This window comes from Phaenicophaeus curvirostris, chromosome 4 (assembly GCF_032191515.1).
Source record: "Phaenicophaeus curvirostris isolate KB17595 chromosome 4, BPBGC_Pcur_1.0, whole genome shotgun sequence".
NCBI classification, from domain to species: domain Eukaryota; kingdom Metazoa; phylum Chordata; class Aves; order Cuculiformes; family Cuculidae; genus Phaenicophaeus; species Phaenicophaeus curvirostris.
The window spans coordinates 20,776,352-20,834,866 of record NC_091395.1 but is presented as its reverse complement, the minus strand read 5'-3'; the positions used below and the strand labels follow the sequence as shown (position 1 = coordinate 20,834,866).

Here is a 58,515-nt window from a genome sequence, read left to right as displayed (position 1 = left end):
CTTGGGTTCATCACAAAGTGGAGCTTTCCTGAGGTGCTCATCATGCTTTCTCTTTCTGATGCACACCAATACTGCACAACTGAGTAGAGAGTAGACAGGCAAACCTGCAGTTTTGAAGTTCTCTTTGAATTTTCAGTGCTTCAGGATTTGTATCTGTGGCTGATCTGCAAGGCTGCCTCCTGTGGAAAGATGCCACTGACTGAAAGGAATAGGAGCACAAACTGACCCCAGTGAATCTCTTTGCCAGTGAAATGCACCAGAGAAATGAGTTGACTTTCAATGGACCAAGCCAAATGCACTAGTTCTGCAGCATGAGGCACCAATTTATCTGTAGAAGAGGCATCATCAAAGCCAAACAGCAGTTGATTTCTAGAGAGATGCTAGTTATAACTCAGGAGCTTCCTTACCTGCAAATCACTCAAGGCAGCTGCAGAACTATCCTGGGGATGCAAAAGCACTTAGCCACCAAGAGACACATTACTTCTCTTCCCTTCTACACCTTTTTAAATATCTGCCAAGACCTGTGTGAATATATGAGGTGTTATCTTGAATTACTCCATCGATATATGTCCAAACTGATGTGCACTTTTGAAAGTCCTTTTAATGTGCATCTTCCTTATGAAGAATCAGTTGTAAATCAAGAAAGAACTACAATACTTCAGTTTCTAAGGCAGTGTACCCAATGCAACCTGGCTTGTGTTGACACCTGTATGTGTAATTAGTATTGCGAATAAATAAGTTTAATTCTAGGAGCAGGTGGATTACAGTATTTTCTAGCTTTATTTTTCAGCTTGCCTTTGATCATTCCTAAACAAAAGTGTTGTGGGTAATTCTGTACATACAACACTAGGTGACATGTATAAAAGGAAAAACGTAATTTAAAAGTCTGCATATAATAAGATAGGTACTTAATTATACAGTATACCTTAATGAAATAATTATTATTCATAAATTTAAGCAGCCTGAGAAGTAATTTGCCTCCAAGGCACCCGACTGAAATAAAGGCAAGGGAATCTTTTCACAGTGAGACAGATACTCAAGACCCAAAAGCTTTCTATGAAAAAGACTCCCTGGCACATGCAAATGTCTGGCCACATCAGTTAAGGACAATAATACTGAGTTATGAGGCTGGATGGAATTCGTAACAGCTTTGGAAAGGAGGAAGCACAGCATCATCCAAGTCTGCTTGAAGGGGAAGAGGGCTGCAGTGAAGGGAACAAAGAACCAGCTGATCGTTTGAGTTTGGATATCACTTCTTATTCTTGTTCCTTGCATTGTGTTGAGTATAGAAAAGGTTTTTCACTCCCTTTCACCCCCTGGACCTCAGTCATCTCCAGGAAGCTTTTTTCACTGAGGTTTTCTACCCATGTGCTCATTTGTATGTCTCCCCAGCGTGAGATATCACAAAAGTGATAACTAGTTTACACTTTTCAGTTCTGCAGAAGACAACAGCATGTCTCAAGGACCTAGAGATCTAGGAAAGGCAGCCTCTGCTTGCACTGCTGCCAGAGAAGAGACTTGTAGTGAAAACACTATCAGGAGTTACATTTGTTTAGCCCATATAAGAACTGTGCCATAAGTGATCTTCTCACATTACCTGCAACATCTCTTATCTACTGACATTCCAGAACAGGGAGACTTTGCCAGGCAAGAGTTTATTTCCTGCCATAATTTTCCTAACTGCGTTTTTCCATTTCCAGACTCAGAATACCTTTTAGCCTTATCTAGCACTAATCACGTCTTCTACAAGAACATGAAGTCAATTGCAGATAAGACTGACTAACAATTTTTTTTTTTTTCCCATTTCTTTGAAATGTGAGGGAGGTGGTTCCCTGCTTCTGAGTCCTGCAGAGGAGGATTAAAGACCTAGCCTGAGTTTTCTATAGAAGTGAAAGGGAAATTAAGCTGGCACAAGAGGCAGTCTTGTCTTAGTCTTTAGGGAAAAGTCCACCCGTGCCTCAATATTTCACAGGCACAAGCAGATGGCAGAGCTCCAGATGAGTCACTTATTCTCCAAAATGTCTCAGAAACAGAATATTGGTATATCCCGCTGCACAAAGTCACCTCTGTGGGTAAACCTGACCTAGCAAGACCTGGTTATGCTTTGATGCTGCAGGAATTAGACCAACACCAACGATACACCTCCTTTAAACTCTGAGCTTAGTTCTCACTGAAGCTGGGACACCTCATGCTCTCCAGCTCCCTTAATGCAGATACCACTCACCACTTGATTTACAAATACACCAGAAATGCCTACAAATCCTTATTCACCTTATTTTTCAATCAAGGCTAAAGTTCCTTTTTTTTTTACTCTTAACCTGTTGTATGGTACCTTAGAAGGATCACCCATCTGCCTTCAGTCCCATCCAGACTAAGGCAGAGCTTTTCTTGAAATTGCAGGAGGCTTTTCTGTTTCTTCATTCATTTGAGGATCCATATAATACTGGGATATTGTATGATTCACACATACAATAATTTCTAGCACTTAGCCTGAGAGATCCTGGAAAGCCTTATCTGAAAGTCTAGCAGTGAGTGCTTAGCTTGGTCAATCATGTTGTTGGGACCAAAGGCCCCCATCTGAAAAATGAAATGCCTACAAATGAGCAAGATAAATACTGCAGCCTTTCCAGTCCTCATTGGGAGGATACTTACAGAGCCGGCCAACTGCTTCAAGGATAGAGGAGCTTTTCTGACACAAGTTTGCTCATGCAGTTCTCTGCCAGAGCTCAATAGGAAATCCCCTACATTTAATCATCTTAGGATAGCGGGAGCTAGGCTGCTCTGAAATGAAATTACATCATTGCAGTTTGAACATTAAACCACCAAAAAGACAACACTCAGCCACTGAATACTGGTGCTGGTAGAAATATGAAAAATAAGGCTGTCCCAGAGCACTTTGCTGGCTAGAGAGTGATGTGCCAAGGTCCAACTGGTCAGACAGCACAGCTGGGAGCACACTTCACACCTCGACACCGCAAGCATCTTCTAAGATAAAAAGAGCTCAAATGCTGACTGTGATGTTGGAACATGGGAAAGATTGTGGAGAAAATACTGAATTACATGCCTGCTTTAATACTACATTTATAATTTGATAGTGCTTTCTCTGATTTGGAAAAATTCTGCTGGAATGGCTGAAAATAAATTCCCTTTCTGAAATTCAATACTCAGAATTTCCTTCTTGATTTCACCGCTGTACTTAACATGGGAAGTTACAGTGCTGTGACAGATCTCCTGATCAATATTACCTTTGGTACCAGTGAATTGCCAAAGGCAGTTGAAACCGACTAGAACAGGAGGCTAGACTCCATTGTAACTAGCTATACCCTTATTAAAAATCATTACTCCCCCCCAACCCCATGTTGTTACAAAGCCAGGACTGAAAAAAGAAATGCACCTGGAAAGCATGTTCTTTTAAATTGTCCATGTCCAACTGACTTGACTTACATCCTCATGCATGAAGAATTTCACAAGAACCATCATATTGCTTTTCTTCATCTCTCTAGTGTTCACCTGCTGGCCATAGCTTCTGATTTGCATCGGTCTGAATTCAAGATATGGTTGGTGAAGTTTCAGCCACCTGCAAGCAAAAAAATAGAAGAAAAAAATAGAAGAAAAATGTGTGTGTTTGTGAAAGTCAGGATTAAATTCTTGGCTCTCCTACAGGATCTCAATGTGTGGCTGGGCAAACCAAGTCAGCTCTAGGTCCTGGAGCTGGACTCCTTTTCCTGTCTTATAAAAGCACTGCCAGGTCTTATGCCTCTTGTGTGTGGATCTCCCAAAAGGACAATAAATAAATACCTTGCACACACTGAAGTGTCCTCGATTTTCCTTAAAGCAACATCTATTGTTTAACTCAGCAAAACACTACAGCGTCCAAGTTCACAAGTAGCTCAGTCACTGCTCTGGAATGCATTGTTGGAAAGAGTGTGACCTCTGAAAATGAAGCTGAGAGAATAAGATGTAAAGCAGTGGGTTATCAGGCCTATACCAGAAGAACAGGGCCACTGTCCAGAAAAAGCTGGTGGGGATCTGATTATATTTCACCTCTATATTGTGTTAGCTATTTGTCAGTCAAGCAATCTCCTCAGGTAGATGGTTTCTTCCTGCATTCTCCCATCCATCTCCATTGTAACCCAGCAATCGAAACAATTTCTGTGCCAACAGCCTTCCGTTAACCAGGAGCTTCTGCATGGGTGATGGAGAGGAACGCTCTTGCAAAGAAAACAGCTTTCAGTGTCACAATTGCAAAGGTTTATTAATATAAATAGAGGACGTAAACTACAATGATTGCTGAAAATTATGAAAAATACCTCAGCAGTTTCCTTCTTATGTTGCTTGCTCACCATTTGAGACTTTAAATGACAGAATCATCACATGGATGTAGAAGGCTTCCTGGAAACACTCCAGTTTGTCTTCAAGTGTGCATTTATTCTTCTGACCATACGATGCGTAATTGACCTGCTGTTTTTAGCAGACTTGGTTATCAGAACAGCTTCCTTCCAGGCAGAGAATGCAGCAAACACAGTTGTCTCAATATTGTTCACTTATTGAGGGGAGGGAAGATTTTTTTGTTGAATTGTATATTGGTCAGTAGAAAGAAATAATGAAGGAGAGGGCTTTTCCCCTTAACAGCCCCAAAGCACAGCAGGACTAAGAACCCTAACGAGTAAGTCCTGTGTCTGAGTACCCTGTTCAGCTAGGAGCAAGCTTGGCTGGCAGGCTGCATGGCTTCAACTTGAGGTCATGCCAAAGCCCTAGTTCCAGCTCAACCTTTTACTGGAGGCAGGCTGTGGGACTGAAAACACCAAAGGTGTTGGTCAGAAATTGTGTTCCACATGGCTGGGGACAGCAGAAGACTAAGGCTAAATTCCTGGGATGGGCCCATGTCAGCCATGTTCCTAAGGCAGATTTTAAAGTAAGTCATTTCAAGGTGCAGACTGGGCTGTATTCATCAATACATGTGGAGACAGTTTTTGTAAACTACAGCCATACAACCTGTCAGAGGCAATGAGACATTTTACATTTATGTAGAGGGGATGGGATCTTACTGTTCTGGATCAGGCTCCAGCATCAATCCTGGTTTTCAATTCTGTTCCACTGTCTGCATAGACTCCAAAAGGAAATATTATTTCTTACTTTTCTTAAAAAGTGAGGAATATTAGTCTCTGGCCTTCCTACAGCTCATGCCAACATCTAAATGCAAGAAAGAAGCAGTAGAATGGCATGCATGGGAAGGGATAGTCTCTTTCTGTACGGGCACTTGATAAGAAGTGCTGTGGAGGAACACTAAAGAAAGTAGATGTAGGCTTTGTCCTGGGTCCCCATGGTCCTAAATCTCTATTATATACCTTTGAGTGGTAACCCAGCAGCCTTTTTAAAAACTGTAACAGCCAGATAAGGCAATGCTTGAATTTCTCCACTCCAGAAAAATTGTTTTCTTCTTTTCTCTTTCCATTACTCCCTCCACCCTTGGAAGGCTAGGCTTTGTTTAAATTTAAAATTGACAATCAAGATTCCCTCTCCCATCTGAGAAGATAAACATATGCACCCAGAATTGCCTTTGATTAATGATATTAAAAAAGGAGAAAAAAAATGTTAGAAGCCACCAAAATTCCGATTTGTATGCTGGCACCTGGCAATGAAATATATCAGAAGAAATATGCTCTGAGACTGGACTGCATTGAATGACAATGAGAAAACAATGTGCAGAGGTTGCTAAATAGACTTGTTCTGTGCTGAGTGAGACTATAATACCTTGCTACATAAAGCAAGCACAAACTCAGGTTCAGCTGTTTACACAGTGCTATTTTGTTCAATACCTTCCTGTCTTTCTCAGACTGAACCAAGTAAAAGCCATGTTTGATACCCGTGGCTATTCTCTCATGTGAAATTATTTTAGCAGAGCGTTAGCAGGTACATTTTAAACAGTAAAGCTGACGAGAGTGTGAAATTCTGAAGATGTACAACCCTGCTTTTCGATGTTTAAGTCTCTCATCTTATAATTGCCCATTATGGTTTTGCATCATTGCATATCTACTGATTCCATGACAGTGCTTTCATGCTGACACTGCAATCACCTACATATTTCACAAGTATCTTCTAACTATAGAGTCATGGTAGTGAAACTGGAACCCTGTAAAATAACTACAGAATAAAACTGTTGAGGTGCCTTGCAAAGCTTTGCTAACACCCCAGCTGTCATGATTAATGAGGAAAAATACAAGGTCCCTGGAGGGCTGTACTTTAACTCTTTAACAGGAAGTGCCACTTCTTTGTGGCAGATAAATCACTCCCCAGTCTCCCTCTCCACACCCCAAAATCCCACATCATCTCTTGAGATGGGATTCTCTGACTTGCTCCACTGGCAGAGCCTAATGGAAGAAGCTATTGAAGTGATGGGAGTCTCTAGAGCCTATGGGCATAAAACCAATCGATTCTGAGAAATACAGTATGCCCTGCATATGTCTTATCCAAGAGGTGTATAACCTTCAGTTTTCCAGCTCTGCTTACTGTTTTTTAACAGGAAACACCAGGTGTTGGAGAGCAATGAGACCCAGGAGTCAAGGCTGACCACAGCACAGGCAAAGCAGTGACTTCATCAACCAGGGAGCAGCTCTACAGTGCCCAGACAGGATGGGCAGAGCAGGGACCTGACAGCAGGCAAAGCAAGGTCACAGATCAGTACTGTGGTCCTTTCAGGGAATCCAAAGATGAGAAGAAGAAGACAAGTCCATAAGTTAGGTCCGAAGACAAGTCGACCCACAGCCTCACCCAGGCATAGGCTGCAAGCCCTGAGCAGAAATGGAGCTCCTGGAGCCATGGGCAGAGTCTATGGTTGGGAACCTCACATGAGGCTGGTCAAGGCAATTAGGCCCTAGTAGTGCACAGCAGGGCTGCTGGCTACCCATCTACTTTAATTTAAACAGACAATATATATAGCTTGTATACTGGAGAAAAGGAGGCTGGCATGGACACACAGTTCACGGCAAAGCTTGTGATGCAGATATTTTTCCGATGAAAAAGGCCCTGTTGCACTACAATAGCCTGAAATATTGGAGTTGCTTTGCAGCACACAGCAATAGAATAGGTTTTCCTTTGATTCCCCCAAAAATCCTACTGGCCACAAATCCAAAGCTGCTATGAGTAATAACAAAAACAGCCACTGAGATGGACATCAGCCATTGAGCATTTAGGAACAAAACACAAACAGCAGCAGTATTAGCAATGAATACCAGCACGGTGACTCTGCTCTCTAGCCATTATGTATTTAAGGAAGACCTACCAAACTACCCAGTTGGTGTGTAGTGGTGGGGTTTTTTTCTCAATGTAAATCAGTACTGGCTTTCTAAGTGGATCTTTATATGCTTTTTAGTCCCTCACCTGCTTTTTAGATGCAGACAGTTCATACCTGAAAAACCAACTCCCAAAAAGCTATTCATATTTGGGAACTTCTGACAGAATTTATTGCTAAAGCAATTCCCCTTATAATTTTCACATGACAGGTTTATTTCTGATACGCACATTGTGTTCTGTCACTCCTCACTCAGAATTGTGCTGTAAGCTGGTTCAGTTACTGAACTTAACTTTGTCAGTAGAAGCATGTGATTCATGCTTATACACTTCAAGTGTGAGTGGGATCCAAGATCAGGGACACACAGAAATGGGACTTTAATTTGGCTCAGGGAGGCTTTTATGTCTTAGCAAGAACCAGAAGTTGCTTAGTTCTTCTCAAGAGCACCTCAGTCCTACATAAAGGACAAAGGATTATTAAATTTTACCTCTGAGGAAGTGTCAGACTAGACAAAACTAACCATGACTTTTTAAAAACCTTTTCAGTTCAAACTTCATAAACCAAAAGTTCTTTGTTTTTAAGAAAATCAGGCATGGGTTTCCACACATGAGAATCTCAGTAATTATTAAGAAATGGTCACAATGGATCTGTTTTTCCTCTGGTAGCCAAATCCTCATCTAGCATTGGGAAATCTGTAAGATCCCATCTCCAGAGAAGAGAAAAAAACAGCAAACAAAAAAAGTCTGATGCTGGAGATGAGCTCCTGGGGAAATGAATTGGGGTCAGAGGTCTGGGGAGGCTGTTGCTTAGACAATGGGTATCTATAAACAATATTTTGCCAACAGATGTGGTCTCAGAGCTGACAGCATAGTATTGAGCTAATAAGCCCTGATGAGAGGGAAGGTACACAAGCTAATCAGCAGAAGCCCATTGGGGCTATATTAACATTGTTCATAGAGCTTATTATGGGTTCAGAGCAAGAGACAAAGTGACTTGCAGCTGTTTGTAGTAGACTTTGGAGATATATTCCCAGTAAGTCTGAAAAGGAAGTTCATAAGCAAGTTCCTGAAGCTCTAACTGTGACATATTTGGCTGGATTTGATGAAAGACAATGCCAAATCCTTCCTATTTTGAACCACATTTTTGAGACTCCATTGCATTTAGTCATGGTTCCCAAAATGGCAGCTATTCTGTGCTGAGGATCTTTGTTGATCTGCCTGTTAATATCATTACTAGAAAACAAATTCTTCCAGAAATCTCACCCCAGTTCTGAGTACAATACTGAAAAACTGCAGTTATGTGCACACTAACTAAAAAAAGGAAACCTGCCTTTGATGATCTTCTAAAAGCAGGGTTCCCAATAAACCGCTGAATTACATTCCCCCACAAGTGAGTAAATCTTGAATAAAATAGCCTAGACTATTATGAATGGGAAAAATACAAATGGAATCACTCACTACACTGCTGATGGTCTCGTTATTTTATTGTTTCACCAATTAACCAAGCCTGAGAGCCTTTGAAGTATCAGCTGTGATAAGCTGTTTGACACTGCTGTCAGGCTTCATCATTCCAAATGAAAAGTGACAGCCTTGAGATTAAACTATTATTTCCTTATAAAGATTAGGAGTCACATTTACTTATAATTAGTATGCAGGCTCTGACAGACCAGACACTTGTAGCACAATTTCAAATTACCAGCACAAAAAAAAAAAAAAGACTTATTAACTGCATATTAATATTTATGAGGTGAGTGAATGGCCGAATTTTACTTTCTTCAGTGGGAGAACATTCCATTAAGAAATAGTTGTCATAATTGTCCTCTTTTAAGGGAAAAGTATTCAAAACAAATCCTGTGACTACATGTACACATTTTGTTTCTAACTGTTATGCTTGTTCAAATACAGGAGGAACTCATATGCTGCTGGAAGAGTACTTTGGAAGCCACTTTCCACAAGTTTACCTCACACTAAACTGATTAAACTCAGTGCTGAGATATGTCAGGCCAGAAATTAAGAGTCTAAGGCAGTCTGAGAACCTGTTTCACCTTCCCATAGCAGACAGGAGCTGGTGAAAGTAATCACAAGAAAAAGAGTTAATATGGGAGGTAGGCTCAGTTCCCAATGCCTCACAGGCTATCAGCAGGGAAGAGTCACACAATACTGCTTTTGGCTTTACACAGCAGAGGTGATGATTTTTTAAAGCAAGGCACTTCCATGCTGTGACGGTGCAGCTAGCCATTCTTGGAGAACAGATCACAGCATACTCTGGTTCACCTATGGGTCCTATGGCATGCAAAGGGATGTCTAGAGAGCCCTTGACCTGCACACCACAGAAAATTTGTGCAGCCCTCAGTTACAAATGTGCAAGAATATAGCCCACGTTAGGTTTTCAGACCTTTATTTCAGCTCCTCCGAGACATTTAAAAGGTGGTTATTCAGCAGTTCTCCCTCACCATGTTCAAAACATTTCTGTGAGAACTTTAATTTTGTTCTTTTTGACAAAGACCACTACGCATGTATCATCCCATGCAATTGAAGAAGTGTAAGCAGCCCTGTGCTCAATGTGGCAGGCCAAGACTTGGGTAGACGTTGATTTAACATATCCTACGAGGTCTTGGAAAGGCACAGATTGTCTGGCTATGGGACTGAAAGCATGGCGTATTGCATTTTTAGCTGCTCTGCAACCTGTTCCTTCAGTGCAGTACAAAGTGAGTCCTCATTCCCACCTCCCCTACAGTCAATCAAGCCCAGCGGGCAGACTCTCAAACATGTACAGAACCACAGCAAGCTCAATGTGCATCCCCCAGGCTGCTGTATGGCGTTGTGCCCAATGGCAGGCAGATTTTTGCCTTGCAACTCCAAGCCAGCGTGGAGCACTTCCAGGCACTTACACCCTGGTAGCCCACATTGTACACAGGCTCAAGGAGCCACAATCCTGTTCCTATTCTGGGAGCCATGCCTCAGACTGTAGCACTATCTCTCTGTTGACCGTTTGAAACAATTGGCAGGAGGTCTGCCACGGGCCAGATATGGAATCGAGTTAGCTGCTTTCTTCCAGACAGAGTATTTCTGGTCCTATGAGAGGTCTCACAGTGCTGCACAAAAGAAAACATTGGGTACCACAGTACCTGACAAAGTAGAGGCATAGAGAATCATCACTGCCAAACATATAAGGTTTTCTGAGTCTCAGGCTTGCACTTGAGACATTAAGCCAAGCAGGGCCAATCTAAGTATATTCAATGAAGCATTTTTCCTTTAAACACAGTTACTATTTGAGAGCAGACAGAAAATGAACACAGTAATCGTTCTGCCATGCACTAGCAGGTGTTATTGCCAGCAAGGCCTTTGCTAACCACTCTAATTCCTGAAATAGCTACAAGAAAATGGGGTCAGTAAAGTGCCAATTGTTCATTTACATTACAGGGATGGAATCCAGGCCCTAGTAATATTTGCAGAAATGAGTTTCAAAGGAACACAGGTGGCAATAATTAATTCCTAATTTCCTCCATTTGTGCAGACTGACCTGGATGAAGAAAAGTTGTCTGAAATGTGAAATAATACAAAGTAGTTTCTTCAAAAGCACCACTGATGAAATAAAGTATCCTAGAAGAAAGGAGTAATTATGCTTATTCTGCCTACACACAAGAAGCTGATGACCTTTTGGTTCATTTGTATGACTTGCATCCAGCATGGACAACACTCAAGGAGTGTTTCCTGGAGGAAGGTTGTCATGTCTGCACATAACTCTTCCAAGGATGAAATAGGAATTAGAAACTGAAAGCGAAAAAGAGGTCTTTGTTGAGATGATATGAGTGTATACTGGGAAGAATGGAAGACTTACCAAGTTTGGTTTCTTTTATTTGCTCAGACATACAACAGGAACAGTGATATTTAATTAATCACTTAAAGGGTTTTACCTCACACAAGTGATTTTCAGATGATGGCAGGCAATTAATTCCATGCTGGGTAGCTTCATCACCAAGATTCACCTCAAGTTACTTCATTTTTTCCTCTTGTTCTCTGGGATGTGCATCAAAATTCTTCAGTTAGAAGAAAAGCAGAATCTCAAGGAGTGGCGGATGTGAGGGCTAAAGCAATTGTTTGGGCAACTGTTACTCACTGGGAGCCAGGAGGAGATATCCTGAAGATAACTGTACATAAGCAATGAACCTCCTTATGCTTTTTGAAGTCAGTGATATAATTCACTACGTGTGGAGAAAGCAGTGGACAACCCAATGTAAATACTTTGGGACGGAAACCTAAGTTCTCCTATGCTTAAAATGGCAATGATCAAGGCCTCCAACTCTTACCACAGCCCACAGAATACTCATAGTAGTAATAAATGACTTACAACAGATGATGAGCCATAAAATCCTGCATTCTACCATAACTCCATGCTATAATTGAAAAAAGCAGTGGCCAGTAAGCAAGTGCTAAACAGCTACTGAAGATTTGTTTCATTTAGAAGCCTCATGCTATGGCTCCCTTTTAAAATTACTTTAATTTAGAAGTCTCATCAATAACTGTGCTGGCATCAAAACACCTAATGGCTGAGACTGCCAACAGCCATTCCATCATGTCAGAGTTTCTTCTCTCTAGAAACTCTGGCTGCTAATTAGCTGCAACATATCTGACAATGGACCATAATTCACCAAGGTCCTTTGTAAGTGCCTGTTTTCTCAGAGTTAATGTATTTTCAAGGCTTAAAAGAAAAGTGACTCCTTTAGCTGAGTCTCCATCTTGGCAGTAGTTTGCTTACCTTGCACTAGTTGTATTTTGCCAGGCATATGATATGGTAAAAATTGTTATTAAAGAGGTGATGGTGGTGTTTAGGTCAGTATTTAATCTTGGAAACATCTGCTGTCAGTTAGGGAAGTTAGCACATACTCTAGGACAGATTCTCAGTTGGAACAAAGTAGCTTACTTCCTTGTAACTTGATTGTGCTAAACTGATTACTGCAACTGAGGCCACGGATTTCAGCAAGAGTAAGTTGATTTGTACTGGCAGAGAATTGGTCTTATTGTAAAAATTTGCTAAGATTCACTGAGGTGCCCGGTAGTTCCTGATACCATTCCAATTCAGGTGAGCATTCCCATCAACATCTGTACAATATATATTCTGAAAATGTCACTGCCGTACTGAATCTGGCCAAACCTTACATTTTAGAGTCCATCTCGGTGGGCATAAAGATTCCAGTATTGCGTGTATGCTGGGGCAAATGGCCGATGCCTTGGAGTACCTGCAATATTAGCAGCAAGCACGGAACAAACGGCTGATGTTCTCATGCTTGCTAGCTTGTTGAGACCTTGGAATCTTTATTAATACCCATGGGTTAATAGGAAAGGAATGCACTAGGTGGAAAACATGAAGATAAGGGGCACATCTGTGGAAAACAGGGGGTTGCACTCTGTCGCTGCACTGCAGGTGTCTCATGGGTGGAAATTCGCTGGGAGAGCTGTTACTGGATACAGAGGCACCGTATAAGGTTTGCATTCTCTAAATAAAGTTAATCTCGATTGTTGCCCCCATCGACGAGGTCCGTGCCTTAATCGCTACACGTCTCCCCTTCCCCAGTGGGATATCATCTTTTACTAGCACCTCTTCCATCAGCTCTCAAAGGTATGTGGGTACTATGCAACTCTGATGCATTTGGAAATCTTGCTGTTAGATAGTAAGACTTCTTTACCTCAAGACAGAAGTTTTCAAATCACCCAAATGTTAATGAAAGTATTACATTTTCATCTCAAAAAAAAAGATTACCCTTAAAGGTGATTTTTAAACAATTGGTCCTCCAAAAGCTGTCTGATTTTGATTGGCATTAACAATCTTCCCAGGAGATATGGATCCTGATCCTTCTCACTGACGCTCTTCTAGTATTGAAGCTGTAATTATATTAATGACAACTCCTACTTATTAAACTTAAGAGTTCTCACTAATCACTGCTTACAAACATTGCTGCAGTCAGGCACTTAGAAATGTAACGTTTCAATCCAAATATATACTATCTTCTTCTCTGAAATGCCAAAATCACTGCTGAAAAAGACTTTGAAGCATTCTTGACACCTTTCAAAATGCTGCCTCTAACCAGCTAAGGAGAGATTATTTTTAACTTTTTTTTTTTATTATTATTAAACACTCCCCTCAGAATTATTCCATTAAAACTTCCATGTATCAGGGGGCTAGGGCTGAGTGACTTCTCAAGGGAAGGCAAACTGGGAGCCAGGCAAGGCAGTGACGTCATTGACTGGGCACTGTCCTGCAGTGTCTCTTCTGGGCAGCCCAGGCAGAGTGATGGCATCGACAATTTCAGCAACAGTTCATCAGCCACCAAGGAAAATAACAAGTCAGGTCCACTGTCAGCTGAGGAAATCTGAGCAATAATCTGGGAACTGAACTGGAGCATGTACACCTACAACTTTGCTTAGGCCAAGACTGAAGGCCTGGGCTTGAGATTAAATGGAGCTCCTGGCCAATGAACAAACAGTGAGGGTGAAGGTCCCAAGTTAGGTCTCTTAGGGTAATTGGAGCAAATTGGTGCGCTCTGGACTCTGACAAAATGTAAAAGAATACAGGTTTTAATTACAGCATAACCAAACATACAGAATGAAAAACAGATTCAAAGGAATCTTAGCAATTATTTCCTGTAGGCTGAAATAAAGCTACAGAAAATACTTGCTTAATAATTTAAAAAGATGGAAAAAACCAGTCTTGTTTGCAGACAGTGCAGCGCAAAAGCTTGAGGGAGTTAAATTAATCAAATAGATTATTAATTGCAATTAGCTCATCCACTGGGTGATGACTTACCTACAGGATAGGAAGGGCCAAGGCCAGAATGACACACATCCCATATTATGACAACTACCACGAGGAGGAAAAGTCAAGTCAAAGTTGTAGGTGACTCCCTGCTGAGGAGAACAGAGAGTCCAATATGTCAAGCAGATCCCACTCACAGGGAAGTCTGCTGCCTCCCAGGAACCCAGGTTAGAGATATTGCTAGGAAACTCCCCAGTCTGGTAAGGCCCTCAGATTACTATCCATTACTGCTCTTCCACGTGGGAGGTGACAAAGCTGCAGTACGTAGCCCAGGGGTGATTAAAAGAGATTTTAGCGCCTTGGGACACCTAGTGAGGGAATCTGAGGCTCAGAGGGAATCTGATGTTTTTCCTCCCTCTTTCCAGTTATGGGTGGTGACACTGGAAGGATCCAAGGGTCCAGTCTATTAATACATGGCACCATGGCTGGTGTCACCATAATAACTTAGGGCTTTTTGACAGTGAGATGGCACAAAAGGCACCTGGTATACAGGTACCAGATGCGAACCACCTTTCTCAAAGAGGGAGGAGGGGGTTTGCTCAGAACCTTGCAGGGCTCATTGGTAGGACTTTAAACTAGATGTGAAGGGGGAATGGGATAATTTCAGTCTTGCCTATGACACACAGTGGCTGGAGGGATGGGGTGCTGGTATGAGTCCTCCACCTACTGCCTTGGGGCATGCTGGGGATGCCGTGGTGCAGCTGAAGTCCTGTAGAGATGACCAGGAGGCTCCTGAGGTGGTAGGTGCCAGGAAGGAAACTTCTGCAGAACATCTTAAAGGAAATAAAGGGTCTTCCACTAAGAAGGCGATACAGCCAACAGCCTGCCTGAAGCGCCTCTATACAAATGCACAAAGCTTGGACAACAAACAGGAGGAGCTGGAAGCTACCATGCCACTAGAAAGCTATGATCTGGTTGCCATCACTGAAATTTGGTGGGATGAATCCCATGACTGGAGTGTGGCTATCAATGGCTACAGGCTGTTGGGAAGAAAGGGTAGAGGCATTGCCTTCTATATCAGGAAATGAATAGAGTGTGAAGAGCTGTCTTTAAAGAGTAGCCATGAACTTGTTGAAAGCTTGTGGGTCAGAATAAAAGACCAAGGCAGCAAAAGGAACAGATCCTCCTAGAAGCTATGCTAAAGTACTTGGAGGACATGGAGGTGATTAATGGGAGCCAGCACAGATACGTCAGGGGCAGGCCCTGTCTGACCAACCTAGTGGCTTTCTATGATGGGGTAACCACAGCAGCGGACATGGGATAACCAGTGGATGTAATCTATCTGGACTTCTGTAAAGATAAGGATTTGATGAGTGGACTGTTTGGTGGATAATAGATTGGTTGGATGGTTGTATTTGGAGAGTAGTGGTCAATGGCTTTAAGTCCAGATGGAGATCTGTGACTGGCGGTGTCCCTCAGGGGTCCATACTGGGACCAGTGCGGTTTAATATCTTCATCAGTGATACAGACAGCAAGATCCAGTGCACTCTTAGCAAGTTTGCAGATGATGCCAAGCTGAGTGCTGCAGTTGCTACACTGGTAGGACGGGATGTCATCCAGAAGGACCTGGACAGGCAGGAGAATTGGGCCTGTGTGAGCCTCATGAGGTTCAACAAGGTCAAGTGCAAGGTCCTACACCTGGGTCAGGGAAATCTGCAGTTTCAGTACAGGATGGGGGTTGACGTGATTGAGAGCAGCCCTGCAGAGAAGGAGTTGAGGGTGCTGATGGATGAGAAGCTCAACATGAGCTGGCAATGTGCACTCACGGCCCAGAAGGCCCACTGTATCCTGGGCTGCATCAAAAGAAATGTGGCCAGCAGGTCGAGGGTAGCGATTCTGCCCCTCTATTCCTCTCTTGTGAGACCTCACCTGGAGTACTGTGTCCAGTTCTGCAATCCTCAACATAAGAAGGATATGGAACTATTGGAATGGGTCCAGAAGAGGGCTGGAAAGATGATCAGAAGGCCGGAGCACCTCCCATACAAGGACAGGCTGAGAGAGTTGAGATTGCTCAGCCTGGAGAAGAGAAGGCTCCAAGGAGACTTTATAGTGACCTTCCAATACCTGAAGGGGGCTATGGTACAAGAAAGCTGGGGAGGGACTTTTTACAAGGGCATGGAGTGATAGGACTAGGGGGGATGGCTACACATTGGAGAGGGGCAGATTTAGACAACACATTAGGAGGAATTTCTTCACCATGAGAATGGTGAGGGACTGGAGCAGGTTGCCTAGGGAATTTATGGATGCCTCATCCATGGAAGTGTTCAAGGCCAGGTTGGATGAGGCCTTGAGCACTCTGATGTAGTGAGAGGTGTCCCTGCCTATGGTGGGGTGTTAGAATTAGATGATCTTCAAGGTCCCTTCCAACTCAAACCATTCTACGTTTCTATGATTCTGTGATTACTGTTGTGGTAGCACCTAAATGCACCAGTCAGCATTAGGGCTCATTGTGTTGGTCCCAAAAGGGACTTTGCAATGTACAAATGCAGTCCTATAGAGTCTAGGTTAGTGGACTTCCTCTAATCAAATGTCCCATCACCAGTCTACCAAGGTCAAATTATTCTTCTCTTTACGTGGCTCAGTAAATAATCTTTTTCTGCAGTCAGACTGACTGTGAGTGTAGCTTAGCAAGGTCTTGCAACCCTGAGGTTAGACACATCATTAAAAGTGGAGGGTATGAGGCAAGAGGAAGAACATTTTGGGCAAGATCAGAGTTGAACTGTGCCCATCTGCATCTTCTGTAAAGAATTTAATCGCTAAATAGAAGCTCTAATGGTGTATGTGTGTGTGTTGCATTTTTCCCCTGAATATATTTCAAAAGAAGATAATTTCTTTTGTAAGAGAGGGAACAAACATTTCCATTCCAAACAATGAATCTGGGGAGTGGGAAGATGTCCCCTGCAAGCAGTAAGTCACCCAAACCCTTTGCAAGTTGGATTCATAGCTTGATAGTTATCTCCCCTTCTGACATTTCTGCCCCTATGTATCCAGTATTTGCCGAGAGATCATAGGATCCTGAATTGTGCCCATGGAAAGAGGGAGCACATCTCTCAAAGTGAACATTACAGAGCTCAGCCTGGAAGAACTCACATCAGCAGCTTAGTGTTTCAATGACAGAGCAAGGACTAGAGTGTGGGTCCCACAAGTCACAGTCCAGTGCCTGATTCATTGGACCACAACCCAGATTGCTTAAAAAAGGCCTTAAAATACATGTAGCATGAAGCTTTTACCTATTACTGTATCAGGATCAATAGGACAATTCCATTCTGCAGAACTATGTTCTACTGAAACTCGAAAGACTAATTAGAACAAAAGTTTAAATAGTATATTTTTGTGATACCATTTATTATCCCACATGGTTTGACACAGTGTAGTATATTGCACCTATAAATCAGTTGCAGCAAATTATTTAATGATGCATTAACCGTGGAATTTCACATGTATTATAGTTCTTTAGCCAATGCTGAATGCTTTTTCAATAGCTTAATCCATCCAAGAAGTACTGAAGCAGGCATATTCATCCATCATCAGTGCACAGTCTTCTTTTTATTCTTTTTATTTTATTAAAGCCCTCTATCTAGAAGGATGGCATTAAATTGTTCCTCAGAGTTTTTTCTGTACAATATCACCCCACCCCTCACGCTCGCCCTTCTGTCACAAAAAAATCTTTTCATTCTGTATTAGATTTGTTCTGTCCTCTGGCACAGTTTAAGCCTGGCACTGACTTGGGCCACACTGATCAGAAATTACACCACAGCTATACGTGTGAAAGTATTATTACAAATTACTTTCACATTACAGAAATTAAGTATTCAATTTGATGAGAAAGCTTGAAAATACAAGCAATGAATCTACCTATAAGAGGATAGAGAGGAGGAAAAGATACAATTAAGTGTGATTATAGAAGAAGAGATTTTTGATCTCTTAAAACTTCCAAGATTTCCCTTGCTGGAGATTCATCTGAGCTCCTTGAGGCATCCAGAGCTGGACCAGAAAAGGCTTTTGAAATTGGCTTTTAAGAATATCAGACATTGAAATAACCTTCTTTAGTTTTATGATATTCAACTCATGCTAAACCCAAATAGCACTTTTACAGATAGAAACCTAGTAGTTTGATTCTTCAGCCCTACATTTGGCTCTTGTGTAAGAGGATAAGCACTCTGGACTTCCACTGAGATCTAGCAGTGCACCTAAACAAGTCCCTCCATTCAGGGAAAATCCTTATGACTTTTAGCTGTTAGGATCTTGCTTGATCACCTTCACCTTTCCATGTATCCTTCCTCTCCAGCTGCTGCGTGAAACAGCTTTAATCCTGGAAAGCAACATGGAGGGTGATGATTGGTCTCCCTTTTGTCACTTGTCATTGCTATCACAGAAAGACAGAGGCTATTCCTCTTGACAGTTGTTCATTCTCTCTGCTCATTCATTGGGATAAATGATGCCATAGTAGAACATAGCCTTAAGACAAGTCTCCTGTCCAGTGTGCAATGTTAGCATTACATTTAATTGCATAACACTGGTTCTGTTGGTACCTTTTCACTGTAATATTCATTGTCATTTTGCTATGTGCTTTTTCTTCTACCTATTCTTTTTGTCCTCTCTCTGGCAGCAATTTATGTATATCCTGCCAGTTCAATCTTCTTGATGCAAATTACTAGCTGCTTTCTCTTCTTCTTCATTTTCTTCCTCTTCTTCTTCATTTTCTTCTTCTTCTTCTTCTTCTTCTTCTTCTTCTTCTTCTTCTTCTTCTTCTTCTTCTTCTGCTTCTTCTGCTTCTTCTACTACTACTTCTGCTTCTGCCTCAGAAATGAAGCACACATCTCTGAGGCATTGTTCCTAGGTCTGGATATCCTTCTTAGACCAAACCTTATGATGCTGAGTTTGATAAATGGGAGCACTTTGGAAAGTGTGGTCTCTAGGACAAGAAATTGCACTAGAACTCTGGAGGCAATAAGGAAACCAAGTCTGTAAGAAAAGAGCATACAGGGAGGAATGGTCACCCCAGATGCCTTTCCTAACAACTGCTGCACAAAGAAGGTGATGGGACAAGACCAGATTTCTTAAGACACAAAGCCTTTCCTTTCAGCAGAGTCAGTTCTCCAGCCATCATACTACCCTAGCATCTAACACTGAGCTGAATTAAAGCTGCGCACTTCTTATGTCACCTGTACAGCACACACACACAAAGACAGGCGTAAGGTGTAGGAAGTAATGCTGTAATATCGTAGCAATAATGTGGAAAAGGCCAGTGAGAAACCTCTTAAGGAAGAGAAAGTGACTCTTACTGGCACTTTTATACCACATACTCACAAGTACTAAGATGTGTGTATGCAAATAGTCTGTTTAGTATTCAGGCAATGAGGCTTTTATCCTACAGTCATCATTCTCATGATGACACAATGAATCAGAGACACTGGTTATCCAGCCCACCTTAACATCTCAGGACAATGATGACATATTGGATTTTTTATGCTTTTTCTTCTTTTTAACACTGCAAAAGCTGGCAGCAATCACACTACTAATCCATCTCATCTTTCAGGCTCATATAACAGTCAAGAAAATTCCAGAGACAAAATATTATGTAAGGAAATAGCTGTCCTCTTATAACCACTTCTCCAGATACATACAGTTCAGTGTGTAATAGCTCAAGGGGTCAGAGTTTTATTTTTTGTGCTGAAAACTAAGCAGGCTACAACTCTGCTTTTGGAGTACACCAAGTCATCCCAATTCTCAAGCTCTTTCCTGAAGGTCATCAGAAAATAATTCAAGGCTCATAGCTTAGAATCAGCGTGCTGAAATCAATAGTTGAAGTTGTTTATGCTAATAACTCTTCCTGCCCCACTTAGGATTATATTTTGCACTTTTCTGTATGCTCCTATCTTACCTCATGAAGTCATTTCTAACCTGCCAATTCAGGTATTCATCTCAGCTGAGGATATTTTGCAATGTGGCACTGAACTGGTAATCCATCTCCTTTCCTTATCATTGATTATGGAACACTTAATAATTGACACTTTATATAGTATTAAATCATTCTGACAGAACTCTTTATTTATTGGTCTCAAGACTATCCCTTTTTTCCCTTCCCTGTGCAAGGGGTGGAGGAGTAGGAAGAAAAGAGAAACCATCTGTACCACTGAGAATAACGGGATTTTCCAGTGAGAGGGTGGAAAGGGGGAACTTGTTCTGTTCCTGGCTGGACTCTCAAAAAACATTTGTTAGCAAAATGCTAGCCAGACTTCAGTGAGCACAAGGCTCTTTATCTGCATCTAGTTCAGTTCTACAACCTACTTCTAGCCAAGGGTCAGCAAATTCAGGGCTGACTCAGACCCTTCACTTACATCTATCAGTGCACTAAGCCTTTGTGCATGGGCAAAGAGATAAAGAATAGAGGTATGTAGAAAAGAAAGGAAGGCAAGAGCTGAAATTAGCAGTTTGGTACAGTTTTCTGAACCTCCAACTCACTGTCCCCAGTATGCCAGGCCAGGGAGCTCCAGCTCTTGTCCCTCTACCACCACATCTGATCTGCTCATTTCTGCTGTCAGGGTGCCTTTGGTATCAGGGTCATTGCCTCCATCCCTGTGTTGGCAGAAGCATCAGCTCATGCCTCATTAGCTGCATGAGGACAGTTGCTTTCTCCCCAGTTACAGTTGTTCAGACTGTGTACCTATTTCTACTCCTGTCTCACACCTCTTTGACCCTCTTTGGCCCTCTTTAGTCTCTCTGGGCTGACGAGAAAATTTTTTCACTGCCCACAAAATTTCTGCCTTGTGTATCCTCCCTTTCCTGTGCAAGCCTGTGGTCTCCTTGCAAAAGGAGATGGAGTTCCTGTCTCTGCACAAGTACATCGTCACCTTCTAAATGGGAAGTTTGGGGGACACCTCTGAAAATGGCAGTGTGCCTAAAAGCAGAAAGATCTCTTTGTTGGGCACCTGCCTGGCCTTAGCATTTGACTGTCTCTGAGAGTCAATTTTGGATGTTCCCTAGCTGATCATTTCCTTTTAATGTCCTTTGTTTGCTGAAAGGCACTGAGATTATTATTGAGAAACTCACCATTTGAGTCACCACTCTCTCTAACAAAATTGGCTTTGGAGTTTTCAAACTGGAAGATTTATTTTTCCCTCAAGATCAATATTAAAAACCTTCTTCAAACAACATTTACTACTTGGTTTTGGGAAGTAGCAAAAAAGTCTAGCCCAAAGTTTAACAGAGTTTGATATCTGTTTTTATCTACACTACAAACAAAATATCATACTGCTGCCTTGGCAGATGAAGGAAAATTAGGGTTTTTTTCATGTTATTGGAACACTATGTTGATCCTTATAATAGTAGAAGGATGAGAGCCTGGGGCTTGTGCACCAGATATGGACACATTTTTTATGGCTAGCAGCTTTATGTTGGTGTTGGGTTTTTTGGGAGGACAACTAAGGTGTGGGTTAGATGTGGTCTGTCACTTCTGTTATAAAAGGCCACATCTCCATAATATAAAGGCTCTCCTCTCATTCCTGCAAGAGTAGATGTTTCACACAACAGCACTCAGTTAAGGAGCCTTTCACTGTGCTGTGTGAAAAGACGTGCATTAATTCAACCTGGCATAAGTTTGTACTTCTTGACACCTAGAAAATGAACATATTACCTTATTAAATACTGCCCACTCACAAATGTGCAGACCAGCTGTTTCCTCCCTTCATTACTGAAGCATAGCAAACACTTTCTAGAGAAATTAAAAGTAATAAGTAAAAACACTTAAAAAAACCAATTTAAATTCTTCTACTACACAGGGAGCTACAGCATCTTTTAAAGAAAGCATGTTTTGTTCTTTTTTTTTTTTTTAGTTCCTCTGTATTATGTTGCACCTCCTATGTATAAGATGTCCCCCTTCAAAAGCACAGGTTTGCTTACTTTGTAGAACATGCGTACAGCTAAGCAAAAACCTGACTGGAGAAATATGGGACTTTTCTCATCCTAAACCCATGTGAAGTTGCAGTGAACTACAAATGCAGACATTTCCTCAGGCAGCTATGTGGTGATGACTAAACCTCTAAAATATGGCTAAAATTCAGGTATCTCCTAAACGTACCTCTGGGTCCTGATCAAGTCGTAAAGGAACTTGGAAAATTCAAGTAATCCTAACTAATATCAAGCAATTACATGCTTTTGTCAGTTTTGGTAATTTTTCACAGTTCAACTTGGTATATTCTAAATTTCCCTGCACATACAATGCCTTTAGATATGGCTTGCACTGAATTCCACAGTACATCTTCAGTGTAGGCACAAGATGAAAATTACTCTCTTGCAGGGTTATCGATGCAGGCAGGCAGCACGTGGTATTCCCCACCTCACCCCCATATTTTGCTGCTTTGTAAAGTATTGATTTTTAATGGTTACTTTTCCTTGTGTATTTTACCAGCTTCGATTGTAGCAAGCAGACACCACTTCTTTGTAAATATGCATTCTGCAAGAGTGCTTTACCTGGCAGAACAAATCTGTAGCACTGAAGACAGCATGCAAATCTTGATTTATGGCTGTCATCAATTCTTGCCAAGTAGCAGCTCTGATGAAGGGAGCCAAAACAAGCTTTGTTTGCTGTTCTGATTTAGACACATCATTCTTTCCCATTGTGACATTTCTTTTGTGTGCATGTGTGTGTCAATGTGCGTTCACTAAGATTTGTATTCCAGTTATTTACGTGGTTTCTGTCATGTTGTGATTGCTGCTGGTCCAAAATGCTGACATCTTTCGCTGGGTGCTATTCTCCCACTCGCTTGATGCTTAGGTGACCTTAGCTTCATTGGTATTCAGTCACTGTCAGACACGCGCTGGCTTCAGCTGCTTGGGCCTTGGTGAGCAGGTGGAGAAATGACCGGTGGAAAATCAGTTGTTAAGACCACTATAGCAAAAAGATTGATGTAATTAATTTTTCATTATGTACAGTGTCTGTGGATTGTAATCAGCTTGGATTGTTCTTCCTCTGAGGCACAAATAAAATGCAAATGGTTCTTGAATGAAAAGAAATGTTCTTTATGAGGTGCTGTGCTATTCAGAGCAGCAAAATGGCTTGAAATAAATGGGGATTATGAGGAATGTTTTATGAATCCACCTAGGAGAATTAATATAAGCTTTATGCAGGGAAAACCACAGGTGAGTTTCCCATCAGATGAACGTATTACTGCTCAAGCAACTGGAAACAAGAAAGAGCTGAAGGGTTTAAGCCTTATTTATTCATACCAATACCTCTCTCTTTCCACGAGGAGATGTCAATTCACTTCACAGAGAAGGTACTTCTCTGGATGGATTTAAATTAAGCATTTTTTCTAAGCCCCCCTCTCTACAGCAAGGAGTAAAAGGCATGTCTGTTGTGCCCTACGAAGTGCTTTACCCCTTGTCAATACAGGGGATCACAGCAGCAATCAGTGCAGTTCTGAACAAGCCTATTCACACTGCAAAGTATTCAGCTGGGCAGAACAGTTCCATTGCTAAATTCTTTCAGAAGCTTGGCCACAGATTCATTAAAAAAAAATGCTCTCTATACCAGGAACATGGTACCTAAAGATAATTTTATAACACAGATATCTTTCAGAATCAGAGCCTCTGCCTTACAGAGCCAACATCAGCTTGGAAACAGGGCAACACCTATCAGCTATTAATTGGTCCCACACCTCAGGGTAGATGACATGTTTCTCACCTGGGCCAGCAGACCCAGGACTCAACCCATCAACAGCCTTCTAAGTCAGGGAGGGTGGAATTGAACTGTGGGAGAAAGGCCCTTGATTTAAGCAGCAACTCCGAATGTTTGTGCATCTCCTGTAATGTGCAGGGTGCTAGTCAGATGTGGGTTTAGAGAATAGGATGGTAGATCTGGAAACAGAATAAAAATTAATTCTGTGTTTCCCTAAAACAGAGTGACAGGGAGATCTTGGAGGAAGAAATGGGTAGTTTCCCTGCAGTTAATTGCTTGCAAGCTGAAAAGAAAAGCAAGAGGGAATGCAATGAGATTTTTTTTGCTTGCAAAACACAAATGGCTTTGTCATCATCAAAGGAACTGCCACCAGTGCCAAGGCTAAATTTCCACTTCTTTTTTGCAGTGAGCTCTTCCTTCTTGATATTGGTATAAGACATGCACATTTTATGACTTTTAAGGCTATGTACACTACAAGATAAAAAGCTGAAGGGACCACATGCCTATGACAGTCAGTTGAGAGCACTGCCTTACTAACTCCCTGGTATGGGAAATCCTAACAAACACTGTCACTCACTCTTTAGATGTGTGAAGTGACTGGCTCCTGTAGGTCCTACAACAGCACGTGCAAGCTTAAAATCAGTAATCAAACCCTGGTGATACCAGTGAGGCATACAACTTCATTCAAAGCTTGAGGACTGTTTTCTTCTCCTGTAGCTTTCTAAGAATTAAGTTAAAATGTCAGGCTAGGAGATGAAGACTCTGACAGCTACATGCACCAACAACTCCTGCTGGAGGAGCTCAAGTTGTGTGTGCCATTGCTCAGGTCAAATGTAACTGGCAGTATGTGCTCACATGTGTAGCAGGGATTATAACTGTTCAACACTAACCAAGAGGTCTGCTCCACCGAAATCAGTGTTGGTGACTGACTTGGAAAATCCCAGCACAAATTTTCCCTGGTTTTCATTTTAAAGCACTGCTCTCTGGTTGTTCTGCATGTTTGGTGGAGTTTTTTACAGTGTATATCAGTTTAAATCTGAGTATCTAATTTCAGATGATATGACAAAGGATGTTCATCTGAAATTTGCTGGTTGCGTTTCACAATAAAAGTAGGCATATTTAAATCCACAGATATATTCCAGTGATTTGTCTTCCTTATTTGCAGTCTCAAGCCCTGACACAAATCCATGTGTATCAGTTGATACCAGCAGGCACATTTTCATGAGACTTTAATGCCTGTTAACAGAATAATTACCTTTGAAAGATCTCACTTCACAGATTATACCTATTTGAGCTCAGTGTTAGCCTTATTCAGCTCTTGCTAAAGTTTAAACATGGTCTAAGAGCTGAATTCAATCAAGGAAATTTTAATACAGTAACGCCTCTTCTGGCTTGGAACCTTTGCAAGTCGACACAGCGTAACATACAGACCAAAATATCTTGACAAAATATGTGAATATTTAGGCAAATTATTTCAAAATTGCATTTGGATTACACAATGCACTTTTTCTAGCAGGCCGAAGACACATTATATGCAACAACTCAAAACTGTTTCATGTCCTGCAAAGAATATGTATGGCAAAGTCAATTCACTCTTTAAGAAGATTTATCTATTGTGCAGATTAGAACTGAAAAGGAGATGGGCAATCAGAATCTGGATTGCTTTGTGTTTTAAGACAAGATTGCACACGGACTTTCATGATGCCCTTGCAGGATACATGGCATTTTTCTGAATAAGAAGAAATGAAAACTCAGGAGATCACAGAGGCAGTATGAACCAAATTAAATCCATAACTGCTTGGAAATAGGAAAGAAAGACTGTCAGTCAGCCTAGGTCAAGCCAGGGCTATGAAGTGTAACATAGTCCCACCTCTGCCCCACAAAGCTATCAGTCTATCAGCAAGGCCATTGGCCTTTTCCTCAAGGCAAGATTTGTAATGTGTTGGTTCTTTTTTTTTAAGCACATCTCTAACCTCATCTGAACTCTTTTCTTTCCCTTCACTGTCTCTTCTCTGCTCATATTCTTTCATGCTCTCATTTTGCCCTTCAACACCTCATTTTATTGTGTTTGTGGCCTTAGCTGGAGAGACTTAAAATTGTTTTTTCCTCTCGATCTACATTTTCATAACGAGCTTCTTAAAAATAATAATTTTCTGCAACAGTCTCTGTTTGGTTTATATCAACCTAGAGCAAACCTGCCAATGAGCATAAGAGCCCCAGCTTTGAAGAGCTAAAGAGTTAAAGGTCAGGAGGCCTTCAGGACAGAGACGATATTTTGAGTGGAATTCTTCCTCAAATTGGAAAATTCCAGTGTCACTGCAATACTTGAGTGTACGAAATATAAAGCAAACATTTCATATCTATATGGGTTTGATTTTAAAGGAAATGGCATGTTATTCTGAAAGAAATAAAATAATCAGCCTGGGCCAGCCACTCGATAATCTCTGGAGTTTAGATAGAGACTTCCTGTAAAATGATGATGAGTATCATGAGCGTTTGTTTAGTTTTAAGGATTTAAGTATAGAATAGGAGTCCGTGAAATTTCTTACTTTCAGTAATGCAAAACCCTCTACTTGTTTTTGGATTGTTTTGGAGAGTGTCCAGTAGCAGATGCCTATGTATGAGGATTAAGACTGAAGCAAGATGAAAGTGGTATTTCCCAGGTACATTGAATACATACAAGGGATCTTAGGTCCCTTGAATAAGATGTGGTGAGGGGGATTAGCATTCTTCAGTGGTTTTTCAGTTTTTCCTGAACATACTCAGTCACTTTTCAAAATTTTGTAAGCTCTTAGCATCTTATGATGACAAATTACAGAGACTAACTATATGTTGTATGAGAAAATGCTTCCTTATATTTGCTCTGAACTTCCTCCAAACTTCCTCCATTACATTGTTTCTCTTACAAGAACCTGTTCTGTACCAGAGATTAGACTGCAGATATTTTCCAGCGTACTGGATTTCAGAGGCTGGTATACCATGAGAAAAACGAAAACTAAAACAACTTCAAGACAATGCTGAGCTCCTGCCTGGACTCTTGAAATAAACATGTATTAGTGGCTATTCTGATGGGGTTTGGCACATTTGTTCTCAGATGATGATATGCTAACAGATGTTCCTGAAACACACAGAATATGTTTAAGCATCTTGCCCTGATCTGAGAGTGTCTGCAGCATAAAGCTTAAAAAGAAATAATGCTGTCTGTGTGACAGGCAATTGCTGGCAATTTTAAAAGAGAATGTCTACATCTATATTTCTACTTTATTGCTTTGCATGTATTTGTGACTTACCAAAGCAGTAAAATGAAAATTAAGCCTTCAGTATCACAACCCATAAACTAATTTTGCTAACAAAGAACAGAAAAGGAGGGGTTCAATGGGAACAGATTTTCTCTTTCCATTCCTAGGAAGCAGCCAAGCAGCCATGTGGTATTGCTTTGACCTTTCTTCAGCCATTTGTTCCTCTCTGCTTCTCCCTTGGATGTGTTTCTGTGTCACTTAGCAGTCACATAAATAATGTCAAGAGGCTTCATGTCATGGAAAGCTGCAGTGAGCCGTGAGCCATTCCAGCTTTAATTAGGTACACAAACGAAACCCAACAGTAATAAGTCTGAGGTACCATGAATGTCACAATCACAAGTCCTTTCTTGGTGAGGTCAAATCAGTGTCGGGAGGCATAAGGAAAACTACTACTTATTATAGAAGCAGGTTTTGCTTTCACTGGTTCTGTTTCAATTGGCAGATATCCACTCTGTTGAACAAGGTCCTCAGGGTATTCTTCTCCCTATCCTGCCTTTGCTCACTTGCTAGTTTTTAAGGCTTTGTTTTTCTAAGACAATATGGTTAGCAATGCTCACAACCAGCTGATGTACTATCTTGAGGTAAACATGACATAACTATCTGAGCAAGCATTCCCAACATAGGGAATACTTTGCAGGAGTTTCTAGCTTTCTGAATAATACTTTGAACCTTGAAGATATTACAGGCTACCCTGTAAAGTGCTCAGCTAGGCCCTGCTCTGCTGTCTGTGAATTAGTAAGCCTGATTCGTCCCGTGTTCAGACATTGCAGATAACACATATTTTCGACAGCATGGCTCTGCAGCATAGCTTTTAAAGAAGCATATGTTTAAAAGCGTAGGCATTAGGGTTATAAAAAGACTTTGGATCAGCTGCCTTCCCTGTCACATGCCTGGCAGGCTGCAGGCCAAACAGTTTTTGAAGACAATCTATCAGAAGGCAACATAAGTTATCAGAAGGCAATGATGCCAATGAGGGCAATTCAAATGCTTTCATGAAATATCCAGTTCTTGAAAGTCTGCTTGAGCAAAATTATTTGACAAGTGTGGTTAACACTAACACAAAGCTAACAGTCCCCCTGACATCCCTATAAGCACTTTCATAATTATCGATATTTCATAGAAAATTCATGAAGTACAATATTAAAGACATAGGTTTGTAGCTTCTACAAAAGTTATAAGGGCTATTTTTTTAAGTTGAAACATACCACAGTTATTTCAATGTTTCTTACAGCTGTTTGAATATCCTGACAGGCATAGGTGAAATGAATTGAAAGCTCATGACTCACCTTAGATGAACTAATGTTTCTTATCAGCCAGCTTTAACTCACATTTATCTTGTGCAATTTGACCAATCATTCATTTCTGCAGCTGAGAGAGACAGGTAAAGTTACAATTTTTTTTTCCCCTTCATATTCCTGATCAGCTTTTCTCAGTTGCGTGTAAGGGACTTGCTTGTGCACTAGCTGAGCTTTAGGTACAAGTTTTCTATACAGAATATTTCTGTCCAGTTCTGCTCCTCTGGAACTTGTCATGAGTGATACATAAAAAGGACATAAGATGAAAGAGGGCTATGTGCATAAGGCAGGGTGCAAGGCTATGACTATGGAGCAAATTCAGGCCAAAGGAGGCAAGGCTATAAAATGTTTTTTTTCATAGAGGGAATTCAATCACCTTATAACCTTGGTATGCAACACATGTTTAGTAATACTCTAAACAGCAGAGCTGCACGTATCAGTGGATTTCAGTGAAACAGTTTTGCACAGGAAAAAATACTCTTCTTGAGCTGTTTGGAGGAGGGAAGGCAAAGATTTTTTGACAGATGACAAAAGCACTACATGAATAGATGATTCAGTATTTGGAAACACCAAAAAAGTCTATGTTTAGAAGCAATCATCTCCTTAATAAAGTATCAGAACTCAAGTACTTCTTGTTTTCTTCCTTTTCAGAAAGTTCAAAAGTTTAATCTAATTTTGGAATTTCCTCTGAGCTAACTGAACAGATACACAATCTACTAACTCAGATGAGCTTTCTGTATTAAACATAATAATAATTAAACAACATAATTCACTCTTCAGTGCAATCTCAAAGCCTGACCATGTCTTATCAAATTCTGGCAAATTTCATGCCATTTCCATATTTTATATTAAAGGAGACTCTGATTCAGCAAGGTAATTCAAATATATACAGTTAAATATATGCCAAATATTCAGCATTTGTCTAGTTCCAACAAAATCAATGCTAAGCTGGGATTTCAGAGTATAATCAAAATCTCTGAATTGAATCTAAATAAAATACCTGATCTTTAACAGGACTTCTTAGTCTTTATTATTAGTTCAGCTCAAAAACTAAATATGGATTTGTACACAACCAAGTAACGGAGCCTGCGTCCTAATCTCAGTGAGACAACACTATGTCAGATCAAGCACATGCTGAGAGAATTTTCATGCTGCACTCCTAGCCTTATCTGCTCTTTTCAGCTTTGGCTGTGGCAAAACTGCACTCTAGTGGAACTGAAGCAGAAACACATGATCTGGGCAGACTGTCTCTCATCAGCTGCTTTGCCTGCCTACAGCTCTGCTGAGATGTTCTGGGTGCCTGATAGATTTTGCAGGCCTGGGGTCACTTAAAAAATACTCCAGCTTGAGATCATCTCAAATGACGCTACTGATACATGATTAAGAGGTAAGTTTGCAGACAATTTTTAATCTATGGTTACTCACCTCAATGGATTACAGAGCAAAGGCATTCACAAGCTATGCTGTGGAGTCCCTAAAAATCCATTGGATACACCACCATTAAACCACCAGAATGTGTGGGGTTGTCACAATTATAGACAGGGTGTTTCCTCAAAACATTTCACAAGATGTGCCTTGTGTAACGTTCAAATCACACCAGATAGCAAAATAGACAAGAACTAAATAGCTTTTGCTTCCTACAGATAGCAAATAGCCACCAGACAGAGCCCATCCAAGTCACATTGACTTCATTAACTTCACTTGTGTGAACTGTATGTTCTGAGCTGAAGCCAAAAGTGAAATAAAAGCATAAACAGGCCAAGATAACCAAACAAATGACATAGGAATTAGTGCAGAGCTATTATAAAACAAAGGAGGAAGCAAATTTGGGGGCTGAATACTACTTACATTGAAATATATTTGGCTTTACAAGTACAGATACTGCCGTAAATTCTACTGCCATCTTCTGTTACAGAGACCAGTATGGACGTGCTGCCACTGAGTAGGTCTGGACTCCACGTTGCTGTGCAACAGAACACAGTAAGCAATAGGTGAGGATGCCAAAGAAGCCTCTGTTCTCAGTTTAAAGAGAAACTCGTGAACACTTCTACACAATGGAAATTAACTTTACTTCATTTTTCTGAAATGAATGCAAAATTTCAGTAGAATTTGGCAAATATTCGTGGCCTGAAAAGTAGAAGTGAGGAAACATTTCTTTTTTGTGTCTTAAAAAATGAAATACCTAAAAACTTTGTGAAATAACTTTTGTGTTACTCATTGCCTCAATTTCATTTTTGAAGTCTGGAAAAATAGTGAGGACAAAATACCTGAGCTAGTGACTCAAACCTGGTCAAAACTGAGCTAGTTTGACCATTGTTTCGGCAGATGTATTAATTCTAAAAGTTCTTTAGTTTGTGACCTTGTTTTTACTGCTGGTAGGCCCTCACCTTTTAGATGAAAGGTGCATCAGGCAGGTCATAGCTACATCTCATATATACCCTTGGTGTATGCAGATCAGAGGGTCTTTTAATCTTTCCTAGTACCTGTACATGCAATGCAAAGCACAAGGGGACTTTGAGCTTGGTTTGATAATCTAGGATTCACACTAGTACCACCAATAACAAAGGAACATTCACTGCCTGTATATCAACACATTTTGTGCTTAACATTTTAACCTGCATGCTGAATTGAAGATCTTGTCATCCAAGCAGCACTTTGAGATGCTTGTTTCAAAATTACAGAGATAGTTTAAAAGCTATTCACAACTGATTTTGAAAAAAAGAAACACAAGGGACTCTATGATAGCTGTGCCTTCATCTTGACCATCAGCAATGTGGTCCCGACACAGACTTTCTTCACAAAACATCAAAATACCACACTTTTCAGGGAAAATATTAGCTATCTCCTTTTGAAATGGCATCAAGGGAATGTGTACTTCTGACTTCAATTTCCTGAATGAGAAGCTAAGGTTGCGCTGTTCTGCTTGCACTAAACAACCAAAGTGACTTAACGTCTTCTCTTTCAGAGAAGACTCTACTTTTGTGCCCAGTATTCCATGATCTTGATCATTATCTCTTTTTTTTTAATAAAACCAAACCAAAACAAAACTAAAACCCAAAATCACAACACATCTCTTTTTTTCCCTATTACCACAAAGCTGTAGATCATACAACATCAGTCAGGTGCATGAATAAAACATTCTGAAGCAATTTTCCCATGTGCCTTGTCCTGTTTTGGTCCCTGTTCGAGCTGTTGGCTTCTGGCAATAATTTGTTGATGCAAGCGTGTCATGTTTTCTTGTGGCTGCACAGGCTAGAAAAGTGACTTTGAGTAAGGAAAAAGTAAACGCTAAGTGTGTAACAGAGCTGGGCCTGAGGGTGGGGCTGTGGACTGACAGGAACTACGGTCTTAAGCCATGAATCTAGAAAGAGATTTTTACCTTCAGAGAAGGGAGAAGATGTATTTCAGTAATTGATATATACACAGTAATGTATTCAGTAAAGATTAGTAATGAAAGGGCTAAGGCTGTAGTTTCATGTCTGTCTTATGCTTTTCTAAACATTGGCAGTTTCACTACCTTCTCACGCTATCTTCCCATGGTTAGGTGGTGAGGTGGAGCAGGAAATGGATCTGGCACTGTGACAACAGCACCCTACTCAAACTAGTTTGTCCTAATGAGGCTGTAAAAACAAATTCCAAGGTATAAAGATGTCCACTTTTCCTGAGGCTTCTGGAAGGCTGAAACCTAAACAAGGATTTAGAGATTACAGATGGATCTCCAGATGCTGATGCTCTCCTAAATCATAAGTCTCTATTGTCCATTTGCTCCAAAATCTAGCATACGCACACTAATGCACACACTTTGAATCAGACCCTAAAATTACACTTTAATCATTTTGGAGCAAGATTTGAGCAGGAGACATTTGCCCCTTGCAGGAAGGAAAACTGTTGAAATAAAATAGAGGGAGAATATCAAAGATATTCACATTTAAATAAAGCCTATTTCACAGATGCTAGGGTAAAGGTGCAAAACAATCAATACAGCTGACACGTTTTCCTTTAATTGTCACCCTTGTTGTTCTTTTATATCAAGCCCACATGCTATGAGAAGTAGAGAAGAGATAATTTCATATCTACTAATTATTATAGTGATGTTATTAAGTTAGACTATGGATAATAATAAGATGGGGTGTGTGTAAAAAGAATTCATTATGAAATTAATTGCTCTGATTAGGGTCAACACATGAGATAAGGTTTATAAAGCATTTCAGAAACAATTAGTTTTGATGGCTATTTGGCATTCTAAGACATGTAAATCTAGAGCATTTATTTTACATTTCTCTCCCCTCCCCATTCATATGCTAAGTCCTCTGATAAACGCTGCTTACTCAAAAGAAAATTGAAATCAGTGGATTGAAGCAAAGCTGGATAATGAGGTATTATTGATATATGCTGTAAACGCTTCAATTATTCCTGCCTTCAGTTTTGAAATTATTTCAGAGAAACAAAAAATAAATTAAAAAAAGGCTTTTTACAAAGTCAATTTCCATCTCTCCACTGCATTTGTGGTTGTTGTCTTTTCCCCTTAATAGATATGGAAAGGGCTTGATCGCAGTTTTCTTTCTGAACATACTCTTGCTCTTTGTAATTCCTTTCTCTTGACTCTCAAGGGCTCTCTCACAGAACATTGCCCCTCAAGTTATGTGAAGCACCTGTTCCCAATTCATCTCTGTAAATAAAACTTAAGATGGCTTTGTCTCCTTGCATCTTAAATGCACTTTCTTCTTTTGTCTCTTTTTCTCCCCTGAATTCTTAAAGAAAACAACTGACAGAAGAAACTAGCAGAAATATCCTTAATGTGAAAGAGCAACTGTGCATTCAGGATGTTCTTTATCACAAAGGTCTACAATAGTCTACATTCCTTTCTAATACAGCTGAGTTTTGGCACTTGATTTTAATGTGATCACACTTGGTCAATCATGACAACTTTCAAAGATCCTATCCTAGATACTGGCTGTTTACAGGATGATTACAGGATGATTTAGCTAAGCTAACTGGTTTTGGCCCAACAGTGGCCCAGTTTTGCTACAACACATGGACTCTCAAAGGATCATTTATGTAACTGCCCTGATATGAATATATCCATTTTGGGTTTGTTCATCTCATTTTCTCACTGTCCACTCACTCAAACTAATGATGGAAGCAAACAGCTCCTCTATGCAACGAATGAGATGCCCTGAAGCATCTTTTTCAAAAGATGCAACTATCATTATCGTTATCTTTGCAGATGGGGAAATAGAGGCTCTGAGGTGTGCAACTAATGTACCCAGAAGCCTAAAGTACGACTGGGATACAGTCTGTTTCTCCACAGCCCTGGCACAGAAACAACAATAGGGAGCTGTAGGTGCATGAGCACATCTTATCTAGCTTGCTGGATTGAAGGCCCTGAGAAACACAAGAGAGTGCAATTAGGAAGGGAACCAGAGCCTACTGAAGTCAATGGAAATCTTTCCAAATATTTCAACAGGTATGTGGCAGAAGACCCTGATGAATCCTCTAGGGCTGCCTGTTGCCTGCTCTGCGTGGCTTATTAAGAACAAAATTCATCTTGAACACAACTCCTCGAATGGCAGTTTTGTAGACATCTGTGCTTATCCTCCCATTGCAAGCAGCAGCTAACAGTGACGGGATGGAGAAGAGCATAACGGGAGAGATAAGGCATAGCAAGACACAAGACAAAGCAGCTTACAGGAATGGCAGGACCTCTTGTTCCCTTCTGCCTGTCCCCCAGGAGCCTGCAGAAGCCCGACAGTTTTGTGGCAGCTAGTAGAGCAAACATCATTTTTCAGCTTATTTTCTGTTGCAAAGACGAGTGGCTTGATACTGTGATTGATCAGTGCTCCTACTGAGTCAATACCCAGATTACATGCAATAAATCCCAGGAGCAGCACCAAAACTGCAACGAGTGACTATGCCTCAGCACACTGCCAGATTCTCACTCCCCTCCCACACTGGAAACTCACCAAGCCAATGGAGCTGGTGCAAGCAGACATCAGCACATCAGTAGCTGGCTCATTTCAGCCTAAGACATCATCATTGGATATATAACTCCAGAGGAAAGCTCTGGAAAAAGCAGCACATTCTCTAGAAGAGAAAATAATACTGACAGGAATTTTGGAGAGCTGCCACTCTATCAATGCCTTGTATCAGAGCAATGAAGGGAGAGGGAGAGGGAGAGGGAGAGGGAGAGGGAGAGGGAGAGGGAGAGGGAGGGGAGAGGGAAGGGAAGGGAAGGGAAGGGAAGGGAAGGGAAGGGAAGGGAAGGGAAGGGAAGGGAAGGGAAGGGAAGGGAAGGGAAGGGAAGGGAAGGGAAGGGAAGGGAAGGGAAGGGAAGGGAAGGGAAGGGAAGGGAAGGGAAGGGAAGGGAAGGGAAGGGAAGGGAAGGGAAGGGAAGGGAAGGGAAGGGAAGGGAAGGGAAGGGAAGGGAAGGGAAGGGAAGGGAAGGGAAGGGAAGGGAAGGGAAGGGAAGGGAAGGGAAGGGAATATACTATACAACAGCAGGCAGCCTTGCTGCTCAATACCAAGTAATAAAAATCAATTGAATGATCAATAGGCTTTTCTGTCCACCAAGGCTTTGAAGATTCTGCTGTCGTGCTCTCTGCTATAATTAGCACTTGACGAACTTAAAATGTTTAATGACTGTGAAATTGAATTCCTATAGAGACAATGCGCATCTGGAAAAACAGCATGCAATTCAGGGGTCTATGGAGTCCCACACCATTAAACACAGAACTTCAAATAGAGTTTTCACTGTGAAAATGGAGCAGGCTCTTTGACGTGCTAACATCAGCTCTGGTTCACTTGCTTCTCAAATGATTGGTGTAGCAGACGAACTTCAAAGACCTCAGGATAAACTTTAAAGCGACTACAGCATTTGCTTGTTTAGAAATGAATGTACTTTTCTGGCAGTTAATTAAGAGAGCCAGACCAACCTTACTTCAGTTTCACCTTCACAGTTAGAATGAATGTGGAATGGGGTATATCACCCTTTATACCTATATATATATACACACACACATGTACATAAAGAGAGAAGAACTCATCGACCCATGAACCCATTTCAGATTCAGCAGAAACTTGGCCAGTTTAGAACTGATCACCTCGCAGGATCATGACAACCTGGACTAATGTGTGATATCAAGAAGAAGAGAAATGTTTATGGGCTCTGGAAGAGGGGACAGGCCTCTTGGGTGGACTACTGGAGGGAAGTGAGATTGTGTAGAGAAAAAATCAGAAGGGCTAAGGCTCAATTAGAAATCATATTGGCAAAGTCTGTAAAAGAAAACAAAAAAATCTTTCTATAAATATATAAATACTAAAAGGAGGACTAGGGAGACCATACAGTCCCTATTGGATGCAGAAGGAACAACAGTGACAGGGGATGAGAAAAAGGCTGAGGTACTTAATGCCTTCTTTGCCTCAGTCTTTAAGTGTAAAGAAAGTTGTTCCGTCTGTGTACAAACCCAGGAGCTAGAGGAGCAAAAAAACCCAGGAACTAGAGAAGCAAAAAAATCCAAGAGGAGGTGGTCAGAGCCTTGCTAGCCTGACTAGACACCCACAAGTCTATGGGGCCGGATGGGATTCATCCAACGGTATTGAAGGAGCTGGTGGATGTCCTGGCCAAAACCCTTTCCATCATCTTCCAACAGTCCTGGAAGACTGGGGAAGTTCCACTGGACTGGAGGCTGGCTGATGTTGTCCCCATCTACAAGAAGGGTCCCAGGGAGGATCCAGGGAACTACAGGCCTGTCAGTCTGTCCTCAGTGCCAGGGAAAGTCATGGAACAGGTGATCTTGAGTGCTATCATGAAGCACATTCAAGAGAACCAGGTGATCAGGCCCAGTCAATAGGGGTTCACGAAAGGCAGGTCTTGCCAAACAAACCTGATTACCTTCTATGACAAAGTGACTCGACTACTGGATGAGGGAAAGGCTGTGGATGTGGTCTTCTTGGACTTCAGTAAAGCCTTTGACACAGTTTCTCACAGCATTCTGCTTGAGAATGCTAGAGCATTCTGCTTGAGAAACTGTCAGCCTCTGGCCTGGACAGGCGCACACTCTCCTGGGTGGAAAACTGGGTGGATGGCCGGGCCCAGAGAGTAAATGGAGTTAACTCCAGCCGCAGACCAGTTGCAAGTGGGGTTCCCCAGGGCTCCGTGCTGGGTCCAGCCCTGTTCAATGTCTTTATCAATGACCTGGATGAAGGCATCGAGTGCACCCTTAGCAAGTTTGCAGATGACACTAAGCTGGGTGGAAGCGTGGATCTGCTGGAGGGTAGGGAGGCTCTGCAAAGGGATCTGAACAGGCTGGACCACTGGGCTGAGACCAATGGCATGAGGTTTAACAAGGCCAAGTGCCGGGTCCTGCACTTGGGGCACAACAACCCTGTGCAGTGCTACAGACTAGGAGAAGTCTGTCTAGAAAGCTGCCTGGAGGAGAAGGACCTGGGAGTTTTGACTGAAAGCCGACTGAACATGAGCCAGCAGTGTGCCCAGGTGGCCAAGAAGGCCAATGGCATCTTGGCTTGTATCAGAAACGGCGTGACCAGCAGGTCCAGGGAGGTTATTCTCCCTCTGTACACGGCACTGGTGAGACCGCTCCTTGAATACTGTGTTCATTTCTGGGCCCCTCACCACAAGAAGGATGTTGAGGCTCTGGAACGAGTCCAGAGAAGAGCAACAAAGCTGGTGAAGGGGCTGGAGAACAGGCCTTATAAGGAACGGCTGAGAGAGCTGGGGTTGTTTAGCCTGGAGAAGAGGAGGCTGAGGGGAGACCTCATTGCTCTCTACAACTACCTGAAAGGAGGTTGTAGAGAGGAGGGTGCTGGCCTCTTCTCCCAAGTGACGGGGGACAGGACAAGAGGGAATGGCCTCAAGCTCTGCCAGGGGAGGTTCAGGCTGGACATTAGGAAAAAATTTTTCACAGGAAGGGTCATTGGGCACTGGAACAGGCTGCCCAGGGAGGTGGTTGAGTCACCTTCCCTGGAGGTGTTTAAGGCACGGGTGGGTGAGGTGCTAAGGGACATGGTTTAGTACTTGATAGCAATGGTTGGACTCGATGATCTGGTGGGTCTCTTCCAACCTGGTTATTCTATGATTATATGATTCTATAATGTTTCTAACATTAACATGTACATGTGAACTGGCCAAAGCTGCCTTTCACTCCATGCAAAAATCTAAAAAAAAAAACAAACCAAAAAACAGAAAGGCCTGTAAATGGATTTTGTCCTTCTAGGGCTTTTCAGGGCCAGGGTTCAAAACCAGAACACTGGCTTTCTAGTATCATGCTGGGAGGATAATAAAAGAAGAGACAGGGTCCCGGTCAGAATAGCCTCTTTTAATTTTGTCTTCTCAGTCATGGAATAAAGTTCTCTCCTGCCTCCCTCAACCTCCGAACATTAGCTCCAGAGTCCAAGGCCACACAAACATAAGCCTAAATATACAAAGGATCACAGAATGGCTTGAGATGGAAGGGACCTTAAAGATCACCTAGTTCCAACCCCCCTACCATGGGCAGGGACATCTCCTAGACCAGGCTGCTCAAGGCCTTATCCAACCTGGTCTTGAATTCTCCAGGGACGGGGCATCCACAACTTCCTGGGAAACCTATTCTAGTGCCTTATGACCCTCATTGTGAAGAATTCCTCCTAATGTCTAATCTAAACCTTTCTCCTTCAAATTTAAAGCCATTTCCCCTCATCTTATCACTACATGCCCTTGTAAAGAGTCCCTTCCCAGCTTTCTTGTACCATAGTCTCCTTCAGGTGTTGGAAAATGATTATAAGGTCTCCCCAGAGCCTTCTCTTCTCAAGGCTCAACAATCCCAACTCTCTCAGCCTGTCCTCATATGGGAGGTTCTCCAGCCCTCTGATCATCTTTCTCGCCCTCTTCTGGACTGGTTCCAACACCTCCATAGCATTCTTATGCTGAGGATTGTAGAACTGGACACAATACTCCAGGTGAGGTCTCACAAGAGTGGAATAGAGGGGCAGAATCACCTCCCTTGACCTGCTGGCCACGTTTCATTGGGTGCAGTCCAGGATACAGTGGGCCTTCTGAGCTGTGAGTGCACACTGCTGGCTGTCGAGCTTCTTATCAACCAGCACCCCGATGTCCTTCTCCACAGGGCTGCTCTCAATCACATCATCCCCTATCCTGTATTGAACCTGCAGATTGCCCTGACCCAGGTGTAGGACCTTGCATTTGGCCCTGTTGAACCTCATGAGATTCACACAGGCCCACTTCTCCTGCCTATCCAGGTCCCTCTGGATGACGTCCCATCCTTCTCCCATGACAACTCCACCACTCAGCTTAGTGTCATCTGGAAACTTACTAAGGGTGCACTCAATCTCACTATCTATATCATTGATGAAAATATTAAACAGTACTGGTCCCAGTACATGATACTACTTGTCATGGAACTCCACCTGGACATTGACCTGTTGACCACTACTCTCTGCAACCATCCAGCCAATTTCTTATCCACCAGACAGTCCACCCATCAAATCCATATCTCTCCAATTTAGAGAAAAGGATGTTGTTGGGGATCATGTCAAGGGCTTTACAGATCTCCAGATAGATTGCATCCATGGCTTTTCCCATGTCCATGGATGTGGTCATCCCACCATAGAAAGTTACCTGGTGGCTTTATTTGTAAATATATTGTGCTACATTTGTAAATATAATGATTTTACTCTGACTACATTTGTGCCTGCACAGAAATTCAATAGAAATTGCTGTTTTAAATCTCATGTTTGATCTTTTCAATTTTTAAAAGACTGCTGTGGAAGATGTATTATGAATTTATTGTGAATAAAGAGAAGTAAAACTGTTAGCGCTATGCTAAAGTTCATTTTGTGGACAAGGTTAATGCATGGTAAGATATGATGGCTGAATATGAATCTATAGAGCTTGACCTCGTGATTCAAGCTGAACTGCTTAAAGATTTGTCTGTGCTAACACTGCTAGAATTAGCCATGTGACTGCTGTTTCTGATCTGTAAAGTTTGAAAGCTAACAGTTTTCTGCCATATAAAAGTGCAACAAAGATCAAATGTTCCTGAAACAGAACAGTATTTCATATTTAAAGAAACCAATAAAAATATGCATGACTGTGGATTAAAAAACAATAAAACCATCCCTTTTATGTATCATATGAGAACCATAGGTGTGTATTTTCTGTCTGCTTTCACAAGGTCATGTAGAACCTTTTAAAGCTCTGGGTTAAACATTCGACCTTTACTTTGAGCTTTCCCACCTCTGAAGTGTTACCATAGATAATATATAAGACAACCTGACCTTTGAAGGGTGCTCCATTGAGTTTTCAAATATTATATGATTGCAACATTTAATCCCCAACCTGTTCTTGGCTTCAGCTTCATATTACTATGATGAATCTCCAGTTTTCACTCTGTAGGGTCAAGGCCTTTGGGTTTTTTCACTCAAACTTCAGTAGCACAGCATTGGAGCCAGACTTTGCTTCGCCCATTCTTTGATCACCTGAGTTCTCACAACAGAACTGCAGCAAGAACACAAGCCCTAGAAAAACTTAGTGACTTTAAGTCCCTACTACTCTTAAAAACCCCTTCCTCCCCATCCCCGCCCCCTAAGTGTAGGTGTAATTAGGTGTTGTTTGCAACTTCAGCCATGACAAGTGACATGAAAATACAGCACATGTTTGCTTAGCTGTTCCTCAACCTGCTACATGTGTAGCAACAACCATGTCACATTCCTGCCCTGTCCTAACAGCATATCCCAGCACACAGCCCAGAATATTAGTTACTGATCTACTGCACCTAGGTTGTTATATTCATTGAAAAATACTGGATTAAAGTTTATATTTCAAGGAAATATCCCAAGTTAAAGGAGCTGGAGGAGATGAGCCATTAATCACAATGAAGATATGATAATTCACATCAGCAAGAGTAGCGGCTTGGTGGAGCTTTGCTGATTTAAACCAGTGGAAGATTTCACCCATTACTCCTGTAAATATTCCACAAAAATACAATGTTCCCTGTAGTCCTTGTTGTCATTGTCTTAAGCAATTACTGCACTATATTCCCAAGAAAAGGTACAGCAATGTATGTTTTAATCTCAAGGTGACTTACTGCCTGTTTTTCTATAATGAGAGATGACTGCTTTACTTCAATAGCTTTTATTAGTGGTGAAAAAAAAAAAGGCAGTGATTAGATTTTGTAATTGAAAAGAGAGGGTAATTTGAACTCCAGTCTTCTTGGAAATGAGGCTTTCTATTAGAAAAAGGAGAAAGTCTGAAAGGAATAACTGTCTTTCAGGCATTGTGGTATACTAAAAAAAAAAAAAGAGACATAGAACAGTGGAGACTGTTTCTTCCCTTGTGTACTCTTCTCCTGGAGAGAAAACCAGAGCTATGTCCTAGCTAGATCTCTGCGACACTGCCCAGCTAGGTGGCTTACTGTCTCTCAATGGTCCTGAACATGTGCAGCCCTTGTAACTACAAGCCTTGTCTTGCACTGACAATACCCAGAAGAAACACAGGGGAAAAGAGGGATTAGGTTCTGGAAGAGCATGTGAACACACAGTAAAGACTTGCATTGTGTTCCAGGCTGTACTTATGAAGACATCCCCTCAATGTTCGACATTCCATGAGCTCAAGGGAGACAGCACTGTAGAAGTTATAGAAATGGACACTAAATGCATCCTTCACTGCTGAAGGAAGTGGTACTTCTGCAAAAATAACATGCCAAGAAAAATGGGCACTGTTTACTCTAGGTATAAGCAAAGCAGCTATCTGAAGACTTAAAAAGCACTAATTTTAAAAAGGTTTTGAGTTAAAAATAGTGTCAAGAACTTTATGAATGAGACTGAAACCTGTGGCTCAGACTGAGAGAGCTGTGTTTTCACTTGAGTAGACTGGAAGATAGTTGAAAGCCCAAAGACTTTCATTTCACAAAACATAAGGCAACAGTTTTGATACCCTTTGGTAAAGTTTCTACATAAAGCAAAAAAGTCTGCTTACAAGTCAAATTTACATTTCCATTTCATTACGAAATAGCAATTTCTTTTCATTTGCATATCAAAATCAAAAATGAAATACAAATGGAAGTTGAAAATGCCAGCTTCAGTTTGGATTTCTTTAAGAAAAAAAAATTGGCCAAACTGCAGAAGCAGTTTGAAAAGAAAGACTGCACTGTCAGTAAAAACCTCTACTCACTTCCTGATTAAGGAACAAAAGTAGGAATAGTGATATTTTTCATGGACTTTTTTTTTTTTAAAAAAAAACCAAAACTGATATTCTGTTTCCTGATTACATTTTATTCAATAGGAAGGATTTTCTCACCATTTTCATCCCAGATTTTCTCTGCCTGCAGGCTATGCCACATCTGCCAGAAATAGATAATACCACTGATACATAGCTAGAGAAGAACTCACTGGAGCACAGGGGTGTGAATGATTGAACCAGCACTGACAGAAGCTAAAACCAAAATTATAACTTGTTACTCAAAGAGGTACTGCATGGATATGTAAGATGGGGATGACAGGATCAGCTGTGATTTCAGATTTCAATTTGTCCTGAGTCTGGAACAATCAGAAACTACACTTTTGTAGCAGAAGAAAAAAGTTCTGAAGCAACAACTTCCTATTTAGAAATCCTGAGTCACATCCTCTGTGGAGACAGTTGGCTTCTTGAAATGAACAAAGCCAAGGATCAGGCTGTCTAAACTTTTTGTTCATGTCTTCAGAACATGGGAAATTCAGTTTCAGAAGCCATTATCAGGTACCGCTTAACATATGCAATTTAAGTGTCGCTTCTGCATACATCAAGTTTTACAGTTCAAAATTTCTTGGGGAAATCCTCAGGAGGGAAAGGGAAGATGAACTGTAGATTTTAATAAATTGCTGTGGTTTTGGTTTCTGTCTCTACCTTATTTGGTTGCTAAGTATGTGGCAAGAATAAATGAAGATATATAACTTAGGGGGAAGATAACTGCATTGCTAAAACGGTGCAGCCAAGCTTTATTTTGCAGTTGGCTAAAGAAGAAATTTCTAAAACTGAGTATGACCTAGAAACTGCACATTCCCCAACAGTCCCAGCAGCCCTAATTAGTTGAAGAAACTGAGCATTTTAGCACATAACCTTCAAATCATCTCTTTGAATTCACTCTTTGGCTCTAAATCTCATTGTTTTCCCACGTGTCTCATTTCATACAGCTAATGGTTCAACTCAATCAAGGAGCAGGTTTTATATGGGAGCAAATTCTGCCTGCATTCTAAAGGTCTGAAATTTGAAATAGATTACCACTCTTTGCTTTGTTCTTTAAACTCAAATGAGTGTCAGCATCACATCCTCTTTCTGACCCACAAATGGTTTGTCAGGTACCTCACCTCCCTCTTTACTCTCAGAAGAATAATTTCACATCTCAGGTGATGAAGAGTTCATGCACAGGAATATGAAATGTTTTGTTTCTCATATACAGCTGCTATCTGAAGTTTGTGGCCCCTCTCCAGCTTATCCTTTTCAGATGGGGTATTTTCCTCTGTACTCTGCAAAAGATTTTCTGAACATAATACAGTCCATACTTGTCAAGGCATTGATTTTTCCAGACCTGGCACATACATATAGAAATAAAATTTTATCCAGGGCAGAGGGTGAAGGGGGCATCCTGTTCATGAAGGCCTTTCTTCCTTTTTTAAATCAAAAACCCGTTCAGTAACGATTTGTCTTTCAGTGAAAAACAAATGTAGCCAAACCCAGCAGACTACTAAGGAACTTTTTCCTTTGTCTTACATTTACTTACATGGAGATAAGTGCATAACAGGGTAAAGAAGTTACTAACTGGTCAAAGTCTCATCTGTCCACTCAAACAAACACACACTGTGTATTTGACGACTATAAAAACTGCAATGAGAATGCAAGCCCACAGTCTGCAGCATTATAACCCATTAATAACAAGGCACTATAAAGAGAACAAGGGAAAACAAAATGGGAAAAGATGAAAGAAAGGAGGGCATAAAAATCTCACCTCAAGAACCAGCTGAGAATATTCAATGAGGAGGACTCCCTGATGGAAAATAACTTCCAGAATAATCCAAAATGCAGATTTTACAGTAAATCTTTCAACTCCAGAGTGAGGGAAATTGCAATGAAGCTACATGATCAACATTTCAGTTCAGTTCTTAACATTTTCAAAATCTGCTTTAGGGTAAAGACAAATACTTAAAGACTGGAATATCCCTTAGGAGAAATAAAAAAATGTCCAGCTCACTTTGAGCATCCTGGGTAAGCTTTTCTTTTGACAATCAAATTTTCATTAGATCAGAGCAAACACAATGGTTCAGAACAAACTGAGATGCCACTCAATTCACAGCTTTGACAACTTCTGCTTACCTGGGTGTTCTGGACAAATGTTATTCAGAGAAAGTTTGCTCCAGGTGGCAAATCCTTTCAGATGTGGTTTATTTTCAGATTAACTGGGAACACAAACAGAAAATGCCACCATCAATAAAGGACCTACAACTGTTATTCCTTTCCTAAGAGTTGCTCATTTTCTTCATGTGCAAAATTTTAAAACTCCTTGAAAATGTGTTCATGTTTCTGACACTATTTTTGCCTAGAGAGAGATCCACTCACACAACTAACTTGGAACTTTGTGAAAAATGTAATTGATTCCAATTTTGTGTCAAAGTTCAGTACTGTGCGCCTTCCACAACGACTATATTGAAGAACTATAAGTAGTTTAGAATTGTCAGACACTATATTTACCTATCTAAGAAACAAACCATCTTGGAAACCTAGCTTTATGTAATGATGAGCCGATGGAGCTGGTGCAAGCAGACATCAGCACATCAGAAGCTGGCTCATTTCAGTCTAAGACATCATCATTTTTCACAGAAAGGGTCATTGGGCGCTGGAACAGGCTGCCCAGGGAGGTCGTTGAGTCACCTTCCCTGGAGGTGTTTAAGGCACGGGTGGACGAGGTGCTGAGGGGCATGGTTTAGTGATTGATAGGAATGGAAACGCAGCTCTGGCGCTCACCTTTCTGTTACTTGGTACAGATATATGTCTTTAAGCAAACCAAAAATTTTTTTTTACACAGTTTAATAATGAGAAAAAATGTACACTGCAGAAACTTTCTAACCCATTTAAAATGTATATGTAGGGTAAAGCTTGACTGGTTCAAGGGCATAGAATCATAGAATCATCAGGTTGGAAAAGACCTCTTGGGTCATTGAGTCCAACCTCTCCTATCTGTTACTAAACCATGGTCCTGAACATTTTGTCCACCCACTTTTTAAACGCTCCCAGGGATGGTGACTCAACCACCTCCCTGGGCAGCCTCTGCCAGCACCTGACGACCCTTTCTGTGAATTTTTTTTTCCTGATATCCAGCCTGAACCACCCCAGCACAGCTTGAAGCTATTCCTCCTTGTCCTATTACCTGTCACCTGGGAGAAGAGGCCAGCACCCTCCTCTCTACAACCTCCTTTCAGGTAGTTATAGAGAGCAATGAGGTCTCCCCTCAGCCTCCTCTTCTCCAGGCTAAACAACCCCAGCTCTCTCAGCTGCTCCTCATAAGGCCTGTTCTCCAGCCCCCTCACCAGCTTTGTTGCTCTTCTCTGGACTCGCTCCAGAGCCTCAACATCCTTCTTGTGGTGAGGGGCACAGAAATGAACACAGGATTCGAGGAGCGGTCTCACCAGTGCCGTGTACAGAGGGAGAATAACCTCCCTGGACCTGCTGGTCACACCATTTCTGATACAAGCCAAGATGCCATTGGCCTTCTTGGCCACCTGGGCACACTGCTGGCTCATATTCAGTCGGCTGTCAACCAACACTCCCAGGTCCTTCTCCTCCAGGCAGCTTTCCAGACAGACTTCTCCTAGTCTGTAGCTGCACAGGGTTGTTGTGCCCCAAGTGCAGGACCCGGCACTTGGCCTTGTTAAACCTCATGCCATTGGACTCAGCCCAGCGGTCCAGCCTGTTCAGATCCCTTTGCAGAGCCTCCCTGCCCTCCAGCAGATCGACACTTCCACCCAGCTTAGTGTCGTCTGCAAACTTGCTAAGGGTGCACTCAATGCCTTCATCCAGGTCATTGATAAAGACACTGAACAGGGCTGGCAGTGCAGTTCTGTTTCTTTCTCATTCTAAGTCAAGTCAGTTCGGCTTTGCTTACCTGGGTTTCTGCAGACTGAACCAGATTTCTCCTCCTCATCCCCAGGGCCAGAAGCTAGAAACTGGTGTTCCTCTAGTCCGAGAGTCGAGCGGTGCCGGAGCTGGTGAATCGCTCGCACCACCTAGTGATGGCTGCAGGCTTGCACAGCTCCTCCTTCCTGCCTGAAGCCAAGTGAATCCTGGCTGAGGATGCTGGTCTTCTCTGGAGGGGAAAAAGGAAAAAAAAAAACCACTTAAAGCACAAACATTGTGGCAAGGCCTAGTGTTCTCTTCTCATCATCATCATTTTAGCTTGCTTTTCCTCCCACATGCCATGCATGTAACACTATATTAAATACATCCACATCACGTTTGTGTGAATATCAGGTGAACTACACAGGGCTCAAAACCTGTGAGAGTGGTGCTAGACTGAACTGGAGAAAGTAGGATGCAATGATGAGAGTCAAGAACATTTCTACAAATCAAAAAATTTCATACAAAAAGGAGAATATTTTATATTCCCCAGAAACAATTCTTTCTATATTAATTAATGTTTTCTCTGCAAAAAAAATATTTTCACCATTTTCTTCAGCGCTTGTCTACAAAGTGAGCTTTCTCTAGAGATTTTTCAGCCTGCAGCTCACTGCGAGGAGGGAGCAATGTCAACGTGGTATGTGACTCTGCAAGGAACTAAGCCGCAGTGGTGTCTACAGGATAAAAGACTGTCCCTGTTGAAGCAAAATCCGAAAGTTCACTGACTAATTTGACTCACGAATTCACACTTAACTTGCTATCTATTTTGGTGGGAACAGCAGTACAGTATAAAAAGCAGGGTTTGGAGGGTGGGCTGGGGGAGAGGGGTGTTGGCTTTTTTTTCAGGGAGGGGCTTTTTTTTATTCCCCCAATTAGAAGTGGGACATAGGAGTCACAAGTTTCAGGATCTGTGCTGTAAGTTAATAAGCACTTATTTTAGCTTGAATTGTATTGCCCGTCTCAGCTGACCTTTGGATAAAATAGAGGTGACCCTTATCTGTATTGTCAGAGTGTTTCTAGGTTTTGCTGAATACTGCTTCAAAAAGGTGTAGGAATCCTTCCATGAAAATTCTGTAACACAGAAATTCAAGGGATCAGAATTAGAACAGAATAAGAAAAAGGGCAGATTTGTGCAAGTCCCTGTTTCTCCAGTTGTGCCATGAGGAGGAGGGTAGCTGTTCTAGAAATTAGCTTATAGGCTACCGATAACTTCATGACAATACTCATTCTTTCCAGCAGGTTGAGTTTGAGGGCAGGGAATATGGGAAGGCATGTGAGCAGAAGTAAGGTCCACATCTATATATCAGCTGATGTATCAGTCTAGTACAGAGCCACTGGAGCTTTTCCATCCCACTTTGGGCTATGAGGATACATGTTACTTTCTCTCTGCCTGAGCATTTCTTTGAAGACTAGTGGTTTAACTCTATTAGCAATTAAGATTAACCAGTCTCCTATCTGTGGCTGCAAAAATGAAAGTGCTATTACTTCAGACAAGCCATGGCTAATTGGGCCTGAACAGGGGTTGGGGGAGAGAGAGTGTGTGTGTGTGCGTGCGCGCGCGCATGCGTGGATCTTTTCTGGTCTTTGTTTTACTTGATGGTCTGTTTTTCTCTTAATTTCTTTGGTTCTGGCATTTAAGAGAGCAAGCCAGTTGAGCTTTGAATGAATCATCTTTTATTATTAACTTGCAAATCCATTGAGGATTTCATATGTTATTTGCTTTTCAGCAAGGGCATTATTAAGAATTAAATTTAAACCCCAAAACAGCAGACTTTTCGGGATCCTCCAGCAAACACTAAACCAGACAATATTAACACTATTCTCCCTCTCTTAATATGAAGTTATTCCATTGTTGTGCTTCAAACTAATTGAATGTTTATCTGAAAGCTTTCATTATGCTAATACCAATAGGATCCATCTCAATGCCAGCTTCTACTGAAATGACTCATTTTAATCTAGGTTGTTGCAGAGCTCCATTGCACAGTAATATGAATTTAATGATAAAGTTCTCAATTAAACCTCTGAGGTTTCCAGGAACATCTTCAGCTCTTCAAAAAGTTATTATTATCTCCCAACCACATTGACTGGTCAAAGATGTTTTAAAGGCAATTTCCCCATTTCATTATGAAGGCCTGAGCAAACAGACATCCAAACAAATGATGATTAGTGAATCAGTCTTTTTGTAATTACAGCAAGAGTTCATGGAGTTTGGACATCTTGATTTTAGTATGTACTTTGAGATTAATCTTCATTTTCTCCTGACTTTGCTACTTTGATGTTGACCTTCCCTTGCTGTCATTGTACCTGCCCTTCTTTCCTTCCCCTGTACTCATACAACCATATGGGTATTCTCATGAAGCATGTACTACTCACTTGTATAAGTTCTGAGGAGATTCAGTGCATTTGTGTAACTGCCTGAGTGGGATCTGCAGTGTCAGAAGGGAATCCTTGACCCTACTCTTCTTGAGCTCTGGAATCTGATTACCAAAGCCTCTTGCTCTTAATGCTTACCCCTCTGATTCATTGGAACAGGTGGGGGACCTCAAGACACATCTTCTGGTAGTATAGATCTTGTGAGTGGAACTGTGCCAGAAGAAAATTCCAAAAGTGTTAAATATCAGGGACAATTAGGTCCTTTAAATGCACCTCCTTTACAGACTCAAGGACAGAAAAGAACCGATATATTCCTATTATTTAAGAACACAATGCTCACACATATACGCATCTGATATGAGCCCATCAAGTAACGGAGAAACCCAGAAAAGATTCTCACAGGTCTTCAGTTGTCAATTGTCCTCACTATTAACAGCTGTTCCTTATTTTAATGTTTTTTTTAATCTAAAAGTACTGTATCTTCCAAACCTAAATCAAGGTGCTTCCATACAGTTATTTCTAAATTATTGCCAAATTACATCTCAATCAGCTTCATGTTTAGCAGAACAAATTGCATTCCTTCAGTTTCCCATTTTAGTGTCCTGTGGAGAGAATTATAACACGCAAAAATAGTATTCCTTGTTAACATTTCCATGTTAATAAAACACAGGTGTGCTTGACAGCTACTGTAATTTTTACATCAAGGATCTGAAACATGCCTCGAGACTGCTAGTCTTGAAGATAAAACAGGTACAGTTTCCTCTCGACATTAGTGGGATTTGTCTCAAAGATGAAAAATTCCCAGACAAGCTCTGCTGTCTGTCACTCCTTGCCCCACACCCCTTTTAATGCAACTGCCTGCATTCAAATGCCAAATTTCTTACTACTGTACTTCACAGCCTCTGGCAGGCATGAGAAATTCCATGTCAGTCAAGAGAAATATGAATAAATATCTTGTCACTATTGAAAACAAAGTCTGATGAATGCAAATTCTTTTAAAAAGGCTAGATTAAAGTATAAATCAAATTGAATAAAAGATTTATCACATCTATTTGCACTATGTACACATCTTTCAGGAGTTATACTACTTTAAACATAATTATCAGTATTTCTGACATATGCAGAACTTTTATATCAGTGATGATATCTGAGTAGTATCAGGATATCACAAAACACTTTTAAACCTGTGGGCCCTTATTAGACATTGCCAGAAATAGCTTGGTTTCCAAAGACATTGCAGGCATGGAGGTTTCTTTAAGTAGCTGAGTGGATTTAGCCATCCTTATAGTCAAGCTCTGTGTGAACACAGAAGGGGCACCTAGCTAGAAGCATGACAGGCTTGCCTTCTGTTCAGTCCTTGGGCAGGAATTTGCACAGATGCTTCAGGTTCTGTTTACACACGTTTACTCAGAAGCTGAGCAGTTGCAGGTCCTTTAGTCACTGTCAGAGTTCAACAGCTGTTAAATACAATTTATATTTCCTATACATAGGCAGTAAGTGTTTTCAGAGCCACCAGGATCTGGGGGACGGTTGTACTCTAAAGCAGCAGAACCAGTGCTCAGAGTGTGGGTTTGGTGATGTTCATTACCAAGAAGTCAAGTCACAACCCAGTAGCAACAGCTTAATCTGTACAGCTTAATCTGTAATGTCTACCACTCATTCATCCACCAGTTGGCTTGTTTTAACACGTGGAAGTAGAGATCTTCAACCCAAAAGCTGTGCAAGTGATTCAGCAGCAGCTCTCAGTAGGCATCTTTGGAGAAGTACTGATGATCTCTTTTTGTTTTTAGGAATTAGATTGGCATGGATCTGAGCATGCATCAGGCCCTGTTCATGCATCAGGCCCTGTTCCTTAAAGTCAGTCTGAAAATGGCTGAGAACAATTTCAGCACCCTCAAGAGCTTTGGAAGTTTCCAAATTTGTGCTTCTGGAATATTTCAAAATTACTAGAGCAGTAACAGCCCTAAACATTTCTCAGGCCAAAAAGCTGCCAGATGTCATGTTTCCTAATTTTTCAAATGGTTGAGGACCACTTATAACCAGTGCTTTGCAGTTTGGCATGGAAAACAAACTGTAATTTGGGAACTACTGCATGTAAGCCAAGAAGCATCAACTGGCTCCTCCATTACTTCAGCATAGACACTCTTGTTGAGCTGAATAGCTTAATGGGGACAGAATATAGGGTATGATTGTGCTACACACAGAGATGATTAATACCTTTGAGAGAATGAGAAATCTACCTCCCCTTACTCATTTGAAAAACTGTACTGGAATGCCATCAATCTGTTTTGCTAGCAATTTAAAACTGGCCCTGAATAGACATAAACAACTGAACATGCTGTGAAAGGACAACATTTGACAAGCCTTTGATATGGTCCCCCACAATACCCTTCTCTCTAAATTGGAGACATATGGATTTGATGGGTGGATGGTACAGTGGATAAGAAACTGATTAGATGGTTGTATTCAAAGAGTAGTGGTCAATGGCTCTAAGTTCAAATGGAGATCTGTGACTAGTGGTGTCCCTCAGGGGTCCGTACTGGGACCGGTGCTGTTTAGCACCTTCATCAATGATATTGACAGCGAGATTGAGTGCATCCTCAGCAAGCTCACAGATGACACCAAGCTGAGTGGTGCAGTTGCCACACCGGCAGGAAGGGATGTCATCCAGAGGGACCTGGACAGGCTGGAGAAGTGGGCCTGTGTGAACCTCATGAGGTTCAACAGGGCCAAGTGCAAGGTCCTGCACCTGGGTCGGGGCAATCCCTGTTTTCAGGACATGATGGGGGTGACATGATTGAGAGCTGCCCTGTGGAGAAGGACTTGGGAGTGCTAATCAATGAGAAGCTCGACATGAGCCGGCAATGTGTGCTCACAGCCAATTGTATCCTGGGCAGCATCAAAAGAAGCGTGGACAGCAGGTCAAGGGAGGTGATTCTGCCCCTCTGTTCCTCCCTTGTGAGACCCCACCCAGAGTATTGTGTCCAGTTCTGCAATTCTCAACATAAGAAGGATATGGAGCTGTTGGAATGGTCCAGAGAAGGGCTACAAGGATGATCAGAGGGCTGGAGCACCTTCCATATGAGGACAGGCTGAGAGAGTTGAGCTTGTTCAGCCTGGAGAAGAGAAGGTTACGAGGTGATCTTATAGCGACCTTCCAGTACATGAAAGGAGCCTACAAGAAAGCTGGAGAGGGACTATTCATAAAGGCTTGTGGTGATAGGATGAGAGGGAACAGGTTTAAACTGGAGAGGGGCAGATTTTGATTAGACATTAGGAAGAATTTCTTCACCATGAGAGTAGTGAGACACTGGAACAGGTTACCAAAAGAGGTTGTGGATGCCCCATCCCTGTGGGCTTTTAAGGCCAGGTTGGATGGGTCCTTGGATAACCTGATCTAGCGGGATGTCCCTGCCCATGGCAGAGGAGCTGGAACTAGATGATGTTTAAGGTCCCTTCCAACCTAACTATTCTATGATTCTATGATTCCATGATTCTATGAACATCAGAGATTTTTTGGAGATCTTTTTGCCCTGAAGTTAAAGGTTCTTGATATCATTTAAGCCAAGACTTTCACATCTACTCAAGGTATTCAGTATTTTCCCGTGCAGACTTGAATTTTACTGTTACTTACTTACATTGCATCTACAGGTGCACATATCAGGTATTCTGTTGTACAGAACAAGAATTCCTATCCAATAAGCTCAGAAAGACTCAAATATATGGAAGAGTCCCTAAGAAAATAAGATCCCATCATAGTGAGCAAAACTCTGCAGTGCAAGGCAGGTAGCCTTTCTGCAACACTTTCTGCAACTCTGCGGCACCACCAGATGCCTTACCACATCAACCCTTCTTTCAAGAGCCACTTGTACTGCCAGGGCAATGGGGTATTTATTATTGGTGCAGTTAGCAGCACTTCTTGCTTACAGAAAATAAATTGGTAGTTGTGCCCTTTGGACTGGCCACTTTGTAACTGATGCACTGATGAACTAAACAGGGCTTATCAGAAGCACGTAAGGTTCACCCAGGTCTGGCTCTGGGCTGCCTTCCCACAGGCACCTATGACCTCAGTCACAGGAGCCTGTCCTTCTGTCTGCAAACAGCAGTAAATAAAGTAATTCTCTGTCACTGCAATTGCTATGCTATAGTTGGAGGCACAGAAAAATGAGGTCATGTAAAAGGTTCAAAGGTTGAGTCAGGCCCACCAGAGCTGCTGAGTTCCAACTCTCAGTCCAGCAGTACTATTTACTATGTCACATAACTGATTGGGTGAAACCAGATGTTGGGGAAAACCAGCCTGCTCTGATAAATTACCCATGAAGAGACATCTCTTGGGGAAACTCTGAATCATCACTAGTGTGGTTCCTCCACACCTATGCAAAGCTCCCCTTTGGGTTACATTCCTGCGCTCCACAGTTCAGACCTGGACCTCAATCTTTCCATCCTGGATAAGTACCCTGTGCTAATCTGAGGTTGGTATCTTACTCTCTCCCCCAGGCGTTGCATCACAAAATGAGATGCAGACCTCAAGCCTTCACAGCACAGCTTCAGATCTCTTCAGCAAGTCACTAGCCCAAAAAGGTGTGTTTCACATCAGCATCAGTGGAACAGCCAGTTACACCAGTTACCCTGCAAAGTGTGCCCATGTGTGCTGGCCATGTCTGCCTGGATCATGACCCGGTTCTCATCTGCAGAGCATGACCTACTGATCATAGACAAAGCCCCCAGTTTCATTATCTCATGCCTCAGCTAGTGATTTTCAAACAGCTAGGATGCATGACCTCTGAAGGCTGATAATGCATGCAGCAGCACTGCCCCTAGAACAGGGAAAATGGGAGCACACCAACTCTTCAGAGAAACCGCACTTTAAACATTGGTTAGACATTCTTTCCCTTCACACATCCACTACCATCACCCACCCCACACCTCGAAGATCACAAGATGGACTGATAAATTGAAATGGGTGTGCAAATGCTAGACCAGGAATCACACTAGCTACATCAACTTCCTTTCTAAGGTATTTGCATGGCCGAGTAGCCTGAAAGCCCAAGCATATAAATACTGCTGATGAGCAATTGCTATGCACAAAAAATGTTTTAGAAGCAACTTTCTTATGCATTAACATGCTATTAAGGTGTTATTTGGCACACAAGACATCCTGTGCAGCAAGACCTGTCTATTTACTACTTGATAGGGTACTATAATTCTTTTTATCCCTTCAGTACTTCTTTCCCTTGCTCAAAGACAGGTGACTACGTACATTACAGCATTTTAGATCCTCTGACTATATGCCATTTCCCTTCCTCAAGATAATTAATTCCTCTATTCATTGCAGTCAACACCTGCCAGCCAAATGGAAAAGCAGCATTTGAATTTTTAAAGAAGCTGGAATTTTCTCCTTTAGCTTTCTTGTTGTCACATCAGCCTACCTCCTGCTATAATCCAGAATAAGCACAGTCTGCAAAAGTCAGATGAGATGAAGGCAGCAAGCATCTCAGGGGAAGGAGTTTTTCCAGTCTTGTTACCGAAATGGTGATAGCGTCCGTTCTTTTTTAAGAGTAGAGTATTTGCAAAACAATTTCAAGCCTGTGAAGCATTCCCATAAGCGCCTGCAGCATTTTTACAATCGTCAATTAGACTGCATCACAGCCTTATGCATCTTTTACTTATAAATCCTGTAAAAGCAGTTAGGTTACTTGTCTATGGTCAGATCTGAAACGGGAATGGAGATTCAGTGCTCCCTGAAGGAAGGCATTCCTATTTTCTTCTGCCAGCTCCACATGAGGAAACAGTCTGCATCCACGCTTGCTGTTTTTTGCCTTTCATAGAGAAAACCAGGCGAGGGAGCCAGAGTGCAGTGCTGGCTGGCAGCGAGTGAGGATGGTGGGCAGGCATGGTCCAGCCCGAGTGAGCTGAGGCTCCTCCGAAACGGGTCTTTCTGCCCCCATCGCTCCTTTGAGCAAGGGATGTCAGTGGCCTGAGCCGGTTCAGTGCATTTGTTCCCCTGCTACATACAGAGGCTTCCTGCTAGCCTCGCTGCTGCCAGCGGGAGAGCCAGCGCTTGGCTGTGAAAAGCATCGATGCCTTCTAGGTACTGGAAGGCTATTTGTGGCTCAGTGGGCTGTTTTTTCTTCTCACTAGTAAGACAAAGCTTTGAGCAATAGTCAAAGGAAGCCATGTGAGGAAGAACTGTACTTTTGGCAGGGTGGGTGCAGGGGAAACAAATTTGACATCCAGTTGTCAGGAAGAAACCCTGTTCTTAAAGATGATCTTGATGCAACTCCGTTTTCCAAACAGAAAACGGCCTTACAACTAGTCAGGATGATGGATATTTTAACATTACTCACAAATAACTGCAAGTCAAGTATTTACAAAGCTTTGCCTCTCAAAGAGCCATAAAAATATAAGTAACCAATCACAGAAACTGCAATATAACTCTGAACAGTTTTTCCAGTTCAGTGTCTTCACCATCCTCTGAGTGGCTCATGATAAAGTAGAGTCAAAAACAGCAGCAAAAAAAGGTAGAAGTGCAGAACTGACCATAATTCAAAAGATGTCACTAATCATCGACAGAGGACAGACTCTCGAAAGAGGCAAAGAGGCAAGAGGTGCCGATTATGGTTCCTTGGTTGTCTCTATGAAACATTAGTGTACTCTGAATCAGTAGATGTGTTACGAATGAAAAAGGAAGATGAGAGAATGAAGCAAGGAAACAAGAACTATCCAAGCCAAGGTCATTAAAAGTAAAATTGCTCCTCCTTTTGTACTTGCTTGTTCAGAACATTAGCTATTGCCTTAAATTCAATCCAAAATAACATGATGCTTTACGTCAGCCTAAGCATCAGTCCAATCAAACAGCAAAAGACAAGGAGCCTAAAGCATGACTGGGTCTCAGAGGTGCTCTAGGAGTGCAAATGATAGAACAAGTGCAGAAACAGAACATTATAAGGGGAATTTGTCCACAAAAGGAAGTGCAGAAAGAATGACTTAATAATGTGGCTAATAGGCAACAGGGTATATTATGTAGAACTGTCAGCTGATTTGGTATAGCTGAACTCGTAAGTCTGTCAGATGAGAAGACACTGCTTTTATTTTAACTCCATTCCATTTTAGGAGTGTTTAAGGTGTGCCTTTACATGTTGCAAAAAACCTTATCCAATTCCTGAAGCTGGAAAGGGTGGAGGAGGGGAGGGGTAATTAACAGAGAAAAAGCAGCTAGTCTACTGCACATCTCCAAGGCCTTTTAAGTGCCTGTTTGCTCTTTTCTGCAGTACGCTGTGATCCTGACTGTTAGAAAAAAAAAATCCAGGAGCCACCATCATCTTAAGTTATGCGATGTTTTATGGCTTGTGAGTAGTATTTGAGATATGTGAAAGGGCTGTTCTACAGACCTTTCAGCATGAATAAGCTATTGCCTGCTGGCCTGTGGTGGCAGAAAACTGAAATCAATGGTCAACATAGTTTCTCCTCGTCCTTTTTTGCTGGCAGTGATCCACACACCCAGTTCCCTCTCCTGTACTGTGTTAGGACTCTAAGCACATGCTGGTGACTGGACTACTGCCATACTTCAAAGGGAGAAAAAAGAATGGAGATATTCAGAATTAGGGTTACACCTATAAAGCAGCACTGAAAACTTACTACACTGAACAACCCTGCCAGAGGGAGTTTGCAATGCTGGCTGTGATGTTCCCTACAACTTCCTTATAGTGAATACTGATACTGACATCAAGGGACCATGCAAATTTCAAAACCGTTTCCATTTATTCCTAAAACGTCTTCAAGAGCTTTTCAGTCTTCAATCAATGCAGCAATTCTATTCTACAAGACATTTCAAAAACCTATGAGGTCTGTGAAAGGAAATACAATCCTAACATTTGGCTTTCAAATATTTGATGCATGTGTAGAATGGTTCTGTAATATCCACAGCAATGCCTTGTTATTAAATTCATTGGGTGTGGATATATTTTAGATTTGTAGATACTTGCGTAATTAGCATAGTTGATAAATAATTACTGTTAGAGTTAATTGTGCAATTAATCACAAAAAAAATTAATTTGAAAATTGAAGACTTACAAGTTGCAATAAGAAGACTGAAAAGCAGACAGAAGGAAAAGGTAAATTAAATTAAAACCTCATCTAAGTTAACTTCATCATTTTTAAGACAGTGAAAAGAGGTGGGCAATTTCCGTCCTACTGCTGTGAGATACCACGTCTCTGCCACTGAGATTTCTGACACAGTTAGCTCTGATCCTCTGAAATTTGACCACAGTAGCTCAACCAAGTACATAGAGACCATTAGTTTCACTGAACTCTAGGACCACTTTAACTGAGGATGGTATACACATATAAACCAAAATGCTTGAAAGCTTCTCAGTCTAATATCATATTATTGGGAAGTAGTGGCTATGACTATGAATCTGTTTTTCCTATTACTTCTGCAGAATGAGCCTACAAAAGAAAATGTTAAAATATAAAAGAATATATTAAAGTACAGCCACTCACCACCCAGTCATTAGCCCATCCCAAGCAGTGAGTGCAGTGATAGCAGAATGCAGAACACTGAACACAGAGACCACATCACCTACCTGCTCTCTGGCCAATTTCCCATTTTTATACTGAGCGTTATGCTATATTATGGAACGTTCTGTTGTGCAGTTTGGGTTAGCTGCCCTGGCTCTGCCTCCATACAATTGCAAAACATGGGAAACTGAAGAATTCACAATTAGTGAAAAAGGGGAAAGCTGGATGTTTCCTAGTGTTTTGGCAAAGAGAACAAGCTGCTTTGGAAAGGTTTGTTTTGTTAGCTTCCAGGAAATAAACAGTGTTAAATCCAGCTGGAGGCCAGTGACAAGTGGGGTTCCCCAGGGCTCAGTGCTGGGTCCAGCCCTGTTCAATGTCTTTATCAATGACCTGGATGAAGGCATTGAGTGCACCCTTAGCAAGTTTGCAGACGACACTAAGCTGGGTGGAAGCGTCGATCTGCTGGAGGGTAGGGAGGCTCTACAAAGGGATCTGAACAGGCTGGACCGCTGGGCTGAGTCCAATGGCATGAGGTTTAACAAGGCCAAGTGCCGGGTCCTGCACTTGGGGCACAACAACCCTGTGCAGTGCTACAGACTAGGAGAAGTCTGTCTAGAAAGCTGCCTGGAGGAGAGGGACCTGGGGGTGTTGACTGACAGCCGACTGAATATGAGCCAGCAGTGTGCCCAGGTGGCCAAGAAGGCCAGTGGCTAAGAGAGCTGGGGTTGTTTAGCCTGGAGAAGAGGAGGCTGAGGGGAGACCTCATTGCTCTCTACAACTACCTGAAAGGACGTTGTGGAGAGGAGGGTGCTGGCCTCTTCTCCCAAGTGACAAGGGACAGGACAAGAGGGAATGGCCTCAAACTCTGCCAGGGGGGTTTTAGGCTGGACATTAGGAAAAAATTCTTTACAGAAAGGGTTATTGGGCACTGGAACAGGCTGCCCAGGGAGGTGGTTGAGTCACCTTCCCTGGAGGTGTTTAAGGCATGGGTGGGTGAGGTGCTAAGGGGCATGGTTTAGTGTTTGATAGGAATGGTTGGACTTGATGATCTGGTTGGTCTCTTCCAACCTGGTTATGATTCTATGATTCTAATTCAAACATTTCTGTGTTGCTAACCACAAATTAATGATGCTCTCTATAAACAATCTTTCAGTCACTGCTGTTTTTCCTTGACGTTTTACTGTTCTGTTATTTGCAATGCCTGCTTCAACACAGCTGTGATTACCCACTAACCACACATTACTTGTCTTAGAGAGCTGCACTCTAAAACAATTGCATTACTTTTATTTCATCAAAGGAAGCAGTGTTGAGGTGTGTTTGGTGTCCGACAGTATCCATGAAAAAGTTTGTTTGATGGTGGAGTTCAAGGTTACTGCAAGAGAAACGCAGCCTGTTTTTGGAAGGTAACTTGGTCTTAATGTTTTGAAGAATCATGGTACAGGACTGCGTTAAAAAGCTAAACCCTTGATCGTTCTCAGTTTTTCCTATTTAATTCAGCAAATACTGGAAAGTTCTAATTAAGAAGTAAAAAAATAGGAAACTAATAGAAATAGTGCTAAATCCATCTCAGCTGCATCAAGCAAATGCTGAAAACATGGAACAAATGCAAGTGCCAGAAGTAGTTCTGCATAGAGTAATATCTGCTGCTCAGTTCCACTAGAATGGAAAACACAACTTTTAAGTTTTTTATATATATAAATATATATATGAGGTAAAAGCAAATATATACCAGGCTAGTCTTAAAAGTGGCAGATCCACTTTATAGTTCTCTTGGTCTTGTCATCCACTAAATCTAAGGCTAAGGAAACAGTGGATTTCTGCAATGTGTGCACTTGCACGCCCTGAGGCATATCACCTAATACCATATTTGTAAAGATACTTAGGGGCAGTTAATGTCTAGTGATTTTATTGAGTGTGGGTGCCTTAGCAGCTCTTGAAGTAGGACCTTTCTCTTGTACGGACTCAAGTAACCTGAATATAGAAAAAAAAGGCAGTAAAACCTTTCCTCATATTATTGCTCATATTCAGCTTTGAACTACTGAGGTAGTTTGGTGATGGAAGGGGTGAAAGTCCCTCACAAATCC

The 58,515-nt window shown here is 41.7% G+C and overlaps 1 long non-coding RNA gene across 5 annotated transcripts; it reads right to left on the bottom strand.

Annotated features, from left to right (window-relative positions):
• Positions 1–3,430: 3,430 nt before the first annotated feature.
• LOC138719890 (uncharacterized) lies at positions 3,431–43,505 on the bottom strand. Of its 5 annotated transcripts, XR_011337333.1 has the most exons (8): positions 43,377–43,505; positions 30,226–30,504; positions 28,369–28,450; positions 23,790–23,962; positions 22,794–22,943; positions 21,741–21,818; positions 11,208–11,330; positions 3,431–3,577 (listed from the first exon to the last, which is right to left on the bottom strand). It is a non-coding gene; the product is annotated as an uncharacterized lncRNA (long non-coding RNA). The 5 variants fall into 5 exon arrangements; XR_011337330.1 differs by lacking the exon at positions 23,790–23,962 and having other exon boundaries at positions 22,794–22,994; XR_011337331.1 differs by lacking the exon at positions 23,790–23,962.
• Positions 43,506–58,515: the final 15,010 nt, after the last annotated feature.